A 72089-nucleotide genomic window follows, 5' to 3' on the forward strand; every position below is an offset into this window, starting at 1 on the left:
CCGTGGTGGGAAAACAAAAACAAAAACTGTTGTTGGTTCTTTTTACTCCCTGGGGGCTGGCCACCCAGCTCCCAAATAAATACACGGACACTTATTCTAATTTATGAATGCTCGGCCTTAGCTTGGCTTGTTTCTAGCCAGCTTTTCTAACTTAAATCATCCCATTTCTCGTTAACTACGCTTTGCCTCTGGGCTTTTTACCTTTCTTTATTCCATATATCTTTCTTTCCTTCTTATTCCGTGGCTGCCTGTGTGGCTGTGTGGCTAGCCCCGGTGTCCTCCTCTCCTCCTTTTCTCGCTACTCCCCCTCTTCTCTGGATTTCTCCTCCTATTTAGTCTCTCTGCATGCCAGCCCCACCTATCCTCTCTCCTGCTATTGGCTGTTCAGCTCTTTATTAGACCAATCAGGTGTTTTAGGCAGGCACAGTAACACAGTTTTACAGAGTTAAACAAATGCAACATAAAAGAATGCAACCCATCTTTGCATCATTAAACACATATTCCACAGCATAAACGAATATAACACACCTTAAGCTAATATTCCACAACAGCAAAAACAAAAACAAAAAAGGGAAGGACCATAGCAGTGGGAACCGAGCAAGAGGGACAGGCTGAACAGTGGAGACATGAAGTGACAGCGCATGTGGCTGACAAAGTGGGGGAGGACTTCAGAGGGTCAAAACACAGAAAGCACTTCAGCGCACTTCTTTGTGTCCAACAGGGAACATGTGTCAAAATTCAAGTGTACAAAATCCTAGCAACTGGACATGCAAGAATTGATTCCTCAAATATTCTTGGCCTTGTTTTGATATCAAGGGACTGTGAGCATCCGGAATTCCCATCATCTCAGGACTGGTAGGTTACTTATGGCACATTCAAAAATGGGTATTAAGACACTTCCTAAAAAAAAAGAGGCAGGTCCGAATACCCTGAGCTGGTGCAGTGTGGTGGTTTGAATGAGAAGAGTCCCCAGAGATGCAGAGATGCAGTAACTAGGACACAGGTACCACACAGATAGCTAGACTAACAGTCAAACAAGCTGCAGGGGTTAAGAATAACTTGAGTTGTTTATGAAAAGGAAAGGGGGGTATACTTTATCTTTTCAAGATCCTGAAGTAAGGCAAGGCGTAGTGGCAATTTGAGAGCCTGAGACATGTGGTTTACAAATTCAAGGCCAGCCTGGGACAAAACGTAGTGAGACCTTGTCTTAGTTACTGTTCTATTGCTGTGAGAGACACATGGCCTAGGCAACTTATAGAATCATTTAATTGGGGACTTGTTTACATTGTCAGAAGGTCAGTTCATGATCATCACAATGGGAAGCATGGCAGTCGCTGAGAGCTCACGTCTTATCTGTGAGTCAGAGGCAGAGAGAAAGAGACTGGGCCTGGTGTGGGGTTTTAAAACCTCAAAGCCCACCTCCAGTGACACACTTCCTCCAAGGCCCCACCTCCTAATCCTTCCTAAACAGTTTCACAACCTGGGGAACAAGCATTCAAATATATGAGCCTATGGGGGCCATTCTCATTCAAACCACCACAGACCCTGGAGAGAGAGAGAGAGAGAGAGAGAGAGAGACAGAGAGACAGAGAGACAGAGAGAGACAGAGACAGAGAGAGACAGAGACAGAGAGAAGAAAAGTTACCAAATATTTGCACTGGGCTGAGAAGCCAGCTTAGCTGGTAGAGTACTCACCTAACATGCACAAAGCCTGGGTTCAGTCCCAGCAGCATAGTTGCACACACCCATCCCCACACTTAGGAAGTTGAGGCAGAACATTCAGTTCAAGGTCACTATTGAGTTTGAGGCCAGCCTAGGTTATATGAGACACTAGGGAGGAAGTAGGAATGGGGGAGAAGGGGGAAATAAACTATGTAATGTCATGAATTTGTATCAAAACAACAGGACAGGAGTTTAAAAAGCAAGATTACAGATGTGTTGTTGGTGAAGCTGGGTAATGGGCACATGGAGGTGGATTTTATATTCTTTTCTCTGTCTCTGTATATATTTGAAATTTTCCAATTAAGAAAATGGGAGAATGTCTCTCTGTAGGTAGATTTTTCTATCCCACCAGCCAGCTCTCAAATAATCACACTGAGACTTAATAATTACAAATGCTTGGCCAATAGCTTAGGCTTGTTACTAACTAGCTTTTACCACTTAAATGAACTCATATTTCTTATCTACGCTCTCCATATGGCTCATGGCTTGTTACCTCATTTTTTAATTGTCTTACTTCCTCTACTTCTTGTGACTCCGCCCTTATTCCCACCGTCCTCCTGGTCTGGCTCTCCCACCTAATCTCTTCCTGCCCAGTGAGAGTTATACATATTTACAGTGTACAAAGGTTGTTCTACAGCATCTCTCCCCATTCATCAGAGCTTATCATTATACACCCTGCTACTTCATGCCTCTGACAATGTTCTCGTGTGTGTGTGTGTGTGTGTGTGTATGTGTGTGTCCCAACACAGTCATTCCAGCTTAGAGTGTTAGACTCCATTCCTCTACATACATGTACACACACACAAACACCAAACACACACACCACACATACATACACACACCACACACACATCACACACATATACATACACACACATACACACCACATACACATCACACACATATACATACACATGCACACACACACACCACATACACATAAATATACACTACTTCCTTTCTTACCCATTCATTCATCTACCCACCCATTCATTCCAGAGCAGCTACACAGGACCTATATCAGCTCAGAGCTGTGCTCAAAACCCAGGGGTTCCAAGAGTTTGTGACTTGACAGAAATTCCCATTCTTGACATTTGTACAGTTATTTTGGCCCTCTGGAGACAAGGGAAAGAGGGGAAAGTGACTATGCTAATATAGGACCAATAAAAACCTCTGAAATCAAAGCCCCTCACCACAGCCACTGTCCACAGTGGCTGAAGACATCTGAGGGTGATAGGGAGCTCCTATGAGTAAGTGTGCACTGAGCCTTCCTCCTCACAGAGCTCAGCCATCTCTTCCTTAAACAGAGAAGACCCTTGCTATGTAGGAAGACTAGAGGATGTGTAGTGCTGTGGTATCTATCCTTGGTTGTCAACTTGACAACTGGAATTAACCAAAACCCAAATGGCTGGGCACGTCTGTGAGGGATTTTCTTTCTCAATTAAATCATTGAAAGTGAAAAGACCCATTTTTAATCTGGCTCTTTGAGGTGAGAAGATCCACCTTTCATCTGGGGCACACCTTCTGCCCAGCCTATATAAAGGATGAGGAAGAAGGAAGCTTGCTTTCTTTATATGCTTGCTCTCAATGACAAGTCCATTCCTTCACTGGCATGACAGTCTTCTTCAGCATCCCATCGTATACAGAAAACCAGCTGAGACATCCAGCCTCATGGACTGAACAACTGCTGAGCTCTAAGATTCTCTGTTGGTAGACAGCCATTGTTGGAATAGCTGGACCACAACCTGTAAGCCATTCTAGTAAATCCCCTATATGTATATAATTTTACACACACACAGAGAGAGAGAGAGAGAGAGAGAGAGAGAGAGAGAGAGAGAGTCGTGTTCCTCTAGAGAACCCTGACTAATAAAAGTAGCATGATGATTAATTGACAGAAGTTGGAGTCACCCAGGTAATGCAGCTCTGGGCATGTCTTTGGGGAATTATCTTGATTACATTTATTGAGACGAAGAGACCTGCCCACTGTAGGTGGCACCATTCCTTAGCAGGGGCTCTGGACTGTGTAGAGCTGAGAAACTGCTCCAGGGAGATGGCTCAGTTGGCAAGTGTGCTTGCCTCTAAGCCTGATGACCAGATTCCTGGGACCCACGCATTGGAAGGAGAGAACTCACTCCCACAAGTTGTCTTCTGCCTTCCTCACGTATACGTGTGTGCACACATAAATACACAGACAAAGTAAACTAATAAAATGTAATAATTCCTTAAATGTGTCGAGGAATGGAGCTGAATACTAGCAAGCTTGCATCCATCACCCTGTTTCCTGATCGTGGCTGTGACAACCAGCTGTCTCCAAGCTCTTCTACCTTGACGTCCCGGCCACAGTGAACTTGGGCCCTTGGACTGTGAGCTAAAACAACCCCTTTCCCCTTCAAGTTGTTATTGTCAGGGTATTTTATCATAGCAACAGGAAAGGACACTAAAACCATGTAGATTTGGACCCATTGGCTCACGGTGTCCATTTCTTTACAGCAGCCGGGGCGGTTTGATGAAGAGATGTATCCTGGGCCTGTGACACCTTCCTGAAGTGGTCACGGCCATGGGGTGGGTAGTAGCCACCTTCACACCAGGCATCTGGACCCTCTGTCTGACTGTCATTTTACCTTCTCTGTCCCTGGCCCTCTGGGACCTCTTGACTTGGCTGCAGCTGTCATTCAGAAACACTCAGAGGTTGCTTCAGCCTCCAGGGAGGCCTCGGAAGACTTCCGGAAGGTTTCATGCACCAAGAACTGGGCTACGCTTCGCATTCGCATTAGCCCCATGGGTTAGAGCGTCGTGTCAAGAGGTTAGCATTGGTGGGATTGTGCACAGTTTATTTTTATTTTCCATCTCGGCACCTTAAAGAATTTCTTAGCATAATTATGGATTAATGAGTAGGCAGGAAAAAAATAAACATTCTTAAGGATTGCTTTAAATAATGTTGTCTGGGGCTGAGAAGAGGGCTCACAGCACCTAGCACGCTCAATCCCAGAACAGAAAAACTGTCCTGTAACCGACACTTTGGCAACTTCAGTGAAAGCAAGCCCGATTCTCTCCAGACTCTCTCTCTGCCCGGTCCATGAGCGATGCTGCTCCTGTTTCTCCTCCTCCTTCCTTCCACTTAGTCCCTGGTCTCAGTACAGACCTCAGGGCCCTGAGCCCATCCCACTATCTCTGGCCATCAGCATCACTTCAGAAAAGGCTGGAAGCCGGAGCCTCCTTGGCACTGCAGAGCTAGCAGGGAAATTGGTGCTGAAAAGGAGAGGTTGCGCATCTACACATGAGAGCTAAGCCATATCGAAATAAAAGCACATTCACATTATGGACTCAAGGGATTTCACAAAGCCTTCCCAGACTGGCCTTCCCAACCCACACTTCCCATGAGGTAGTCCGACTTGTTCTCCTCTTCATGCCAGGGTGGTGGAGGATCGGGTGCACAGAAACCCAGCGAGGCCTCAGGCCTTCACTCCCAACATGGCTGACCCCTGGCCCTGAGGGTGTAATGTGACAGGCAGCAGAGCTGACAGTTGGGGACACGCGAGGCCCCAGGACGTGGCTGACGAAGCGCGCTCTGCTGCCGGTAGCCCAGTTATTTCTGTCTTGCCCTAGTTAGGGGCTCTCCTCCTGGTGCTGTTTCATAATCACAGGTCGTTTGACATTTTGTGATGTGACATCCGTGGGATACTGCCGAAAATAACCTTGGGCTTTTTTTTTTTTTTTCCGTGCTTTTAGAGCCTTCAGGGTGAAGTAGGAGTGAGGCATGAAGGGCCTGTAGCTGTAGAGATCCTGGTGTCACCTCTGTCCTTGCGTCCTGACAGGAGCTACTTTGAGCACAGAATAGGTCGGAAGAACGTCTCAACATTTTCCATGAGGACGAGATCATAGCGACACAAGTGAGGCCTGGGGAAACCAAAGATCCTCATCAGTGAACGCCCCAAACCCCCCCCCTCCTCCCGGTCTAGTCAGGTAAGCCACCTCCTCACAGTTGTAGAGCAGGTGTTTCCAATACAACGGGCAAATGGCTAGGGAAGGCAGACGTGCACAGGAAAGTAGGGGGTGGAATCTCATTTAACTCTGCTGCACTCTTTTTTGTTTTTTTTGTTTTTTTTTTTTGTTTTTTTGTTTTTTTGTTTTTCGAGACAGGGTTTCTCCGTGTAGTTTTGGTTCCTGTCCTGGAACCCACTCTATAGACCAGGTTGTCCTCGAACTCACGGAGATCCTCCTGGCTCTGCCTCCCGAGTGCTGGGATTAAAGGTGTGTGCCACCACTGCCGCCTGGCTACTCCACTCTTTTTTAAAAGATGTATTTTATAGCCAGGTGGCAGTGGTGGCGCACGCCATTCATCCCAGCACTTGGGAGGCAGAGCCAGGCAGATCTCCGTGAGTTTGAGGCCAGCCTGGTCTACAGAGCAAATTCCAGGACAGCCAGGACTACACGGAGAAACCCTGTCTTGACAAAGAAGGGGGGGTATTTTATGTGTATGGGTGGTGTGGCTTCGTGCGGCTGTGTACCCGTGGAGGTCAGATGAGGGCTTCAGACCCCCTCTTCACTGCAGTGTCCCGATGCTTGTGCGGCACCACGTGGGCTCTAGGAATCAGCCCAGGTCCTCTATTCCCCTCTTCTCCTCCCGCCTCCACTCTGCAAGGGCTGGGGTGAGAAAGCACCACACCCTGGCTCTTCCTTTTGGTTCTTGAAATGGGGTCTCGATGAAACCCAGGTTTTCCTTGAACTCATGTAGCCTCTTCAGTCCCGAAACTTTTGATCCCCCTGACACACAGCCTCCAGACTAGATAGGAATACAGACCTGCACTATTAATTAACTGATTAACCGATTAATCAAAAGACCTTGTTATAAGATACAGTGAATACCCTTTTAAAGAATCTTTTATTGCTAAATATTTTTGCAGTACACTCACCATTTTCCTGTTTGTTTTTAAGAGACAGGGTTTCTCTGTGTAACAGTCTTGGCTGTTCTGGAACTCACTTTGTAGACCAGGCTGGCCTTGAACTCACAGAGATCTGCCTGCCTCTGCCTCTCAAGTGCTGGGATTAAACATGTGCGCCACCATTGTCTGGCACAGTACCCTAAATTTTTCAGTAAAAGAAATTCATCATTTTGAAGCCTGGGGCAGGAGAATTGCCACATGTTTGAGGCCAGCCTGGGCTACATCATAAGACCCTGTCTCAGAAAGAATGGAAGGGAGGGAGGGAGAGAGGGAGGGGAGGAGGGAGGAAGGTAACAGGAGCTTGCCAGACCTGCCTGTAGCTCACCTGTCTGGATGGGCCAGGGACCTCAGCTTCATTCGCAGGACCCTGAGCTTGTACTTTGGACCTACTACAGACCCTGTGGAGAACAACAAGGACATTTCTGCCACTTTATCCAGGTCTTGATTAAATCTTGCAAGTAGACTCACTTGATGGTATTTCTGAAACGTTGATGGTTCGCTAGAAGGGAGAAATGGCATTTTAAAATGAATGTAGATTGCTAATGAGTAAACGCTGCTTCCAGCCTCCAAGTCTGCCCATCAGGTGACCCTTTGGCCCCTTGCCTACACACGCTGACTTTCATGAGCAAAGGCCCCTGAGCCCTGTAGGGATGCCTAAAGGAAGCTACTGACCCCCCAAGTGACGTTGAGGAAGCGTGCTACTCTGACTGTCTGCTGTGTTCAAGATGAGGTCGGGGGATCTTGCACACATCCCCACAGCTGCCTGTGGAGCCCAGGCTCTCCACGTGGTAGATCTTATATGCAGCAGTGTGCAGTGATGAAACCCAGCTCTGAGTTCCTCCAGCCCTGCCACACTCCATGAAGCCTTAGATGTGATTCCAGTGGGGCTGGGGTAACAAACACCTGTGTGATCCCCTAATCCCAACCTGAGATCTATGTCTGGAGCCAGCCCACTGCCCCAAACCCAGGGTGCTTGTGAGTTACCCGTGGCTTCCTTCCCCAGCTTCCCAGGGGAGTAAGAACAGTGCTGGGCCGCCCCAGAGAGAGATGCCTGAGCATCACTGGGGTTTCAGATTATGATGTGTTGGATGTCGCCAACAAAATTGGGATCATCTAAATTGAGCCCAGAGGCTAATTCTAAATACATGTTACTTTAACCATTAGAAAAAATGGAATGTGAAAGCAGCATTAAGGATGTTAAGACTCCAGTGTTCTCTGCCTTCCCCTTTCTCCCAGGACTGGAGCGCAAACCCATAGCACCGTCATGAAGCCGCCCGCCACTGAGCAGTCTCCTAAGTCCGCTTTGTGCTTCGATCTTTGGGGCAGGATTTTACTAACGTGTCCAGCCTATCCTTCCGTGGCTTAAATAGTCCTCGAATTTGCAATCCTCCAGCCCAACTTTCCAAGAACTACAGGTCTTACCATGAGACCCAGGTAAAGTTTGCTGCAAGCCGCGAGAATATACTAAGTAGGATTTCAGCTGATTATGACAAAGCTAATACCTAGAAGTAGCCAAGGGCCTTCCAGAGGTCAAGCTAAGGTTCAAGGAGCCTTGATGATATTTGACTTTTGATTATCAGCCGTTTCCTGCTATGAGTTTCTTGTGTGCTATTATAGCTTTTCCATCATTTATTGGGCACCATTTCCCCTCTACTAAAGGAATATTTAGATAACCTTGTTCGCTGAAAGTTATTCACAGCCAGAACCCCAGTTCAAGCCTCCCTGTAATTATCACGTCATTGGCAGCATCTGGCCAGATGGAGGAAAGTACCTTATCAGAGATACCTCTGTACTCTCTAAGGACAGACTTAAGTGTCCATACAACCTGTTTGAGAAAGCCTGGCAGATGTGCCAATTAAGCTTAACTTCCTCCTTTTCCAAATCTTACCTCTAGTTCCAGATCTCCCTTTAACTATCACCAAAGGCATCCACCTGTACTCAGGTTGCCTAGCGACTGAGTACACTTTTCCCCACCCTGCAGAAAAATAGCAGATAGCTTGGACAGATAGGAACCACAGGAAAAAAGAAGGCAGTTTTATTTTCTCCCATTGACCTAGCAACTTATAGAGTCTTAACATTTTCTACTCAGCACGTTTAAGACTATAGTTGAGCACATAAGATTACCTCTTCCTAGATATTACCTGAATTTAGCCTTTAGTTAGTTCATTTCCCCATTGGTCACTTCCCTTTGGGGTTGCAAATGATAATTAATGGTTATTGCCTCTTTATGTGATTCTTATCACCCCTCCATTTGACCCTGGAAGCCTGGCTTTGCACTGCTAAGGGAATACTGCTTGTAAGTGTACATATAAGTGTACATATACCAGGACTTCCAGGGCACCGGAGGACAGAGAAGAAAAAAGAGAATGGAAGAACTAGATGGGTAAGAACTTGAGAGGAACAAACTGAGATGGGGAAGAACTAGATTGAAGGGCTAGAAGAGAGTACTAGAGGAACGAGATGGAAGATGAGGAAGAGCCAGATGGGGAAGAACAAGATGAGAGAGAAGGAGATGGGAGAGGAGCTAAGATGGGAAAGAACTAGATGGATGAGAACCTAGAAGGGGCGGAACTAAATGAAGAAATTAAGGTTGAACCTGGAGGGGACAACAGATAAATGTAAAGAGAAATTGGGCAAGAAAGGAGCTAAAAATGAGAGCAGAGTATAAGCTTGTAGAGAGAAAACTGACAGAATAATAAAATGTATTGGACTAAGGAATTTCGTGTACATAGATTCATTTCTTCTCATCAAAGATTAATTATCAGCTGGTTGTAGGTTCTTCCCAGACCCTTGGAGGGGACAATCGAGGGGCTGGACCCCTATAGTCCATAATAAAAGTTACCTTCTTGTGTTTGTCTCTTCTCTTTCTTAAAGTCTAACTCTTAACAGACAGTTATTTTCAGTTACATTTATAGTCTATCATCTGTCTATCATCCTTCTTCCTCTCTCTCTCTCTCTCTCTCTCTCTCTCTCTCTCTCTCTCTCTTCCTTTCTTTCATCTCACCCTCTCTATCTCTGTGTACAGGTGCACACATGCATGGCACAGTGTAGGTCAGAGGATCACTTGTGGGGGAAGTCGGTTTTCTCTTTCCACCATGCCAGGCTGTCAGGCTTAGCAGCAAATGACTTTGCCCACTGAGCCAACTCACTGGTCCAAGGCCTTGATCTTAATCAAGAAATGAAAGCAAGGGCTGGAGAGATGGCTTAGTGGTTAAGAACACTGGCTGTTCTTCCAGAGGACCCTGGTTCAATTCCCAGAACCCACATGGCAACTCACAACTGTCTGTAACTCCAGTTCCAGGGGATCTGACACCTTCACACAGACATATATGCAGGCAAAACACTAATGCACATAAAATAAATAAATAATTTTTTTTAAAAAAGTGACAGCAAGAAGGTAAGACCAGTCTGGACTACTCAGTGAGTTCAAGATCAGCCTGGATTACATGAGGCCCTGCCTCAAAACAAACAAAAAGATATTTCAAAATTTACATTTAGGGATTCACACTTGGTCAAGATTCACTTAGTAAGAATAAAAGTTCTCAGATGTACGCAAAGGAAACATGAAAGCGGTTGCCGGCATGAATACCCGAACTGGGTCAGAGCCCTGCCCGGCCCGCTCCCGGGTGTGATGCACAGTGTCTTCCAGACCCCTTAGGTGCTGCGTATTCTGGAAGTCTGTATTCCGGGCCAGATCTGTGCCGGTTCCCTCCACTTAACCCACAGCCCATGCACCACCTGAGGCTGGTTTCTCATGATGTCCTCCCTGCTGCTGCCCTTCCAGAGAACCCTAGCCTGCTGTGGGCACAGGGATGTCAGATCGGAAACCAGTCAGTGAGGAACCCTGAAAAACACCACCACTCTCCAAGTTCAAGTGCAAGGAGGTGGCAAGGGGGGGTGGGGAGGGGTAGAGGGTGGGGAGGGGGTGGGGGCCGTGCAGTGGCTCAGTAGGAGGAGCAGACTCAGTCACAGAGTGATGGAGGTACTTGGTGGACAGACCCGCTGCTCCTGCATGCTCACACTGACTAGGTATGTGGGACTGACCAAACCACTCAGCTCTCTAGCCTCAGTTTCTTCACAGGTAGAATACAGTGGTATTAGCATCTCACAGGGTCTAGCCTAGAACCCCCTTAGGCAATGTGTTCCACACACTTGATTCAATAACCCAAAACTACTATTATCAATGTAAGGTGCATTTACACAGGCACTTCCCTAGTTTGCTCCCTGTTGCTGTGATAGAAATGACTGAAGACAACTTGGGAAGGAGAGAGTTCATTTAGCTTACACATCTGATCACAGTCCATCACTGAGAGAACTCAAGGCAGGGACTCTAGCAAGGCAGAAAGAGAGGCAGGCAGAGGCTGTTGTAGCAGGAATCTTAGAGAGACTTATTAATAAAATCAAACCTGTGAGCCAGGAATTGGGGTGAAGCTGGAAGATCAGAGATACAGAACAAGTCACAGCTAACTTCACCTGGCCAACTTCTCAGCTGGTCTTGTTTCCTCAGACTGGAGGCCTCTGAGTCCTCATCCAGAATGGGTCTCAGCTGAACTGCTGCTCAAAAGCCTGAAGCTTAACCAGCTAAAAGCTTAACCAGCCAAATGCTTCTAGTTTCTGGTCCTCACACCTTATATACCTTTCTGCTTTCTACCACCACTCCCTGGGATTAAAGGCGTGATGAGTCACCATGCCTGTCTGTATTGTTGAACACATGAATTTCTGCCTCTGGAATGCTAAGATTAAAGATTCGTGCTACCACTGCCTATCCTTTATGTTTAATATTGTGGCTGCTCTGTCTCTGACCCCAGATAAGTTTATTAGCATGCATAATATTTGGGGGAATATAATAATACCACAGGCCATGGAGGAACACTGCTCACTGGCTTGCTCTCCATGACTTGTTCAACCTGCTTTCTTATGCCACCCAGGACCACTTGCCCAAGAACTGTTAAATAAAATGTGGTTTCCAAAAAATGAAGACATTGGAAAAACAGAATCTGAGAGGCTCGAGAGATGGCTTGGCAGTTAAGAACATTGGCTGCTCTTCCAGAGGTCCTGAGTTCAACTCCCAGCAACCACATGATGGCTCACAACCATCTGTAATGATACCTGGTGCCCTCTTCTGTCACGAAGGCATACATACATGCATACATACATATACATACATATATACATAAATAAATCTTTAAAAAAAGAAAAGAAAAAACAGAATCTATCAAGAACTCTTTAGTATAAACTTGCATTTTTATATTGTATATTCCTCTATGTTTTTAAATTAATATTATTTGTATTACAAGTCAAAATTATATACATTTGTGGACTATGATAAAAGTTTCTCAGATACACACACACACACACACACACACACACAGTGAAATGCTTAAGTCTGCACATTTCTTTTGGGAGTGCCGTTATTATAGCTGTTTATGTGTATGTGGTGTTTGTCTGCATGTCTGTCTGTGTACCACTTATACATGCCTGACACCTGTGGAAGACAGAAGAGGGCATCGGATGCTCTGGACCTGGGGTTATGGGTGGTTGTGAGCCACTGCGTGGGAGCTGGGACCTGAACCTGGGTCCTCTGGAAGAGCAGCCAGTGCTTTTGACAGTTGAGCATTGCTCCAGTCCATTTTGGGTTTTGAGACAGGTCTTACTATATAAGCCCAGCTGGACTTACACCCCCAGGGTAGACCAGGCTAGCCTCACACTTGCCACAGTCCTCCTGGCCCTGCCTCCCAAGTGCTGTGATTACAGGTGTGTTCCACCAGCACAGCTAAATCAGCACTGTCCTGCATGGCTTGGATTTCACAGAAGGCACGGATTTTTTTTTTTCATTCTAACCATCTAATTGCTGAAATAAAAAGAGAAGGAAGAAAAATGAAAACAAGCAAGTGGGACACACAGAGAGGGTGCACAAATGAGGAAAGAGAGGGATGGGAGGGGAGATGCGGAGGAGGAGGGGAAGAAAGCCACCAAGGCGACAAGAGGTGGGCAAGCTCAAGAACGCGAGTCCCTTCACCCACCAAGAGTGACTGCTGAGTGAGAAGAACATCCCAACGATTGGACGCAGCTTGTAGCTCAACTTACTGATCAATTTTGGATTCTGTGACATTTCCATCTTCACTTCTCAGTTTGATTGTGATGAACCCTCTTCTTACATTCTTGTTCCAAGACACAATGTCCACAAAGTAATGATACACTGTAAAACAGGGAGAGAAGCTCATAAGAGAGGAACCCTGTGCTCCCCGGTAGGGTCTGAAAAGTCAAGATCCCCTTTTTCTCCCTCTATTGTTTCTCTGCAAAGACTCAGAGAGGCATTTTCTCTGGTCTTTAATGTTGTTTTTGGAGTCCAGGTCCTTCAAACTCAGTATGTAGGTAAGGATGACGTACAGGCGTGTGCCACCATGCTGGAAAAATGATAGCATCTTTAACAAATGTGCTGATCAAACCGGATGATCACATGTACAAGAATCCAAACAGATCCACACTTATCACCCTGCATAAAACTCAGCTCCAAATGGATCAAAGACCTCAACATAAAACCAAATACACCAAACCCGAGAGAAGAGAAAAGAGGGGTATCCTTGACCACATTTATTGGCACAGGAAAAGGCATTCTGAACAGAACACCAGTAGGGCAGGCACTAAGATCAAGAATTAGCAGAAGGGATCTCATGAAACTGAAAAGCTTCTGTAAGGCAAAGGACACTGTCATTTGGACAAAGTGGCAGCCTACAGAATGTGAATAGATTTTTACCACCTACATATCCAATAGAGGCCTAATATCTAAAATACATAAATAACTCAAGAAACTAGATATCAAGAAAAAATAACCCAATTTAAAAATGGCTTACAGATCTAAACAGAGAATTCTCAATAGAAAAACTCAAATGCCTGAAAAACACTTTTAAAAATGTTCAACATCCTTAGTCCTCAGAGAAATACAAATCAAAATGACTCTGAGATACCATCTCCCACCTGCACCTGTCAGAATGACTAAGATCAACAAACAGAGAGGATGTCGAGTAAGAGCACTCCTCCACTGCTGGTGGGAGTGCAAACTTGTACAGCCACTATGGAAATCAGTGTGGCAGTTCCTCAAGAAGATCGGAATTGATCTACCTCAAGGTCCATCTTTACCACTCTTGGGCATATACCCAAAGGATGCTTCATCCCACCACAGAGACACTTGCTCAACCATGTTTGTTGCCCCTCTATTAATAATAGCCAGAAACTGGAAACAACCTGGATGTTCCTCAGCAGAAGAATGGATAATGAAAATGCAGTACTTTTTGCACAATGGAGTATTACTCAGCTGTTAAAACAAAATGACATCATAAAATTTGCAAGCAAATGGCTGGAGTTAGAAAAAAAAAATCATCCTGAGTGAGGTAACCCAGACCCAGAAAGACAAATATGGTATGTATTGGCTTACATGTGAATATTAGCTGTTAAGTCAATGATAACCAAGCTATTATCCACAGAACCACAGAGGGTAGACATAGAGGAAGGGACTAGAGGGAACAGAGAGATCTCATTAGGACAGGGAAACAGAATAGATAGATATGGATGGGGGGCACTGGAATGGGAGGATCAAGTGGGGAAGAGGAGTGGAGAGGGGGTCCTTGAGGGAATACAGGGAGAGATGGCTAAAATAAATTAAAATAAAAAATATTATTTAAAAGAAAAGAAAAAATGTTCACTGGCCAAGGGCCTGTGAGTGGTAGGTTCAAGAAGCCCAGTGTAGAACAGTACTGAATCATGTGGCGTCCACCTTTTTGTTCCCACCCCCAACTTCATGTCTCTTCAAAAACAATTTCCCAGAGGAGGTCAGTGATGACAGTGACTGTCCCGGGGTGCAGGTACTGTGACTCAGTCTCACTTCAGTCCCAATAACCTAGAAGACCTGCATGATTGGCTCCATTTATCAAATAGCCCAGGACACTCAGAGAGGAGAAAAAAACTCGACCAAGGTCACACAACTGTTAGGACAGAAGCTGTGTTGGTCTTACACCCGCTTGGCTCCAAACATCAAGCTCTAGCTACCACTGTCCTCATTTTCCAGGAAGCATCCAGAAAGCGGAGACTCTGTCCTCCCCCAAAATGCCAGGGTCCGACGGAACAGCCAATACACATTCACCACTCACTGCAGAATGGTTTTTTCTCAGCTGTGTCGAAGAATGCCTTCGTCATCGGGGGGTCTTTGTCCAGTAAATAGTCTTTCCAATTGTCGGCATAGTAGCCTACAAAACAAGTCAGAAACACCAACACGTATTACATAAACATCAAAGCCAGAGAGGGCGTGAGAGCAGTAAGTCTGCAACAACTCTCTCCCACTCCATCTCCAGCCCCTACTGTGAGGACGAGAAAGGCCACCAGGAACATCACGTCAAGGCTCCTACCGCTTGCTGGCTGTCCCCATCATAAGGACTGAAGTGCAGAAGGACCCTACTGTGACCTCTCCCTTACTGGCGCTCAGTAGCCCGGCAGGGAGTGGCACACGCTGGTCACACGGATAGTTTTCAGTCAGTCATTCATTTTCAACATTAAGCGAGATTGGGACTCATACTTAGAACAGCAGCATCACTAATCGCTATTACAAAACAATGGAGTCTTGTTTGTTTCATTCTGAAGATAGGGCCCAGGGCCTCATGCACGCAAAGTATTCACTCTTTACCCTAAGCAACACACACACACACACACACACACACACACACACACACACACACACACACAGTGCCAGAAATCATTTCAGGGCCTTGAGCATGCTAGGTAGACAGTCTACCACCAAGCTCTACCCACAGTCCTTTTGTTTTGCTTTTTATTTTGATGCAGAGCCTTGCTAAGTTACTCAGGCTGCCCTTGAACCCACTGTGTTTTTTTTTTTTTTTAAATATTGTTTTGGAGACAGGACCTTGAACTCAAGATCCTCCTGCCTCAGCATGCCAAATACCAGGGGTTATAGGCCTGTTGTAGGCTACCTGGCCCCATGGCTTTCTTGAAGAGCTAAACTAAGGCCAGTAAAGAATACAGGACATGGCTTGGTGTGTAACCGTGTTGCTGAGCCAGATGAATGTCTCCCCACAGGTGAATGCCTCTGGGGGACAAGCTTGAATGCTGCCCTATGGAGCCTCTTTCTGCCAGTCAGGAAAAATGCTCCTAGCCAACCAATCTTGAAGTCCTGACCACCTGGTTTATTTCCTCTAACTCTGGCAAATATCCCAGCAGTCTCCAGTATCTTTTCCCCACCCAAGCACGTGGACACAGGAGCCAGAGTGTAGAGAGGAAGCATTTATAGACCCAACCGGTTGAAAGGGATCACTCTGCAAGGCTCAGCCCTGGGCTGGGTCCCTAGCTCACTGAACCTCCCGCAGCAGAGGTGTGTGCACAGAGTGGGGCAGGCTGTGCAAAGCCTGGGGAGGCTTACACACCCTCTAGCATCTCTTCTCCATGACAGAACGTAAGTCTAGGGGGCTGCAACAACCTCCATGTGGAACCCAATGGGGGTTGTTGTTCTCACACTGGGTACGTGCTGACTGTTGTTTGCTTTGGCTTTGGCTTTGGCTTTGGCTTTGGCTTTGGCTTTGGTGTATGTGTGTGTGTGTGTGTGTGTGTGTGTGTGTGTGTGTGTGTGTGTGTGTGTGTAATGTTGTTTTTGAAAAAGAGGGTCTCTCTATGTAGCCAGGACTAGTCTCAAACTCTCAATCCTTCCTGCTGAGCTGCCCTGCCCTAATCTAACACCCTTTCTCATTCAAGAGTAGTTCAGAAAACAAATCACCCATGAGAAGTTGGTTATAATATTTGGTGTGGTAGTACACTCTTGTAACACTTGCTGCTGTAGAGGCTGTGGCAAGAAGGTCTCAAGTTCAAGGCCATCCTGGGCTACAGAGTAAGCTCAAACCAGCCTAAGCTATATAGCAAGGCCCTATCTCAAATAATAGAGCTGACTATATAAAACTTTAATAAATACAAACTGAGGCAATTTAAATTTAGAGAGTAAAATGACTCTAGGATATGTACAAAACTTAACTGTCCATCAGAGATGGGAATCGTGGGACTTACCCAGGAGGGGACAGGGCACTGCTTGTCCAACGCCACAGCTGACACACTTGCCGTTCCTATAGTCCCGATAGGAGTCGCAGGGGTAGGCACTGATGGAACAGTTGTTTTGCAGGGATGCGATGTACAGGAACACAGACATCTGGTGGTCACACTTGAAGTACTTCATGCCTTGATGACAAAGGGACCAAGAGCAGTGGCATGCAGTGGTTACCAGAAGCACATTTTTTATTTTATACGAACACCATCACACTTGACCCCAGCTCCTGAATGCCAGGCACTGCCCAGAAAGCTTCCACTTAGTCCTTACTAGAGCCACGGACAGGGAGCCCCAGTGGCCAGTGGCAAGGTGGAGAGAAAAGCACATTAGGGCTGCTGTGAGGACAAAGGCAAACCTGGGGTGGGAGCAGGAGAGCGGGAGTGGGAGAGGATGCTGAGAGCTGAAGGACGCATGATGCTCTTCCAGAGGACCCCAGTTCAGTATTGTCACCCATGCTGGCAGCTCACAACTGCCTGTAACTCCAGCTCCAGGGCATCCAATGCCCTCTTCTGGCTTCACAGGCAATCATGCAACACACACACACACACACACACACACACACACACACACACACACACACTTTCAGGTGGGGGGGGAGCACTAGCTGGTACAGTGCTTGCTTAGTATGTACAAGGCTCTAAATCCAATCTCCAGTATCACTAAAAGGGATGGCTATAGAGACAGCTCAACACAAGCACAAAGATGTGAGTTTGGATCCCCTAGCACCCACGTAAAAGCCAAGCACAGCAGCATGGGTCTGTAACCTTAGCACTGGATATGTGGAGACAAATAGCTTCCAGGGGCTTGCTGGCCAGCCAGTCTAGCTTACACGGGGAGCTCCATGTTTAGTGAGAGACTCTGTCTCAAAAAAACAAGACAGAGAGCACCCGAAGAGAACATCCTCTACACATACGTGCATGGGCAAATGTACCCAGTGGCAAATCACCCCCACACGCATGCACATAGACCTACATACCACCATCCAATGTTTGAGCAACAGATTACCCTCATCATATTTATGCTTGATGAAATCTGGCACACATGTGACCACACTCATTCATTAAAAAAAAATGTAAATCAGTTAGTCATTAATTGTTCTATTATTTAGAGGGAGATTGAAATACAACTTGGCCTTAGTTATAAATCCCTTATTATTTGGGAATTTTTTTTAACAGAACAAAATTTGAAATCATGACCATATCCCATCCCAATAATCCTATTCTGTTACCTAACCCCCTCAATACAACTTCTCTGGTTGTTCTGTTGTTTGAGACAGGATCTCAGTGTGTAATCCAAACTAGCCCCAAACTCACAATCCTCCTGCCTCTACCTCCCAAGTGCTGGGATCACAGGGGTGCACTAACACGTCCGGTAAATTTTTGAGCTCCCAAAAAACTGACCATTTACCATTAAATATCAACAGTAGGTCCAACCAAGAACTGCTTGCTGGGTCTGGAGAGGTGGTTCAGTGGTTAAAGGCACATAACTGTTCCTGCTGCTTTTGCGAAGGACCTGAGTTTGGTTCCCGACACCAATGGCAGGTGATTCACAAGTGCCTGTAACTCCAACTCAGGGGGATCTGACTTGCTCCTCTGGCCTCTAAGGGTTACATACACACACACACACACACACACACACACACACACACACACATACACACACACACATACATAAATGCATTTTTTAATCTTTTTTAAAAATTATTTTCTCCCCCTCATTGAATAATTGTGGTTCCTTTGTAAAGGAGGGCTGGGCCTATTTCATCCACTGTTGTGGATCCTGGACACTGCCAGGCACACGTGGGACTGGTAATTAGGACCCAGTGGGTGGTGAGGAAGTACAGCTTCCACAGACTGCTAAGTGCTGGAACTTCTTCCCACTCACAGTTAAATTAGAAGTTGTGTGAGGTGGAGTCGATCGCTGGCCCACACTGATACCTCCAGCAGCTCCAAAGGTCAAGGGCCAAAGAGTAGTCCTTATCAGGGTTGAAGTGTTCATCCATTATCAAAAGTAAGACAGCAGACTAGTCTCTGTGTGGTACGGTGAAGGAAAAGATGGAGAATAAGAAAAACAGACCCCAGCTGGGCAGTGGTGGTACACATCTGTGATAGTAACAGTTGGAAGGTAGAGGCTGGAGGATCAGGAGTTCAAGGTCATCCTCAGATACATAGTGAGGTCAAAGCTAATCTGGGCTACAAGAAATTCTGTCTCAATAAAAGGCGGGGAGGAAAAAATAGACTATTTCAAGGAGAGAAAGAAAGAGTCAGGAACTCAGAAAGAGATGTGGGCAAAAGATGAAGGACTCACTGAAAGGTGTCAAGCTGGCCAAGCAGTGGTGCTGCACGCCTTTCATCCCAGCACTCAGGAGGCAGAGGTGGGCGGGTCTGAGTTCGAGGCCAGCCTGGGCTACAGAGTGAGTTCTAGGACAGTCAGGGCTGTTAAATAGAGAAACCCTGTCTGGAAAAACCAAACAAAGAAGGGTGTCAAGCTGACCGTGGCTCCAACTATGGAGTCTCTGATGGGGGCTGAAGCAGAAGAGCATTAGTTTTCCCACTTTCGGCTCATCATCCCTGGTGATCTATTCGTAGATTGAAGTGTATTTCTGTGTCTTGTGTGGTGTATGCTGTTCCTGTTATAACTGAGTGGTCCTGGGAAGTGGGCCCTCAAGAATAGGCTACTTAATGAGAAAGTCCCCAAATAAACTGGAGAAACATCCAAACAACAGATGTACAAATCACAATACGGAATCACAAGAAACAAGAGAAAAGAGGGGCAACATGGCTCCTCCAAAAGACCGTAACTCTTCAACTACTGGATTCAAAGAAACTGAAATCGGTAAAAATGACAAGTTAAGGAGGTCAGCAACATGGGAAAAGTTAGCACTTCAGAGTCCTGGTCAGGAAGAGGGCAAGCGTGCCAGCTCTCACTGCTCCTGCTCAGCATGGTGAGGACGTCATGGCTACGGCAATAAAAGAGAAAGAAATAAAAGGGACTCAAACACGAAAGGAAGGCATCAAAGCATGTTTATTTGCAGCAAACATGATCCTATACAAAAGCTTAGGCCTTCAAGATTACACCAGAAAAACTGTGAGAGCTGATGTGCATATTCAGCAAAGCGTCAGGATATGAAATCTGCCTACAGAAATCAATTGCCATTCTATACCAATAATGGCCTTGCTGTGAGAGAAATGCCATTCACAACAGCTCCCAGAAAAATAAAATACCTAAGAATAAACAGAATCAAGGATGTGAAAGACCTCTATATTTAAAACAATAAAGAAAGGCGATGTAAAGCCCCTATGCGGATAGGTGAGATGGCTTAGTGGACCATAAGAGTCAGATCTCAACACAATACAGGCAATAGACAATGAGTCTACAGCCAACATCTTGCCAAATTGATAAAAACTCAAAATAGTTCCACAAAACTCAGAGGAGACAAGGAAGGCCACTCTCTCTGTGTGTTCAACACAGCGCTTGAAATCTCAGCTAGAGCAATAAGACATGTGGACGTGATAAGGGGGACACAATCAGAGAGGAAAAAGTCCAAGGTGACCTTTCTGTTGCTGTGATAAAACACCATGGCAAGGCAACTAATAGAAGAAAGGATTTATCTGGGCTGTGGTTCAAGATGGACTCCCGTCACCATCACAGTGGGGGAGTCATGACGGCCAGCGGCGATGGTAGCTGGAGCAGCTGAGAGCTCACATCTTGAACCCTGACCACAAAGCAGGGTGGGTGAGCACTAGGAATGATTTGAAGCTTCCTGGCCCCTGTAAGGTACTTCCTCTAGGAAGGCCACGCCTCCTATACCTAGCACTGACAACGGGGGATTAAGTGTTCATATACATGAGTTAATGGGGTACATTCTCAAACTACCGAAATACCCTTATTATCAAATGGTATTATTCTATATAAAAGACCTTAAAAAACTTGAAAACTCCTACAGTTGATAAATGCGTTCATCAAACCAATGGGTAAAAAATTTTTAAAAATTAGTAGCCTTCCTATATATCAACAACAAAAATTATCAGGAAAGAAATCATGAAAACAATCCCATTCACCATCTCAAAAGTCTGAACCAAGGGCCAAGCTTGAGTTTCCTAGGAAGCCTTAGTTCTCAGCAACACCTTCATCGAGTCACAAGATGGCGTCACCGCACAGTCAGAATAGCCACAGTTAATAAGCAACAATAACAAAATGGTAGAGGTGTGCTGGAAAAGGAATCATCACACACTATTGGTGAGGACAGAAACTGTTGCAGCCACCAGGGAATGCAGCCTGAGGGCTTCTCAAAAGAATGAAAGCCGGGCGATGGTGGCGTACGCCTTTAATTCCAGCACTCGGGAGGCAGAGGCAGGCGGATCTCTGTGAGTTCAAGGCCAGCCTGGTCTCCAAAGCGAGTTCCAGGAAAGGCGCAAAGCTACACAGAGAAACCCTGTCATGAAAAACAAACAAACAAAAAAAGAAAAACAAAAAACATAAAGAATGAAAATGAATGCAGGTGTGGTGGTGCACACCTTTAACCCCAGCACTAGGGAGACATAGTGAGTTCTAGGACAGCCAGAGCTACACAGTGAGACCCTGTCTCAAAAATACCAAAAGGAGAGAGAGAGAGAATTAAAATTAGAACTGCCACTCCTGAGCATATACTCAAAGGACTCAGGTCAAAGGCAACATACCACAGACACCTGCCCAAGTGTTTATTTACTACAGCACTAGTGATTCACAACAGCCAGGACCTAATGCTAGCCTAGATGTCCTTCAGCAGATGAAGACAGTGAGGTGCACATACACAATGGAATTTTACTCCGTGATAAATGCAAATAAAATCAGGACGTTTGCAGGAAATGGATACAACCGAAGACCATTGTGTTAAGCAAAATAAGCCAGATTTAGAAAAACAAATTCCATGTTTTCTCTCACATGTAAACCCTAGTTGTGTGTGTGTGTGTGTGTGTGTGTGTGTGTGTGTGTGTGTGTGTGTAGTAGAAACGGACTGTGAGGAGGAGGAACAGATCGTGTGAGAGAGGGGAAAGAGACACAGAATTAGTATGACATGAAATAAGAAGGGAAACACGGCAGTGAGGAGAGACAAAGGTCGGAGAGAAGGGGGGGTCAGGTGCTTAGGTCATGCTTTGCTCACCTTCACAATCTTGGGAGATAGAAGCCATCAGTCCCATTTTACACACGGGGAAAGTGAGGCACAGAGAACCTGAGGTCCTGTGCACATAGGTGGCAAAGCAGGAATGTCAAACCCAGGTCTCTGTGGATCTGAAGCCCGAGTTTTACTTCTCTATTACAAGGCTTTGCCTGCGGGGAACTTGGGAACTGGTCAGAAACGTAAGTGTAAATTACTGCAATCTGGCTTAAGAAATTTTCTAAACAATCTTGATAAGTGAGGAAGTTTGAGAACCAATGCTTTGCTGCAGATTGTAAGCTGACTGAAGTGTTTATGGGGAGGGGAGGGGCGGGATGGAGGGAAGAGGGTGGGACCGGGGAGGGGCGGAAGCATACCACAGCCTTGAGTCTTAATCATGGGCTAAGGCTGAGGTTTACCGGGAAGCCTTAATTCTTAGTGACACCTGAACTGAGCCACGGGGTGGCATCATGTTTTCTCAGCCCAAGTACTATTGTGCCGTGTGAAAACACTGCGTGGAGCATTTGCAATAGTCAGCACTTCATTGAGGGTTGGCCAAGGAACAGGGATGGGTTGACATAATAGACTAATAGGACTGGAGGATTCTGAGGAAGGATGGGGTACAGTTCAGAGGTGGGGCACTAATGCTGCTCGGGGTGTGTGTGTGTGTGTGTGTGTGTGTGTGTGTGTGTGTGTGTGTGTGTGCGCGCGCGCGCAAATATGCTCTAAAGAGAAGGACAACAGATGCCTAGCTGGGTGGTGCTCACCCGTGATCCCAGCACTGTGGAGGCCGAAAACAGAAGTCACTAGGGGAAAAAACACTGCACCGGTGTTAAATATCTGCTAGGCTGATTGATTAAAACGTCTGTGTAGCTGGGCATAGTGGCGCATGTCTTTAATCTCGCATTCAGGAGGCAGAGCAGGAGGATCTCTGAGTTGGAGACCGACAGAGAGTTCCAGGAGACCCTGTCTCAACAATAATAAGACTTCTGTGATTCTGGAGAGAAGTTGGGAGCCAAGGTAACTTGTGCTTTCCTTAATCTTCTTAATGGTACTAACTGTCCACCTCTCTGGCCTGACATCTTTAATAGTGGGGTAAAATCCTGTTTAGAATGCACAAACAGACCCCTAGGCTCCACCAGCACCACGAATGTCATCAGATAACATCTGAGGCCTCTAACAGAGACAACCCTGTCTTGCTGTAACCTCCCTACCTGCTGTTTCCAACAGTATTTACATTTTTTCCTTTATTTTTCTGTGTCTGGGTGTTTTGCCTGCACGCATGGCCATGAACCACATGTGTGCCTGGTGTCAGTGGTGTTAGAAGGGTATCAGATCCCCTGGACCGTGAGTCACAGCCGGATGTGAGCTACGATACGACGTAGGTGCTGGAGATCACACCTGGGTCCTTCAGAAGAGCAACCGCTGAGCCGGCTCTCCAGCCCCTCCACCAACGGATTTATAATTTTCTTTGTTCAGTCACTGTAAACATTTCATGAGAGGAGGGCTATGAGACTCCATCGTTCCCTAAGGGACTGTGGCAGTTAAGGGTAATTGAGGCAGATGTCATTTTCTTCTGTAATGTCCTTGCTCCAGTAAATAACCTCCCACCCACACTGCAGTCGAGAAACTCCAGTTAACTCAGTGGGCCACACATACAAGGGAGACAGGAAAGCAGGGACTCTTGAGAACAATTCTTGCAGGATTGGGAAGGAGATGAGAAAGGGGAGTCAGGGGTGAAAGTGAAAGTTTTAATTGTATAACTGGATGAAGCTGTCCAACAATTAAAAAAATTAAAAGTAAACTTGATGAAACTATTACTGTGTTGGATTTGAGGTAACCTATAGCTAGGTTTCTAGGCCATGGATGTTGTGTTTGGCTTCAGAATAAACTGTCTCGTACTCTCTTGGAGTGAGAGCTTAGTGACTGTATTGACAAGGAATGCCACGTGTCCGATGCCAGCCTGAGGTATACAGTAAGTGCCAGGGCTACCTGGGCAGCCAGGGCCACAGAGCCAAGTCTCTATCTAAGAAAGAAAGGAGTCGGGGGGGGGGGGAAGGAGGGGAAGAGGCTGGAGAGCTGGCTCAGTGAAAGAAAAAAAGAAATCTCTTGCTCTTCCAGAGGATCCAAGTTCAGTTCCCAGCACCCACATCAGGCTGCTCACAACTGCCTGTAACTCCAGCTCCAGAGGATCCGTCACCTCTGGTCTCCTCCGGCACCTGCTCCTACGTGTGTACACACACACACACACACACACACACACACACACACACACACTTAAGTAACATAATTATTGTGGGTTTTTTTTTTTCCCCTAAGGAAAGGGATGAGCCTGTGCTGTGAATCCTACGAGCATCGTCTCTCTGGAATTGACCTCACGTGGGCACCAACAGGCAGCAGCTGCGTGAATGAAGGCCCTTAGAGAGCATGTGGCCTGGCAGGTGGTGTCCCGGGCAGATGTGCTTAACCAGTTTCCCAGCTACTCTTCTCATTTTCAAAGTGAAATCTGAAGCCAGAAAAGCAGATTAAATATTCAAGAAAGAGAGTGTGAGAAGAAAACTAGTGACCTGTGACTCAGGCTGAGGAGAGTGTCAGAGAACCTCAGGGAGGGGCCCATTGAAAGGTTAGTCTCAGCTGATGTCACGGAGAAGGGAGAATTTTACAGAGGACAGGCTTAGTGGGACCTAGCCTGGGGGGTCGAGAGGAGGGCAGGGGTGGGGGGCAACTTTGGGGAAGACCAAGCTGGGAAAAGTCCATGAACTCGATGTCACCGCCACCAAAATGCTGTGCATAGAAACTGAGAACGTGGGAGTTCGTGTGAAGCATGAAGAGGTGGAAACAGAAAAGAAGCCCCTTTATTCCATGTGTCTGTCAGTGAAAGGGTGTGTGCTAATTCATGGGTCATCAGAGTCCCTACAGGTTATTGCTAGAAAACAAATTAAGTTGAAATCCCTGAAGAAGGACAAAAGGGGCCCAGGGAGACAACCCAGATGGTAAATGCTTGCATGGGAGCCTGAGGACCCGAGACCCATAACCCACATTTTAAAAAGAGCCAGGCTTCTTGATAGCATGCACTTATAATTCCAGCACTTGGAGCCAGAGACAGGCAGATTTCCAGGCTTCACTGGCCAGCCAGGCTAGCCCAATCAGAGAACCCCAGATTATCTAAAAAAAACGAGGGGTGGACCTGGTGAGGTGGCTTGGTGGCAACAGTGCTTGCTGCACAAGCCTGATAGCCTGGGTTTGATCTCCAACACTGCAAGATGAAGTCGGAGACAGGAGGATTACCTAGGAACTCACAGGCCCGCTAGCCCAGAATACACACGTGCAGCAGAAACGAGAGAGGAAGGAGGAGAGCCGACTCTGCAAAGTTGTCCTCTGACTTCCACGTGCACACCAAATGCACGCACACACACCACCACCACCACCACCACCACCACCACCACCACCACCATCACCACCACCACCACCACCAGAGGGAAAGAGAGAGAGAGAGCAATGACGATAAATAATTAGAAAGCAAGGCAAACAGACCCAGGGAGGCTAGGTGACAAGGAGGGCCCAAGGGGAGACACATGGATCTCCCTAAGAAAGGAAAATAGAAGAGATCTTGTGGGTGGTCTAGGGGCTGGTGGGTGGGGATGGGAACATGAGGGATTAGGTTGGGAGGGGTTGATGGAGGAGGAAAATACTGAGAGATTACTGAAAAGGGGGAGCATTTCAAGGTCAGGTAGAAACCTGGTACAAGGGAAACTCCCAGGAATCTACAAGGATGACCCCAGTTAAGACTCCTAGCAATAGAGGCTATAGAGCCTGAACTGGCCATCTTCTGAGACCAGGCAAGATTTCTAGTGGAGGGACTGGGACACCAACCCAGCCACATAACTTTTGACCCATAGTCTGTCCTATCTATGGGATGTGCTGGGGTAAAGGTGGTGCAGAGATTGTGGGAGTTGCCAACCAATGACTGGTCCAACCTGAGACTCATGCCATGAGGGTCAGCCCACCCCTGACACTTCCTGGAACTCCAGGACCCAGAGGCTGGATAGAACCAAACACAACTGGAGTGGGGGAAATGTCAATGTAATGATGCCTAATAATATTCTGTTATACTCATAGACTGATGACTCTCCAATTGTCATCAGAGACCTTTCATCCAGTAACTGATAGAAACCTACAGCCAAACATTAGGCCTAGCTCAGGGAATCCGGATGAAGGATTGTAGGAGCCGGAGAGGTCAAGGACATCACAAGAGAACCCACAGAAACAACTAACCTGGGCTCATAAAAGGTCACAGAGTCTGAACCAACAACCAAGGAACCTGCATGGGACTGACCTAGGCCCTCTACATATATGTGACAGTTGTGTAGCTTGGTCTATTTGTGGGACTCTTAATAGTGGGAGTAGGGCCTGTCCCTAATGCTTTGGCTCTTGAAAACCTATTCTTCATACTGGATTGCCTTGCTCAGCCTAAATACAAGGAGAGGGGCTTAGTCTTACTGCAACTTGATATGCCATGCTTTGTTGATACCCATAGGAGGCCTGCCCCTTTCTGAACAGAAACAGAGGAGGGAGGGAAATCTGCAGTTGGGATATAAAATAAATAAATAAATTTAATTAAAACAAAAACAAAACAAGGTAATCAACTCCTAGACCCTGTCTTAAAAAAAAACAACATGGATGGCTCCTGAGAATGACATCTGATGAGGATCTCTGGCCTGCAAATCCACACACCCAAAAAGTAAAACAGGAAGAAGGAAAGCCATCAGGAAAATACGGCACTGAGGAATGACTCCAAGGAGGGCAGCAGAGGGGCAGCTTTGAAAGAGAGAGCTGGCAAGGCCAGCAGAGAAGGTGAAAGGAAATATTGATTCTGTGGGCAAGATGGGGACAAACAAAATGTCTCTCTAATGGTGTGGTGGTTTGAAGAAGAATGCCCCCGTGAGCTCGTATAGTCGGATGCTTAGTCACCAGGGAGTGGCACTATTCGAAAGCATTTGAAGGATTAAGAGGTGTGGCCATCATGAACCCTAGAAGGAAACTCATATCTAAGCATTAATCTCCCACTAGCAAAACTGTTCTCAAGTTTCATGCTCACTCTAAAAGTGAGTGAGCTGTTGGCCAACACAACCCAGGGCCACAGACATTTTTGAGAATTCAGGGGGATAGATCAATAGGACCTGCAGACTAAGCTGGCATCTAATGCTGGTATGAGTTTGGCTGCAGTCTTATTCATTGGCCAGTATGGTAGGGCCTGAGGATATGGCAGAGATCAGAATGGTGCAGCTTAGAAAAAGAAAAGAAAGAGGTGTGACCTTGTTGGGAGGAAGTACATCTCTGCGGGTGGACTTTGAGGTTTCAAAAGCCCAGAGTCAGTGTATCTCTCTCTCTCTCTCTCTCTCTCTCTCTCTCTCTCTCTCTCTCTCTCTCTTTCTCTCTCTCTCTGACTATGGGTCAGGATATAGCTCTCAGCTACTTCTCCAGCACCACGCCTAGCTGCTGTTATGCTCCCTGCCATGAAGATAATGGACTATGCCTCTGAAACTGTAGGTAAGCCCCCAGTGAAATGTGCCAGTGGTTGTGGCCCTGTCAGAGCAACCGCAGGTGACAATTGAGGTTCAGGTGTCATCCCACCAGAAGAAACACTCTGACGGGTATGTCTCGCTTAAGCAAGGCTTATGAGAATACAGACTCCAGAATGTCTTTTGCTTCTACTGTACCTTTGGTATCTGATATAATGTATATGTATATAGGGAGTCCCCCACTACCTGCATTGTAGTATGTTTATCTCATGAAAACATCCCAATCTTCTGGGCATCTATTTCTGTGTATTGCCAAGAAGATGATTCCTCCTTAAGCTGTATTGTCTATTGACACAGAGTTTTGATGAATAAAAACAATTCTAGGATATGTTTCATAACTAAGGCCTATTGTTCCACGAGGTCTGTGAGACATTTAGGACCTGCTTTAGCTTACAGCTCAGATTTATGATTTAGGAAAACATTTGAGTTCAGGAGCCAGGCTACTGTGGGATGTTCTGTATGTCAAATTGCTCTGATTGCTCAATAAATAAAATACTGATTGGCCAGTGGCTAGGCAGGAAGTATAGGCGGGACTAACAGAGAGGAGAAATGAAAGAACAGGAAGGCAGAAAGAGTCACTGCCAGTCGCCGCCAGGACAAGCAGCATGTGAAGATGCCGGTAAGCCACGAACCACGTGGCAAGGTATAGATTTATGGAAATTGATTAATTTAAGCTATAAGAACAGTTAGCAAGAAGCCTGCCATGGCCATACAGTTTGTAAACAACATAAGTCTCTGTGTTTACTTGGTTGGGTCTGAGTGGCTGTGGGACTGGCGGGTGACAAAGATTTGTCCTGACTGTGGGCAAGGCAGGAAAACTCTAGCTACACCAGGCTGGCTCAAATTCCTTTAATCTTTATGCTGAGTTATGAAGTCACAGGCTTTTGTACATCATTAGGTGAAACAAACCTTCAAAAGAGCTCTATATTAGACCAGATGCCTTGCTAATGGGTTTTTAGGTAAACGTTTCCAATTTTTAATTCACAAGGACACACAGTTCCACTATCTGGCTAGGTTATAAATACAAAAACAGCCCAATTGTTGCTAGGTGGCAAATGATTAAGTCCTTGCACCCATTCCTGACCTCAATTTGAAAAAATAAATTCTGACTAGTCAAGGCTGTAGAAAATAATCTGACTCTGTAACCCCTGTGAAGGCTGCAGTTATTCTTGGATAATTAGAAGTTATACACAGGACAGAGAATACACTCTTAAGTTTTAAGCATTTTGGTCATTAATTTCATGGAAAGTGCCTGGCTGAGTGGATATTACAAGATATACAGTACCTAGCTGTCTTAGAGATTCTGTTAAGAGTTTTTAAGCAGTGGAGAGAACAGGAACAATGGATCAATGAGACAGAACAACATGATGAGACATGAGACATGAACAAGATCAGAGAATAAAGAAATGAAACCATCGAGAGAGAGTGCATGAGATTATTTCTCTCTAACCCCCTCAGATGAAAAAGTCTCAGTTTGTCCTACACTGTGGACTTTCCTTCTGCACCCTGGAAGCTGGTTCTTTGTGGGCTGTGATAGAAATGCTTTCTTTTATAAGACTTGCCTTGGTCATGGTGTCTCTTCCCAGCAACAGAACAGTGACTGACACAGGAGCGTGTGGAAGTTAAGTCTAGCGCATCTGCAACCTGAGTAGGGAGATGTTGTGTGGATCTAGAGGAGTGACCCTAGAGGAGTTTCCGGCAGCGAGGGCCAGCGAGAAGCTACCAAGCTTTCCTGGACTCAGTTCAGTAGGTCTTGGGACATCTCCAACAATGCCTCCAGATAGCCGTGGGACCACCACGGCAGGAATCTAAGGTTCGATGGATCCCAGGGGCATTTGTGCTAGCCTCCTGGTGCCTGGGTTCTGTTCCTGCCACCAGAGTGAATTGAGAAGGACCGAATGGCAGGTGATGGCAGGGAGAGACTAAGCAAGAGTGATCAGAGGCAGGACTCTTTCTCAGTAGATGTCACACATGAGGTGTTACGGTGCAGCTGGAGGCTGATGATGCACAGAGATAGATGGATATCAAAAGACCTGGAGCTGCTGGTGTGATTCCAAAAAGAACTGAGCCCCAACCAGGTGGTGGTGGTGCATGCCTTTAATCCCAGCACTCAGGGTGCAAAAGCAGGCAGATCTCTGTGAGTTCAAGGCCAGCCTGGTCTACAGAGTGAGTTCCAGGACAGCCAAGGATATATAGAGAAACCTGTCTAGGAAAACAAAACAGGAAACAGGCCCCATGGTTGTGATGGCTTGTGGGGTGGGGCATAGAGTGCTGCTACTACATCCGTGTTCCTGTTTCCGGCGCTCGGTTCAGCCCACACAGGAGACAGTGAAGGGCAAACTGGGACCAAGAGGGCATGAGGCATCTGGGCCAAACCGGACTGAGGTAAAACCTGACAGGCCAACACGCCTTCCTGCTCCTCAGGACTTCCTCTAGCAGATACCATGGTGTCAGTAACAATGCAGGGGATACGTGTGGTCACTCTGTCGCACAGACAGAATTTGGATGCTCAGTCATATGGTTAAGCCCACTTACATCATGTCAGCTGGATCATTTTCAGACACTTTGCTATTCCAATGTGGCCCTATATGGACATCATTTTGTACAAACCATCGTTAGCTTTTTTCAAATGTGTGAATGTGGTATGTTAGTGTATACCATATTCCAATGCGTGCAGGCTCCTGGAGGTCAGAGGTGGACAGCGGGGGTCCTGCTCTGTCATCTTCACCTATTCCTTTGAGGAGACAGGGTCTCTTGCTGAATGTGGCCCTAGGCAGGCATCCGGAAAACCTCAGTGGTCCTCCTGCCTCTGCCTCCCACAGCCTTTTGTGTGGGTGTTGGCATCTGAGCTCGGGCCATTGTGCTTGGGCAGTGAGCATGCTTAACCCCTGGGGCAGCTCCCAAACCTCCAGAGCATCCTTGTTCTAGAAGCTTTTCAAGACGATTTTCCTTTCTCTAGCAGCGGTGAGGAATAAGTCAGAGCACTTAGGGAGGACCAGATCCTGACTCTGCCCCTCATCTCACCTTTAGGCTGCCCTCCAACTTCCTATTTGTGTTTTGTGAGATATAGTTCTGCCACCTCTGTTTTTTTTTTTTTTTTTTTTCTTTTTTTTTTCCAAGCTGTCTGTTTTCACAATGCCCATTGATAGCAGGTAATTTATGGATTTTGTTTTTGTTTTTGTTTGTGTGTTTGTGAGGCAAGACCTCATTGGCTGTGCTTGAACTCGGGTCCTCCTGCCTCCACCTCTCCACTGCTGGTGTTACAGGTATGTATCATCACACCTGCTAGTATCAGATATTATTTTGGTTTTTCGAGACAGGGCTTCCCTGTCTAGCTTTGTGCCTTTTCCTGGAATTAACTCGGTAACCCAGGCTGGCCTCAAACTCACAGAGATCTGACTGGCTCTGCCTCCCAAGTGCTGGGATTACAGGCATGCGCCACTACCGCCCGGCTTGTATCAGATATTTTAATTTGCATTTCCACGTATGACACTTACCTCCAAATATTGTCTTTGGGCAGCCCGGTTGATCCAGTCCTCCATTCGGGTAGAAGTCTATGTGTCCTAGCGGTTCCTTGTAGCCCAGTGCTAAAAGAGAACACACAAGGCTTACACGGGGACCGTGCACGTCCTGACGTTCACCTGCCTGCAGGGTTAGGCAGGGACGGTGGTGTTGTGGTTGCTATCACGGCCCTGATACCGTGATAAAAAGTCTTGCCCAAAGCTGTGAGCTAGTGCGTGAGAAAGCAGCAAGCAGATTGCATCAGCTGAGCACACAAAGGGTGATGGAATGGAATCCCATCTGGACTCTGGGCACTTGGCCCTGCAGGGCTGACAGGATGACCTGTTTCTTCTCTACTTTTAGTCAGAGCCCTCTAATTGTCATGAGATTCCTAAACTTCTATTTGTATTATATAAATCTTCACAAAATGAAATAGGAAACAATTTTTACTTAGTAGATAAAAATCTTAAAATTTTTGGACCTGATCTAGAGATGGCTCAGTGGTTAAGAGCACTGGCTGCTCTTACAGAGGAGATGGGCTAGGTTCCCAGCACCTGCATTGTGGCTCCCAACTTCCTCCAGTGGTTGTAACTGTTAACTCCAGTCTCAGGGGATCCAATACCTTCTTCTGGCCTCTTTGGGCACTAGACACACATGTGGTACACAGACACACATTCAGTCAAAACACCAATACAAATAAAAAAAAATAAAAATGAAAATGTTGGACCTAAGCCAGGTGTGGTGGCTCACACTTGTAATTCTGCACTTAGGAGGCTTAGGCAGGGGGATTGCTATGAGCTTGAAGCCAGCTTGGGCTAAAGACTGAGACTCTGCTTCAAACAAACAAACAAACAAACAAACAAACAAACAAACACACTGGGATCTAAGACAATAAAAAAGAAACGCTTTTTAAAATGGGTACCTAGAAATGTAACAACTTAATTTTCTCTAGCCATACAAACCCTAAAATAATTAGAAAATGGTTGTTATGTAGAACTGAATGGTATTGTAAAATAAAATAAAATAAAAAAAGAAAATGTTTTATTAAAAGGTTAACATAGGAGCCGGGTGGTGGCGGCGGCGCACACCTTTAATCCCAGCCTTCGGAAGGCAGAGGCAAGCAGATCTCTGTGAGTTCAAGGCAAGTTTGGCCTACAAAGCAAGTTTCAGGACAGCCAGGGCTGTTACACAGAGAAACTTTGTCTCGAAAAACCAACAAAACCAAAAAGGGTTAACATGGAACCAGGTGCGGTGGTCCACGCTTATACTCCAGCAACCAGGAGGTTGAGACAAAAAGGTTGACGGTTTATAACCAGCCTCGGCTGCACAGTGGCAGCTAACTTGGGATACACAGCCAGTCTCAGAAAAAAATAAATGTTTACATATACATATGTACATGTGTGTGTTATGTGCAGAATATTGCAGTAATTGTGATAGTAGTTTTCATATTTTGAGAGTCCAGGTGTAAGCTGGGCATCTCACACACCCTTCCCATTTTCTTAACATCTGTAACACAGCTGTGGAGAAATCAAGAGGAAGGAAGGGCAGAGGCTGGTAGGCTTCAGGGTTGGCTCAGCATCACCAGAAAAAGCAAAAATCAGGGTCTGCCTCACTGTAAAACAAAATTCACTTCTCAAGAATAAAAAGCTGGGCGATGGTGGTGCACATCTTTAATCCCAGTACTCAGGAGGCAAAGGCAGGCTGATTTCTGTGAGTTCAAGGCCAGCCTGGTCTAAAACAGCCAGAGCTACACAGAGAAACTCTGCCTCAAAAACAACAACAACAAAGAATAAAAAGCAAATTGTTTTCTTCTGTCCATCTTAAAATGACGCTGATGGGTTCCACCTGAGCAAGGAACAGCTTTGCAAATGCCAGGATGATAATGCAGCTGTCCACAAAAAGACATTTTCCCCAAGATAAAGTCACTGATTGTCACACAGGAGTGCCCACGATACAGGGTCAGGGGTCGTTTTAAAAAACAAAGACTTTGTTTTGTAGTGTCTGTGTGTGTTTGGTGCACATGTGCCAGCATGAATGTGCAGGTCGGAGGACAGGCTTTGGGAGTCAGGTCTCTCCCTTGCATCAGGTGCGTTCCAGGGATCAGACTCGGTGGGCAGGCTCAGTGGCAGCATGCACCCTTACGGACTAAGCCATCTCTCAGGCCCCATGCTGGTCTGTTGCTCTTTGTTTCCTGGTGCTGGGGCATGCTACACTAACACTACCATTGAGCTACATCCTGGGCCCGTGGTTTGTCAGCCAGTTGTATCATAAAGAAGTTCAACTGAATGAGTGCTCTGCTTTGTTCCAGCCCTCCTCCCCAAGTACCCAGTTGGCTCCTCCCAGAGACATTTGGATACAGCGGATATCTACCCTTTTTATTTTATTTTTTTTCAACCACAGTCTTGCTATGTAGCCTCGGCACCCAACCATGAACATCATCCCAAGCCACACCAACATGTACCAAATAGCAGATAAGAAACCGGCATGTTGAGAGGCAGAAATGATCTGGAAGATCTACGAAGAGCCAGAAGTAGGGCAGAGGTGCTCTGGGTGGGGAAACACAGCACTCTCAGCACAGGAGAATAAGAGAAAAGTCAGGCCACCCTGGAAACTGTTCATCTGAAGCCAACTGTCTATGTATAGAAAACCAGCCTGGTTTTAACTGGGCTTGATCGCTTTGGAAAACCGGGTGAGAGAAAGGGAAATCATGTCTGCTTCATGGTCAGGTCCTGGGCCTACATCCCCCCGTCAGTGGTGCTGGACCCCACCCACCCACCCACATGGAGGAAAAGATCGCATCAGGGAGTGGGAGGAGGAGACTGAACGTCTTGGGGTCAGGAATCCACAAAGGAGTGTTACCGTCAGTGTCAGAATGGATGACGTCCACGAACTGTGCATCGCTGGGATCTAATCTGTCCTCGGCAGGTCTCCCATTGAACAAAGGGCCCGCAGGGTCAAGACCTAAAAGACAAGGCAGAACAGCTTGGCAGCCCCACTCCGTGAATCACTGAAGCTGTCTTTGATCCCTCCTGGAGAGGATGGCTCACAGGCTGGCTGCAGGGCGTGCTTGGGTGAGCAACTGCTAGCATCCCGTCCTGCAGCCAGGACAACCGTCAACCCACAGTGTGGACGGTTACCCTGGCAATGGCCCTGAGAACAGCAGGCAGGCTGCATGAGGAGCCCCAGCTGGGAAAGAGCCCCACAGGTGAGGTCATGGAGGGTAGAAAGGCTCCTCTGGGAATTAAACCCTCTCTGGCTCGTCAGAGAGCATAAAAGAGGAAAAGGTAGCTCTGGGAATTAAACCCTTATGCATGAAGCTACACCCATCTACATCCCCAGCCCTTGATTTTTAAGACAAAGTCCCATCATATAGCCCAGACTGTCTTGAATTAGCTATGTAGCCCAGGCTGGCCTCTAATTGGATATCCATCTGCCCCAGTTTCATGTGTGCTACGAAATTAAAGGCATTAATTAAATTAATGACCTCTCTGGTCCTCCCCATTTTAGGGATTTCAGAAACCCTGCTCAGGTCCACTTTCATTCATTTACTCACTCATTTGAAAGACATCACAAAACCAGGAGGCAGCAGGCGGCCGGCATGATTCTGTTCTACAGGTAACGGCTCCTGAGACCCAGAGAACTCAAGCATCGTGGCCAGAGACTGGCTCCAAAGTACAGCCCCCTCCATCTGCCTTGCCCATGGTCTCTCAGCACCTAGCTGGGCCAACTCAGCAGGAAGCCATGAAACTCCCTAGAGAGCTAGGTTTGGAAGAGCATGCCACACTACAGGTGAGGCAGATCATATGCACCCCGTAATGCCTGAACTGATGTCTTGGTCTTGGTTAGTGTTGACTGGGTTTCATTACCACAGCAGTGAAACACCTGGAGAATCTGGGGAGCCACCCTTGGGGTTCTGGAACCACAAAATGAGAACTTCTACAAAGCGGAGTGTGGGAAAAGCCCCAGTGACTAGAACCCTGTGCAAAGAGGGTTTCCAGGGCGTCTTCCTTGGAGGTTTAACCTCTTAATATCATTTTATGTTTAGGTTCACTTCACTCTTCTTTTAGGTGCTGGAGAATGAAGCCAGGACCTCACGCATGCTAAGCATGGAGGAATCTCCTCTTCCCGTGTTCCACACACAGTCTAAGAGACAGACAGCATCTTTGCTTCAGTTTCCTCTTTTCTTCCCTCCCAATGTCCTTGTGGTCCCTTGAAACATTTCTTCTCTCCCTCCCTCCTTCCCTTACTCCTCCACCCCCAGTCTTCTTCTGTCCTCTCCAACTGAAACTGGTGTGGGAGGGCATGAGGAAACACCCAGTCACTCAAGGACGACAGGTGCTCTAAAAACAACAGCTCTTAACACAGTAGGAAAAGACTCCACAGCCTTGGAAAGAATTTACCCAGAATCCTCCCCCCCCCACCCCCATCAGTCAATACCAACCACTTCCTTCGAAAAAAATAGAGTGAGTACCTTGGCTTGCAGCCTTCCATAGATCTAGATAAAAACTTTTAGCTCGGGGTATTGAGAGGGCTGGGGGTGCTAGGCACACACCAGGACTTATAAAATGAAGGTAAAATTATGGTCCAGAACGTGAACCCATGTTTGTAATTGAAAGTTTCCAGCAGTTACCTAAAATGTGTGTGTTGCATGCATGTGTATATGTATATTAGTGTGTGTGTCTGTCTGTGTCTGTGTGCACATGGAGTCCAGAGGCTGACATTGCTTGTCTTCCTTTATCCCCCTCTACTTTATATATTAATGTAAGGCTTCTCACTTGAATCCAGTCTAGTCCAGCTTGCCAGCTTGCTCCAAGGATCCTTTCTCTGCCATCCCAATGCTGGGATTATAGACAAGCCACACATACACACACATACACACACATACACACACACACACACACACACACACACACACACACACACACACACACACCTGGCATTTATGTTGGTGCTGAGGATCTAAACTCTGGCCCACATACTTGCTCGGCAAGTGCTTTTATCTGCTGAGCCATCTCCCAGCCTAAAATGCTTTTAAAACAAACGAGGACTTGATTTTAAGACTATGAAGGGAACCAGAGAGAAGGCTCAGCAGTTAAGAGTACTGGCTGCTCTTCCAGAGGTCTCGAGTTCAATTCTCAGCAACCACATGGTGGCCCACAACCATCTATGATAGGATCTGATGTCTTCTTCTGGCCTGTAGGTATACATGCAGCACACTCACACATAAAAATAAAAAATAAAAAAAAGAGTATGAGGACTATAAAGAGCTCAGCAGAATGCTGCTCTTCTAAACCTGGCCCAGGTTCAGTTCACAACCAGGGGATCTGATGCTCTCTTCTGGTACCTGCACATACATGGCACTGGCATACACACACACACACACACACAATTTAAAACAAAAGAACACAAGGCTGGGGACATAGCTCAGATCATAGAGTGCTTACTTTACATGCAGTGATGCCCTGGGTTCAATTCCCAACACACAAAATATTAAATTAAAAAATTTAAATTTTAGTTGGGTGTGATGGTGCACACCTTTAGATCCCAAACTTGTGAGGCAGAGGCAAGTGGATCTTTGTGAGTTTGCTACCAGCCTGGCCTACAAAGCGAATTCCAGGACAGCCAGGGCTACACAGAGAAACACTTGAAAAATACTTGAAAAGCAAAACAAACAAAACAAAACAAAAAAACAAAATTAAATTTTAAACCAGACATGGGAGAACTTAAGAGGCTAAGACAGGAATATCTCAGATTCAAGGCTAGCTTGGGGGTACACGTGAGTACAAAACAAGCCTGGGCTACAGAGGCACATCCTCTCTCAAGAAGACAAAAAAGTGTGTTCTGGATGGTTCAGTGGGTAAAGGCACATGCCAGCCTACCAGCCTGAGTTCAAGCCCAGGACTTATGCAATGTAGATCTGACTCTGTAAACTGTCCTCTGACTTTTACATACATGCTCTGCCCACCCACACACACTCACACACACATATACACAAACATAATATATAGAAAATAAAAAACAAAAATAGTCTATGTGTTTACAATTAAAACCAGTTAATATTTTAGTTAAATATTAAATATAATAATAAATTAAATATTTGATTATTTTAGCTATAAGATAGAAATTATTATTTAAAAATTAAAAATAATAGACAAAACAAAGACCAGCCAGGTTTAGTAGATCATACTCCAGCACTTAGGAGACTGAGGCAGGAGGATTGCCATGAACTTAAGGCTAGCCTGAGCAGAGTCAGTTTCTAGGCCAGCCTAGGCTGCAGAGAGAAATCCTGTCTCAACTGAACAAAATAAAATGAAAATAACGCATCTTGCTTAACCCAGTATGTCTAAAAATTGTCATGTCAATGTAAACAATATTAAGAATGAAATTTTTTCCTGCTAAATCTTAGTCTTCAAAAATCAGTGAATATTCTGCACCGACAGCCCATCTCAGTTTGCACTGGCTGCATTTCAAGTGTCCAGTGGCTACACATAGCTAATGCCTACTATATTGTTTCTAGAAGGGTGCTGGCCAGACCACCTGTATCTGCTGGTTGAAAGTACAGACTCCTGATCTTGGGAAGCAACTCATAGCAGAGCTTGGGCCTGGCATACATAAGACTCAGGATTCATCCCAGTACCAAATGTATGAATGAATGTACACGTACGAATGAGTGAATGAATGAATGAATGAATGAATGAATGAGAAGTCAAACCAAAAATATGCCTCGAGAATGGACCACAAGGGAGGAAAATGGCAAAGGGAACAGGGTGAAGGGCCAGGCAGGGTCAGGCCTGACCTAGCCTTATCTCAAGAAATAATAGTGACTTGCGTCCTTGGGTGACAGATCACATTCCCACCCCGTGATCCAGTGAGCACACCCAGTCAAGGAAGGATACTGGGACAGAGATTTCCCCTGAGACAGGACGGGTCTACACGTGAGGCTCAGAGGTGAGGAGAACTGGGGACATCATGGAGGTTGCAAATTGACTTGTGGACCAGAAGTTGAGTCCAGGTCACAGGGCAGGTCACATGGGCCCAGAGAAGCAGAAAGCCTGGCATGGGGAATTTCCATAATTGGAGGCTAGGTCCCCTGCAGGTCACAGTAGTCGGGAGGACAGAGTGTCAAAAGGCACAGAGAGAACACGGCACGTGGGTAGAAGAGAACTTGGCCGAAGGGTAGACTTGGCCCAGTTCTTCCCAGCTCTGTGGTCAGTGATATCAAGTTGCAGCTTGGGATTAGTCACTACTAAGGAAATCACAGAAACCAGCAATTGCTATAAGTCAACACCCTCCACCCTACCCCACTTCAACCCAGCATTGCAAAGAAACAGTCCCATCTACCCAGAAAAGGGGCCCTAGAGGGCAGCCAGCCCAAGCCAGTTGCCCTTTCAAAGTGTGAGGATTCTCTCTCTCTCTGTCTCTCTTTGTCTCTCTCTCTCTGCCTCTGTGTATGTGTGTCATAGTCTCTGTCTCTCTTTCTCTCTTGTAAAGACACATTGATTTTTAAAAATATAGTGATAATACTTTCTGAACTTGGTTTTTTGAGACAGGGTTTCTCTGTGTAGCTTTGCGCCTTTCCTGGAGCTCACTTGGTAGCCCAGGCTGGCCTCGAACTCACAGAGATCCGCCTGGCTCTGCCTCCCGAGTGCTGGGATTAAAGGCGTGCGCCACCAACGCCCGGCACACTTTCTGAACTTTTAAAACCACTTTGTTTCCCTAGGAAAGTGTAAATTAGATAACTGAGGCAGCCTTGGCCTTTGGGAAAATGAGGGGGAAAAAAAAAAACCATCCAGGACAAACTTTGGGAAGCAAAGCCAGCCAATGGGGTGAGGGAGTGGGTACTGGGGTGGTGAGGTTACTTTAAGAATTCCTAGCTGCTCCCCCAGCTGCATGACCGTGCATGCTCTGCCCAGTAGCCAGGCAAGGTGCTCAGTCAACCTAGGGCCTTATGTCCTATGTGGTCATGTAATCTATACTCATGCGTGGTCATGTAATCTATATTCATGCGTGGTGTAGCTAATAAGCACATATGTGCATGTGCAGGGTTTGGGGGTGGGGTGGGGAACCTATAAAAGCGGGTTCCACTCATTCCTTCCCTCTCTTCCTGCACGGTCATTCCATAGGCCTATGCACACCCCTCTCTATTGCCCTAATAAACTCTTATAGTGGGTTTTGTTGTACCTTGTGGCTTTTCTCACATGGTAAACAGCGCTGCTTAATAAATAACAGTTACTGCCCCCCAAATACATGTTTTGAGTCATTTATATTTCCTCTCCTTCCACAGACTTCTATCCTACAGGTCCCCTACATTTAAAACCCTGGCATGAGGATGATTCCTGGGAAAGGTGAATGCTAAATTCCTGCAAGCTGGGGCAACCCTCGGCCCTGTGAGTAGCTGTGGAAAATTCCTAAGCTCCAGGCAAGAGGTCCAGAAAGGGAGGCTTTTCCAGTAGGGTTTGACTTGCTGCAGTTTGGGGTGTTTTCACTCCGAGTCGCCAGAAAGCTGGTATTTAGACAGTCAGGCCCAGCCGCCAAAATTCCCGACTTCTTTCCCTTCTGTGAGCCTGCAGCTACGCCTGGTGAGTTCTAGTTACGTAGTTCAGGCCACCTGTATTAACCCAAGGAAGAAGGCTCTCTGGGCACAGATCAGATCCCCGTGGGACATTGCTGGGGGTGGGGGTGGAGGGAGTTACCTAAGAGAAATAAAGTCAGCACCAAGCTTTTCTGTGACATACACAATTTGCAAAATGCACTACATATATTTTATTAAGTCATAGGTTGAGGTTAATATTATCTGGCCTTTACTTTCACATGAAAGGACCCATACTCAGAGGTTCACTAACGGGAAGAACTTGTTTCAAACTCAAGTGCCCAGGTGAGACCCTGGTCACCGATAGAAACCTTACCTGTGATTCTCCCCAGCTTCCCAGCGTACATTTCTCCAACAAATCCAGATATGTGTGCTCCTAGACTCACTCCAATCATATAAATGTTGTCCAGAGAAGCTCCTTTGGCCTAGAATTTCATTAGGAAATTGTGTGAGTTCAAGAAATTGCTGACACTTGCAGAGCTTTCCTAGCTGTTCACTTGGGAAAAAATTCTTAAGTACTTTGTATCTGTTGTCTCACTCTGACTCTTTTCGGGTGGGTGGGTATGCATACACATTTATGCACTTACATATGGTCAAAATGTCACATATCAGGCTAGAGAGATGGTTCAGTGGTTAAGAAACATTTGTTGTAGCCGGGCGGTGGTGGCGCACACCTTTAATCCCAGCACTCGGGAGGCAGAGGCAAGTGGATCTTTGTGAGTTCGAGGCCAGCCTGGGCTACCAAGTGAGTTCCAGGAAAGGCACAAAGCTACACAGAGAAACCCTGTCTCGGAAAAAAAAAAAAAAACAAAAGAAACATTTGTTGCTCTTGCAGAGGAGCTGGGTTCAATTCTCAGCACCCAATCAGGAGCTCACAATTGTATTTAACTCAGTTCCAGGGGCTCTGATGCCTCCTTCTGACTTTTGTAGGCACCAGACATACACATGGTATACATATATACATGCAGGCAAAGCACTCGTGTATATATTTTAAAAGAATAAATAAATCTTCCCTCTTAAATTAGATATCTCCTTCAATTGCTCCCCACCTTATTTTTTGAGACCGGATCTCTCACTGAACCTGGAGTTAGCTGACTTGCTTAGACCAGCCAGCAAGCCTGGGGAGTCTTCTCTCTCCCCTTCCCGAGACTGGGATTACAGATATGCACTGCACACTGCTGTGCCCAGATTTTTCATGTAGGTTCTGGGGGTTGACCTCAGGCCTTCATATTTGCACGTCAAGTATTTATCAACTGTGCCAACTCCTTAGCCCCTATTGTCTCATTTAAATGCCACAAGAGGGCTGGAGAAGTAGCTCAGTGGTGGAGAGCTTGCCTCATAGGTTATAAGCGTTCAGTCCCCAGCCTGGCAGAAAAAGAGGGACCTTTACGGCGTCCTGAAATGCTGATTCTACTACTTTAATATACAGAGGAGGAAACTGAAGCCCAGAGTTGAAGTCATCTGGCCCAAGTAAAGCAGTTGGGTAGCGTGCAGAGCAGGATTTAAACCAACCTAACTCCAAACTTGTGTCTCTTGGTGGGTGTCTCCATTCCTGACTCTGCTGGTCATCGAGCAGGGACATCTTTAGGGATTCCAGATCGGGGAGAGGATGATAAAGCATTTTGGTGGAGTCACCATCTCGGGGGAAGGAAAGGTGGGGGAGGGGAGAGCACACCGGATGACAGGCTGGCTGGCTGGCTCTGAGCCACCCAAACTACCTGCTTGCTGAGGAGCTCATGTACAACTAACTCATCACCACCAGCCACAGTGGTCACGGTGTGGGAGTCTCTGAATGCTCTGACTTCACGTAATGTTTTTGTTATTGTTAGAAAGGACAGCTCTGCTGGGTGGTGGTGCACACCTTTAATCCTTAGGAGGCAGAGGCAGGCAGATATCTAAGTTCGAGGCCAGCCTGGTCTACAACAGAGTGCGTTCCAGGTCAGCCAGGGCTACACAGAGAAACCCTGTCTTAAAGAAAGAAAGAAAGAAAGAAAGAAAGAAAGAAAGAAGGAAGGAAGGAAGGAAGGAAGGAAGGAAGGAAGGAAGGAAGGAAGGAAGGAAGGAAGGAAAGAAAGAAAGAAAGAAAGAAAGAAAGAAAGAAAGAAAGAAAGAAAGAAAGAAAGAAAGAAAGAAGAAAGAAAGAAAAGTAAAAAAGAGGGGGTGGGGGATGGGGGCAGTTCATGAGATTACTCACTAAATAAGGCCCTGCCTTGAGAGGCCTTCTAACAACACTGACTGTGTCATTGGACCATGTGTTTTCATTGTGGTTTGGAGTAATCTGGACATTAGTGTCTGGTCGAAGGAGGTCCAGGCATTTAAACCAAGAACTCTGGGCAGAGCCTCTCCTACCCAAAGACACCTTCACAGTAGCTGCAAGATGATGCTCCCATCACAAGACCTTTTGTTTTTGTCATCATCTACAGAAGATTGTAAGGACATAGAATCTGCAACATTTACAATGACATTGCCCTGTACCCCTTCCTTGTGAGGTGCCCAATCTGCGCGGCCACACCCTCTTCCCTGGGTTTATTCAGATTTGCACAATGTTTAAAAAAACAAACAAACAAAAAACACAAAAAAAACAACCACCATCTAACCAGGAGATGCCTTTTGGCTTTAAGCTTCCAAACAAGCAGCCAGGGTCATCTAAGGGGAGTTTGTCTTACCAACATCTCGTCGATAAATTCCTTCAAAATAAGAGCTACTTTTCTGGTCTTGCCTGAGGCGTGGGTGTATATCACGGTCGTCGCTCCTCGATTCCAATCAACAACCACCACGTTCATCTCTTGTACATTGAGCAAACTCTGTACCAACTCTTCCATCCAAACTGGAGGGGAGCCTGTTGGCCGGAAGCCATGGATGATGAAGGTGGTTGTCTTGGTCACATTTAAGCTCCCCAGAGCTGTGGAGTTGATGAGTTGTGCACAGATCTGGTTTCTCTGTGTGTAGAGCATCAGTCTCACATTTAATCCTGTACCAACCACTGCACTGTGGAAGCTCAGTCTGGTGAAGGATGGGCATGCTTCATCCGTGTCTGGAAATAAGAATTAGATGGCATCATTCAGTGCCTCCTAAGCAGGGCATCAAGCAGAAAAGTGTTGTGATTCACTCCTCGGGGCTCTTACGTTCCTCACAGCACCTTGCAAGGGCCTAGATCTACCTACATGAAGTTGAAAAGTCATGCTTGATCAAGCATTTCTAAGTAACAATTTCTCCAGACATCTTTCTCTAGACTCTTTCAAGGTCAAAACCACAAGTTAGCTCAAGGAAGCCTTCCGCAATCCTCCCAGCCATAAGCATATCCTCACTCCCTGACTCCCTAAGCACCTGTGTGTACCTCACTTACAGCACAATGTGAAATCCCTTTCAAGGATGTATTCTGGGTGTTGTGTACAGATGTGTCTGTCCTGGGAGAGCCCGTAGAATGGTAATTTCTAACCTGTGTGTCCTCAGAAGACGGAACACAGCAGAAGAGTCACTGACTGAGTCTCCATGGTCTCTTGTGCAACACCCTCAACGGGACAGTGGTCAGTGTGTGTGCCCTGCCCTGGGCACCTGAAACTGCAGGCCCTGCCAGCTGGTTCTGAGCCCTTTTCTTAGCTCCTCAAGCTCTCCTGTCAGGCCTTCATGTTGTAGAATATTAGTTGAAGATGTGTTATATTTGTTTATGCTGTGCAACATTTAATGATGCAAAGATGTTTTGTATTCTCTTATGTTGCATTTATTTAACTCTGTGAAGCTGTGTTACTTTGCCTGTCTAAAGCACCCAATTGGTCTAATAAAGATCTGAATGGCCAATAGCAAGGCAGGAGAAAGGATAGGCGGAGCTGGCAGGCAGAGAGAATAAATAGAAGGAGAAATCTGAGAGAAGAGATCAAGGATCGAAAAAAGAAGAGGTCAGCCACACAGCCAGACACGGAATAAGAAGAAAAGAAAAGACACAGAAATAGAGAAAGGCAAAAGCCCAGAGACAAAAGATAGGGGGGATAATTTAAGTTTAAAAAAAAAAAACTGGCTAGAAATAAGTCAAGCTAAGGCTGGGCATTTATAAGTAAGAATATGTCTCCTCCATGTGTTTATTTGGGAGCTGGGTGATGGGCCCCCAAGGAGAAAAGAACAGACTATGAAAGAGTAAAATAAAAAACCAGCAACACCTCTGCCCTGCAGGACAGCCTTGGAAGGGAGTCGGACTCAAGGAAGACTCAGTACAAATCTGGGAGATCTTTTTGTTGTCGAGACAGGATCTCAATATGAAACCCATGTGAAGCAAGTCTGGCTTCAGACAATTTGCAGGCCTCCTATCTCACCCTCCTAAATTCTAGGACTGTAGCTGTGTCCTGCCCTGCCCGGCTTGGAGCATCTCACTGGGAATGTCACTCAGTGGGGAAGTACTGTAAGACTGCTTTCGGTCGCTAGGATATAGTCACTAACAGTGTAGTGGAGAAACTGGGCTAGGCCTTGCTTGGTCACCACTGTGTGGTACTGCAGCAGGACAGGTGAACTGTCTATGCCTGTAACAGCAGAGGATGGAGAGGCCACAGCGTCACTGTTCCAGTGCTGGCATTGGAACTGGAACCCAACTGTGACAGGGAAACTGATTAATACAAAAATGAGAAACATGATCTGTCTTCCTGACAAAGGATCGCCATAATAAATGGCGTAGGAGGGCTATGGGCCTGTTCTCGATGAAAGGATTCCAGGGACAGGATACACTAGTGCATTACTTCACCCTAGGGTAGGTCTTGTGGTGGAAGGAAAAGTGCAATAAAATAAACCAAGTCAGCTGGAAAATTGGTATCTACACAATCAGGTGAAAGTGTGGCCTCAGCTTTCAAGCCATGGAGACAGACAGTCACACTGTGGTTACTGTGGTGGTTTGAATAAGAAGGGCTCCCTAAGGCTCACACATTTGAATGCTTAGTCATGGGGAGTGACTCTTGTAGGAATTTAGCAGAGTAGACCTTAGAGTGAATAGCTGTTTTCTAGAAGTACTTTGACCTTGACAAATCACTGTGGAAAACAGTAAAGAATCTTTGTGGAAAACAGTGATTTCCCATGATTTGCAGAATTGTTTTTCTGAAGGGGCATTGCAGTCTTCGCATGACATTGGTCACAAGATGCCTCTGGCACACCTGAGGCTCTTAGATTATTGTGTATTACGAACTACATACAATAATGCACTAAAGTCATGTGGGCGTGTGATGCTTTCCTTTAGAGAAACATATAGATTAGATAGGACCTTGGTATGAGGAAATACCTTACCCCAAAACAACTCTGTGTAACAATCAATAAACATACCTTTGCACAGCTGTTCAGGGTTCAGTTTATCAGAGGTTCGACCTTCCTGCTGCCACATGGGCCTTAAAATTTCATCTTGGAGAGACTTTTTTTTTCCCCTTCGAGACAGGGTTTCTCTGTGTGGTTTTGGTGCCTGTCCTGGATCTCACTCTGTAAACCAGGCTGACCTCGAACTCACAGAGATCCGCCTGGCTCTGCCTCCTGCGTGCTGGGATTAAAGGCGTGTGTCACCACCGCTGGGCTTGGAGAGACTTTTTTCTTCAACCAACCCACTCAACACAAAACACTCTGACAGGTACTATTTGAGAAGAGATTAGGAGGTGTGGCCTTGTTGGAGTGGGTGTGGCCTTGTTGGAGTAGGTGTGGCCTTGTTTAAGGAAGTGTATCACTGGGGGTGGGCTTGGAAGTTTCAAAAGCCCAGTCTCCCTCTCCCTCTCCCTCTCCCTCTCCCTCTCCCTCTCCTCCCTCTCCCTCTCCCTCTCCCTCTCCCTCTCCCTCTCCCTCTCCCTCTCCCTCTCCCTCTCCCTCTCCCTCTCCTCTCCCTCTCCCTCTCCCTCTCCCTCTCCCTCTCCCTCTCCCTCTCCCTCTCCCTCTCCCTCTCCCTCTCCCTCTCCTCTCCCTCTCCCTCTCCCTCTCCCTCTCCCTCTCCCTCTCCCTCTCCCTCTCCCTCTCCCTCCCTCTCCCTCTCCCTCTCCCTCTCCCTCTCCCTCTCCCTCTCCCTCTCCCTCTCCCTCTCCCTCTCCTCCCTCTCCTCTCCCTCTCCCTCTCCCTCTCCCTCTCCCTCTCCCTCTCCCTCTCCCTCTCCCTCTCCCTCTTCTCTTCCCTCTCCCTCCCCTCTCCTCTCCTCTCTCCTCCATCAGATCAGGATGTAGCCATCAACCATTTTTCTAGCACCATGCTGCCATGCCTGTCACCATGCTCCCCGCCATGATGATAACGGACAAACCTCTCAAACTGTAAGCCAGCTCCAGCTAAACACTTGACTTAGAGGAGTTGCTGTGGTCATGGGGTCTCTTCACAGCAATAGAACATAGGGACTAAGACATCATAAAAGAGGAAATCCCAATGCCTAGAATATATAACTAAAGCATTCATAGGTAAAGGGACAAATTTACTGACAAATGGTTCAGAAAATATAGATAGATAGCTAACTGATGATGAAATGTGTGTGTCAAAATGTCAAGAATAAATCAATATGGGGCTGCAGTGTGGGCAGCAGCTGAGCACAGCATGTTCAAGGCCCAGGGAGTTCCACAAAGAACCAATAAGTAAATCTGTGCAAAGGTTTGCTGCTGTCCTGTTTACTCCCTTATTCTTGTAGCTTTTCTAAAAATGTTCGGTTATTTCTCTCTCTCTCTCTCTCTCTCTCTCTATATATATATATATATATATATATATATATATATATGTGTGTGTGTGTGTGTGTGTGTGTGTGTGTATGTATATACATATACATTACATGAGGTAAATGAAGAGTTCTGGGGTCCCTGGGTTTGGAATTTGACAGAATTTGACTTTTGCAGTAGTTCGTAATGCTCTGATGAAGAGCTGCTCTGGGTGGAACACACACATAGGTAGGGCCCTGCAGCCAACTCCAGCCACCAAGAGACAAAAGGCAAAAGACAAATAGAAGTGAAAACTCTAACCAGTTTCCAGACACTACATAATGACCAGGACTGCGTTATTTTAAGTAGAATTATTGGCAAACCGCCCGGTAAGGCACTGTCCCACGCTCCACTCTGTCAAAAGAGAAGCGCAGGCCCCAGCACCGAGCTGGAGAGCATCTTCTGGGGTGAGTCAGAGAGAAGGTCAGGGATGGAACAGAAGGAGGAGGCTTCGAGCTTGCAAGGGACCCCCAAAAGGCAAGGGGACCTCAGGATGCACCTATGCTGACTTCCCTCTGGAAATTTGAGAACCAATTTGTGCTGGTTAGTTTTTTGTCAACTTGACACCAGCTAGAGCCATGGGGTTACTTTTGGTCATGGCATTTATCACAGTAATAGTAACCAAAGTAATACACACTGTCCTGGACCCTGCATCTCCACTGGATAGTCAGGCACGGCTCCCGTGGTAGATCAACACTTCTGTGTCAGCCCCTCACTTCCTCTTCCTGGAGAAGGAATGCCCCTGGAGCACACGGACTGCACCTGTCTCCTGGGAGAGCCCATCCCTGGGCAATGACGCACTGTTTAATTTGTCATCTTACAGTACAGGAGGTGTTGTGGGGTGGGGTTGAACCTTTTGTCTTATCTATCCATAAAGCTAAGTTTTGTTCCAGTAACTTGCTCTCCAGGCAGCCTGGGGACATCATGTTCCTTTTCACACACGGCCTATCTGTCCAAGAGAGGAATGTGGCTGGGATTAATCCTGAACAAGGTCATATTGGGGGAGACAGATGACCCTTTACCCAGAAGAGGACTACTTAATTACTAGGACCGTTCACCTTAGGACGCGTGAACCTTAGGCCAATGCGTCAGAAGCCACACATTCATCTGGGTCCTTGAGAGACAGGCGATTGGTGAGCTGAAGGCTAGCCTGGGCTATCACGAGAACTTGTTACAGAGGGTGGGAAGGAGTCTGTAGAAAGCACAGGGGACTTCACCACGCCCCCTGGCAGGCTACCTGCTTCTGTACCCCATCTGTCTGAAACAAGAGACATTACACCTGTCCCTTTCTGATTGTTTTGGAATTCAGTTACTCTGAACTAACATTTCCTCCTGCCCTGCGGTCTTTTGAATGAGAATGGCCCCCATAGGCTCATATATTTGCATGCTTAGTCCACAGTTGATGGACTGTTTGGAAAGGATTAGGAGGTGTGGCCTTGTTGGATGGGATGAGTCACTGGGGATGAGCTTTGAGGTTTCAAAAGCCTATGCCAGGTCCAGTCTCTCTCTTTCTCTCTCTCTGCTGCTGCCTGTGGATCAGGATGTAAAGCTCTCAGCTACTGCTCCAGCGCCATGTCTGTCTGCTTCTTGCCACCACAATAATGGACTAACCTCTGAAGCTGTAAGCAAGCCTCTTATTAAATACTTTCTTTTACAAGAGTTGGCTTGGTCATGATGTCTCTCTCCACAGCCATAGAACATTGATGAAGACACACCCCCGTCCCATGAAAGTTGCCCTCTTACGGTAACTTTGTCTGTGTGAAGTGTTCTCTGGACCGTGCTGAGACCGAGGCTTGCTCTGTCCAGCCTTTCTACTCCTTCCTTTCTCAGGTGCCAGCCCTGCAGCATGCTGGGACATTTCCTGGCCCACTCTCCCCTCCTCCTGGCTCCATCCCATGTTCCCCTGCCAACAGAGCTCTCGGGTTTGTTGGTTGGTTCATTTGGCTTGGTGTGACTTTTTTTTTTAATTACACTAATGAGGAGTAGCACATGTGTGTCATGGCGTGGGGGTCAGAGGACACAGTCCTTGGCTCTTTCCTCCCACCATGTGGGTCCTGGAGCTGGACCTCTCATTGGCAGTTTTGGTAGCGAGTGCTTTTAACCACTGAGTCATCTCACTGGTCCCTTCACTGGGACTTTTGAGGCAAGATAGGACTATGTAACCCAAGCTAACATCAAACTCAGGATGCTTCTGCCTCAGCCTCCCTAGTCCTTGAATTACAGGCAGGTAACACCATGCCTGATTCAAAATTAAACTTATTGTTTATTAATTATCTTTTTTCCTAATTAAAACAATATTTTATAAATGTACCATGTGCGTGCTTGGTATCGGCATAAGTCAGAAGAGGGCATCAGATCCCCTGGAACTTGGAGTTACAAATGGTTATGAGCTGCCATGTGGGTGATGGGAAAAACCATACCCCGGTCCTCTGGAAGAGCAACAAGTGCTCTTAACCACTGAGCCATCCAGTCCACTTATTGAATTTGCAGTGTTGAGGACCAGCTCGGGGCCTTATGTATGTGAGGCAAGCACTGCACCACTGAGCTCCATCTTTGGTTCCCAGAAGTAAGCACTCTGAAGAGAAAACAAGGAATGTTTGGTATCTTGGACCACGTCACAAATGAGCTTACGCTACTTGGGGTCAGGTGTTGTGTTGCTGTTGCTCTTGTTCCTGGTACTGGAACTTTTTGTTGGAGTCAAAATTCCCAGCAATTTGGAGAGCATACGGACAGCAGACACTGTGAGAAACAAGCGTGTTCAAAGGCTCCCCACACAGAGTTCCGTATGTTCTAATTTATGCTAGCGTATTTAAAGCTATGAACTATTTTATGCTTCCCAAAGGCAAACAACTTTTGGACTATTTATTGATTTCTTACAAAGTAGGTAACCGCAGAGTATATTAAACTGGTTTTTCAAGCTTTTTTAACCTTGTCTCTCATAGTTCCCTGAAACAGGAGAAATTATGCATGTCCTTTTTTGACTAGTTACCCTGAAATAACATTTCTGAAAACTGTAAAAGTACAATGAAATGGACTGTGTATACAACACCCTTTGAGAACAGGTCTGCATTCTATTCAGAGGTGGCATAATTATTATTTATGACCTTCTTTCTTCTGTTAAAAGAAACAGATTCAAATAGAAAATCAGGGCAACCGTCAAAATCTTTTTATGTTGTGTAGCCCAGGCTGGCCCTAAACTTACTATGTAGCTGAGGATGACCTTGAGCTTCTGATCTTCCTGCCTCTGCTTCTTGTGTGCTGGGATTACAGGTGCACACACCACACCTGGTCCATGCAGTGCTGGGGATCAAACCCAGGACCTCGTGCAGGCTAGGCAAGAACTCTATCAGCTGAGCTACATTGAAATCCCACTGTCCCGAAGTCAGGCCACATTTCCTTATGATCTGGCTGTGTCCATGTACATAGTCCACGGATGCTCTCCTGCTGTACTAGCCGAGTTAAGTAGTCATGAGCATTAGCTCATAAAGCTGAAAGTATTTACCCTTTGCTCTCTTACAAAGTTTGCTTTGTACGGTGTCTTAAAAACAAAAACAAAAACAAAAGCAACACAGTGTCTTAAAAAACACAACACAGTTTTGGGAAAAGCATGGGTTTGAGATCCAAATCCTGGCATAATCAATTACCTAACCTCTCTTGTGCCTCTAGCTTGCATCTATAAAATGACCATAATAATGCTAACTTCTCACGCAATGCTACATAGAGGCAGCTTGGATTAGAAGCCAAAAACTTGTGTCCTTACACAAATGTAATTATTTGAATGTGAAATGTCTCCCACAGGTTCGTATGTTTGAACGCTTGTCCTCAAATGTGGGCACTGTTTGAAGAGGCTGTAGAATTCTTGGGAAGTGGGTCCTAGCTGAAGGAAGTGTTCCTGAGGGCCAGGCCTTACGGATTAGAGGCTGGGCACACTTCCAGCCGCAGCTGTCTGCTTCCTGACCTGTTCAGGTGTAACAGCTGCACCTGAGCTCCACCACCAACATCGGAGTCCCAAGCTACCCTGCCTGTCCCACCACGGAGGGCAGCATCCTCTTACACCACGAGCCAAAGAAACTCTTCCTCCCTTAAGTTGTCAAAGCGGATGAGAGGGAGTGCACAGCACTTGTGAGGCCCTGGGTTCAAGCCTCAGCACCACATTCACACACAGACAGACAGTCACACACACACACACACACACACACACACACACACAAATATCTTTTGGTATTTTGAACCAACTGAAAACAGTTCGTCAACACTCTACTATAAAGAAAAGAAAAGGGAAGGGACTCTCTAAATGAAGCTCTGTGTGATTCCGTCTGTTTACACAGTGTCAACAACACTCATAAACTGCTACACAAGGAAGTACAGCCAGCCCGGGCCACCAAGGGACAGGTTGCTGATTAGAAATGACCTTTTTTACCATGCAGTTTTATAGGTGATCAAAAAAAAAGTAGCCTATCTTTAAGTAAATTTTGACCTTTTATTCACTGTGCATTTATTTGCAATACTTTTGATATTTTAAATATGTTATTGGGAGGGCTAGATGGTTCATTGGGTAGAGGTGCCTTTTGCTAAGGCTGTTAACCTGAGTTTGGAACCCTCACAGTGGAAAGGAAAGAACTTGATGCCAGCAAGTAGTTCTCTGAATTCCACTAGCACATTGTGTTTGTGTATATATGCACGTTCATGCACACACACACATACAAATAAATAAAAATAAACATATAAATTAATTACTTAAATGTAATTTTGTTTTGTTTTGTTTTTGAGACAGGATTTCTCCGTGTAGTTTTGGTGCCTGTCCTGGATCTCACTCTGTAGACCAGGCTGGCCATGAACTCACAGAGATCCGCCTGGCTCTGCCTTCTGAGTGCTGGGATTAAAGGCATGTGCCACCACCGCTGCCTGGCTTAAATGTAATTTTTTTAAGTTAAAAACATGAGGCTGGAGAGATGCTCAGCTGCTAAGGTCACTGGCTGCTCCTCCTAAGGACTCGGGTTTGATTGCCAGCGCCCACATGGTGGCTCACAACTATCTCTAAGTCTCAGAAGATAGGATGCCCTCTTCTGGCCTCTGTGGACACTGCATTCACATGGTGCACAGAATACATTCAGGAAGACACTCATAGACATAAAATGTCCAAAAATTTAAAAACATTTATCTTGGTTTCTGAGTTTTGGTGTTCCCTCATCTTAGATGTTGTTTCTGGGGAATGTCACTCACTTTACCCAAACCCTCAGACTGCCAGGGTTGTTCTAAGAATTACAAATTCTTAGGAGGTTTCCAGAGCTTTGGCACAAGGTAGATGCTAAATAGTTACCAGCTGTTGGTGTGGGTGACAGACTGGGAAAATACTATTTACCACCTAGAGTTAGTTGTACAACGACTTGAAATGATACGTCAAGGTGGGCTGGAATAAATCCTAATGTAATTAATTATAAATTTTCTAGGTCAGTTCTAAGCTTCATTTATTAGCATGCTTTTATGATTTTTAACAGTTTCAATCGATTTACAAAATTGAATTCTACCATCTTATCCTTTGCATTATTTTATTTTAAAATTTTTAATTTTGGGTTTTTTGGGGGGTTGTTTTTTTTTTTTTTTTTTTTTTCTTTTCGAGACAGGGTTTCTCTGTGTAGCTTTGTGCCTTTCCTGGAACTCACTTGGTAGCCCAGGCTGGCCTTGAACTCACAGAGATCCACCTAGCTCTGCCTTCCAAGTGCTGGGATTAAAGGTGTGCGCCACCACCGCCCATAGGGGCTAGAGACATGGCTCAGCAGTTAAGAGCACTGGCTGCTCTTCCAGAGGACCAGGGTTCAATTCCCAGCACCTACATGGCAGCTCACAACTGTCTGTAACTCCAGTTCCAGTGGATCTGACTCCCTCACAGATACATGCAGGTCAAACACCAATGCACATAAAAAGAAAAAGAAAAATTTTAAAAAGAAAATATGTCTAAAAAAATCATTATTATTGCTTGTGTGCATACACAAGCTCACACACAGGGAAGACTGAGCGTTCCCCTTCCACCTTTCCATAAGTTAGGGGTTCCAACTCAGTTCCCAGGCTTGAACAGCAGGTGATTTTTTCCCACTCGGCCATCTCACCAGGACTTCGTATTAATTTTAAAACATCTTTGGGTGTTTCTGAATTAGTTTAATGATTATTTTTCCTTTCCCTCTTTCTGGCACATGTATCTGTGTGTGGCATGTGTGTTTATGTGTATGCGTGTTCACATGTGTGTGGGTGCACATGTATGGGTGTGCTAGTGCATGCGGAGGCCAGAGGTTCACAGGTGTCATCCTCAACCACTCTCCACCTCATAAAGTGAGTCAGGGTCTGTAGTAGACTATTTTTAAGGTGTGTTACTTTTGTTTATGTTGCATTTGTTTAACTCTGTGAGGCTGTGTTACTGTGCCTGTCTAAAACACCTGATGGTTTAATGAAGAACTGGCCAGTAGCAAGGCAGGAGAGAGGATAGGCAGGACTGGCAGACAGAGATATAAATAGAAGGAGAACTGTGGGAAGAAGATTATAGAGCTAGGAGCCAGAGAAGGAGGAGAACTCCAGGAGCCAGCCACCTGGCCACCCGGCCACCCGGCCACCTAGCCACCTAGCCACCTAGCCACCCAGCAAGCCATGGAGTAAGAACCAAAGGTATACAGGAACATAAAGGGGAAGGCCTAGAGGCGAAAGGTAGACGGGGTAATTTAAGCTAAGGAAAGCTAGCTGGAAACTAGGCCAAGCTAAGGCCGGACATTCATAATTAAGAATAAGCCTCCGTGTGTGATTTATTTGGGAACTGGATGGCCAGCCCTCCACAAACGAGTAAAAAACCACCATCAGCAAGGGTCTCTCACTGGAAACTAGAGCTCCCTGATTCAGCTAGTCCAGCTGGTCAGCTTGCTTGGGAATCCTGCTTCTGCCCAGAGTTCTGGGGTTGTAGGAGCGCCTCCATATGCCTTAGGCACTAACGTGGGTTCATGCTTTCCTGGCACGCGCTCTATAAACCATCTTCTCAGCCCCAAAGATCACTTTTGTTGAAAATTAGTTGAATACTGGACCAGCAAGACGGCTTCGCGGGTAAAGGCACCTGATACCAAGCCTGACAACCTACATTCTCTCCAGGACCACACAGCAGAAGGAGAGAATCAACTCCTACAAGCTGTTCTCTGACTTCCATATGTGCACTGTGGCTTGTGAGCCCACGCATATTAAATAAATAAACAAATGGGATAGAAAATGGTTTCATATTTGGAACCTTATCCAGTCCTGGAATAGAGACATTTCTGCTCCATCTAGTCTGCTTTTGAAGTTTCATTTTTAAAGTTGGTCTTGGGGTTGGAAATGTAACTCAGTAGTTGAGTGTTTGCCCAGTGTGTGTAAGGTCCTAGGTTTAAAACCTAGCACTACCCCCGCTGCCCCAACCAAAAGTTTTCCTTAGAATAAATCACCTGTAACACTTTTATGAGCCATAGATTTTGAGGGGTTACAGATCTAATATCTGCCCCAGACAGTGGTGGTGCAGACCTTTAATCCCAGCACAGAGGCAGGTGAATCTCTGAGTTTAAGGCCAGCCTAGTCTACAAGAGTTCCAGGACAGCCGAGGCTACACAGAGAAACCGTGTCTCTAAAAACAAGCAAGCAAACAAAAGCTGTGTCAAAATTCATAGTCACAAGCTTTGTGTGAAAAGGAAGTAGGTTCCTTGTCTGAGAGTTTATTCACTTCATTTTGTTAGCTCACTATGGAGATTAAGGTTTTCGTTTTGCTTTTATTACCTTTTTTTTGTATTGGAAATTGAACCCGGAACCTCATATGTGCTAGGCATGTGTCCTATAACTGAACTATGTCCTCAGCCTGGCAATGAATAATTTTGAAGTTATAAGTATACCATGCAGCATTGTAAGAAATTTATGTATATAAAATTATGGAGTTTTTCTGTAATAATGATTTAAATACACCTAAATACATGAAAGTACAACAATTTGTCCTTGCTAAAATATGAAAAGAAAAAAATGAAAAAACCTTCTATGCCTTAAGCATCGTAAAACAAATGTTTACATTTTCAAAAATGTTATTTAATTCCTTATTAGTAACACAATTTAGCTATGACACAAATTAATATTACCATATCTTTTTCAAGTTAATTCAAAGAAATAACAGTTGACAATTCCTCTATAATTGAGGGGAAATTTTTAATATAAGAACGTTCATTTTACCCATAGCTCCTGGCCTCAAAAATGCTCACACAGAACTTTGAAAGTCCATTAATATTTTTTAAAAGCATTGACTAAATGACCTACCTGATTTCGCCAAGCACAACAAACTGATAAGAAAACACAGCCTCAGCATAGGGACTCTCAAAAAATCATGTGTCCCAAACACAAGGAGGTGGCCCATTCAGCAGAGCCTGGCAGAATCCGGCTTTCTCCCTGAGAGCTCTCTGGGCTAATCCCCAGTCGTGACAGCAGGAAGTCCCTGAGGGAGGGGCCGCAACCTTGCTAGTCCTGTCAGGATCTTTAGCTCCTCCTCGTCGCAATAAAAGGTCTGGGATTTTCTGCTTGCACAATGAGTGCATATATTAATGTTTCATTTGCATCTGAAGGATGACGGGGTAAAAGTTTCATTCTTCGTGGGCGGTTTACTAGCTGTTTGGCTTGGTGTGTTGAAATCAACCTAATTTGAGATCCTTCTCCCTTGTGAATGAAATGATAAATCCGGTCAGTATTCTCCCTGACTGTGTATACAAACCACTTTCTATGTTAATTCACACGTACACTTTCCACAGAACAGTTTTTATACTTTTATTAATAACATTTCTTTAAAGTAAGTTATATGGCCGTGTTTACAAATGTATCCATGCCTCAGATTAAAGACCTCTTGTACTTAACCTTATTTTTACTGCTTTCTATCCAGAGTCCTTGTCTCCTTTAAAGCTGACTTTTTGCGTTTATATCTTATCTATTTTTAAAATTTATTTAATTTAATTTTTTTTTCCGAGACAGGGTTTTTCTGTGTAACAACAGCCCTAGCTTTCTTGGAACTAGCTCTGTAGACCAGGCTGGCCTCAAACTCACAGAGATCTACCTGCCTCTGCCTTCCAAGTGCTGGGATTAAAGACACTCACCATCACTGTCTGGCTATATTTTATTTATTTATTGGGGGTAGGCAGGTGAGTGTGTTGTGGTCCCTGTCCTCCCCAGTAGAGGTCAGAGGACAACATGCTTGGTCCTCTCTTTGCATTTGGAAATCTTGGAGATGGAGCTCACCTTCTCCTCACACCTGGGGGCAAGAAGGAGTATCTACCCCTATGCAGTCTCACCCACCCAATTCTCTTTAAAGAAAACGATGGGATCTACATCTTTCTAATGTCTGCACTAGAAGTAACTAACCCTGCACTAGGAGGAGACTGTGGGTGAGGGGGGTTCAGTGTACCTAGCCGGTGAGCAGGCCCTGGAGTAGATGAGGCGGATCACTAAGGACAGGTACACTGCAAAGTGACGTAATCCTCTTTCTACTGAAAAGTCTTCAAACATCAAGCTTCTGGTTAGTTTGTAAGCTTAGAAATGATAAGGGGGAAAAGAAACACCCCACCCTTTCATCCACACATCAGGCAAAAGCATTAGTTGTTTAGTCTGAGTATCTATGTGAAGTGCTTCTTGACTTAGGTATGGTGGCAGATGCCTGGAATCCCCATTCTCAGGGGGCTGAGGCTGAGGCTGGAGGATTGCAGGCTTGGAACCAGGCTGGGCTCCATACCAAGATCCTGCTCAAACAACAGGGCAGTGAGGTGGGGGTGGGGAGGGTAGGGAGGTGGGGAGGGTGGCCACCGACTCGACATATCGCCCCTCATCTATGTTTAGAGTCTCTGCATTTAACCATCCACTGGCGGCAGCAGATCTCCTTGCAGCCGCTGTCCAGGGAATCAGTTCACAACCACCTAGGAGGCTTTTTAACAGTACAGAGGGGCATGCGTGGTAAGAAGGCTAGGCAAGGCCATACTGAGTTCAAGGGTCAGCCTGAGCTCCATAGCAAGACCCTCTTCAAACAGAAAACAGAAAGCATGTGTCCATTTCTGCATCACGCCTGAGACCTAATGAACGTGAAGGCTGCTGACGCTGGTCCCCTAATCTGAGTTCAGATCCCTTGTCTTCCTCTCACTATGTGTGTGGCCTCAATAAATAAAACATTTAAGTTCTGTATGTCTCAACTTTCTCAATCATGAAGCGAAGATAAGATCAGGCACAGGGTTATTACACAGATTAAGTGAGGTAGTGCAGCTGAGTCCTCCACACTGTGCCTACCGCCAAGGTTAATTGTTCCCACCATTGGTAACTCCATTTACTATCTTCCTGGCCATGCGGCTGGCACGGTCCCCTCCCTCTGAAGGCTGCAGAGTTGAGAAGAGGCCTTTAAGAAGGACTTGAGGAATGGGGACCTCCTTCGAGTCCTTTCGTGAACACTGCAGGAACACACCCCAGTGTGTTTTGCTATTGTGTCCTGTTTGGGAACGAATTAAGGAACTGTCGTTAGGAAACTCCAATGGACAGCTGCCAGCTTTTCTACTTTGCACTTATCTGAGCCTTGCTCATTTGAAAACAGAGAATTGCTCTGTCTCTTTAAGGAACCCGCCCTGGAATGTGCCCCTCCCTGCCGGGTAAGTGTAGTTACCTGATAAATATTTGTTGAGTTCCTATCAGTTTTGAGTGCTTATCTGGACTTAGCCAATGTACTTTTTTTAGGGGGAAACTAGCCAATCATATAGGGATAAAGGCCATCCTGCTGAGCCGCCCTCTGTTATTAATGGTTAGGACACAGAAGGTCCCCTAACTTCCTGTCTGGGGGCTCTGTTTTCCTTCCACCATTCAAAATAGCAAAGAACCAATGGAGGAATGTGTTCTTTCTTTTTTAAATGAGTAAAAATGTTGACACTGTAATAAGACATATCAACTGTATAATTGGAAAACAAAACACCCCAAGGTGGGGGAGAGGACAGTAGGTGAGAGTGTAACCAAGCAGCACAAGGAGTCTTTTTTTTTTTTTTTTTTTTTTTTTTTTTTTTTTTTTTTGAGACAGTTTCTCTGCGTAGCTTTGCGCCTTTCCTGGGACTCACTTGGTAGCCCAGGCTGGCCTTGAACTCACAGAGATCAGCCTGGCTCTGCCTTCCGAGTGGCTCTGTGGCTGGGGATGGGATCCAGGGCCTTGGGCTCCCTAAGTGAGAGCTCTTCGGCTGACCTAGCCCCACAAGGGATCCTTTCATGGTGGAACACTTCTGCACTTTAGTTGTAGGGGTGATTACAGAAAGCCATGCAACGTGGGCACACATGTGCATGCCATGCTGACAGAGTCTAAATTAGGTCTCTGGGTTGTGCCAATGTCCACGTCCTGGTTTTGAAAGGACCTTATTACTTAGGTAAGATGTGCTGATGGGAAACTGGGTGGACACACAAGGACCTTCTTCCATTGTTCTTGCCACTTCCTACCAACCAACAATTATTTCAAAGTAAAATGTGTTTTTAAAACTTACAAAAGTGGGTCAACTCTTACAGTCATTGAAAGAACATTAATCTAAAGGTACTCTAAGGAAGCCCTGTCTTTATCTCCAATAGCTAACCAAGATTCTCTCAGTCTGATGGCCCTAATAAGGGACCACAACTCACAGATATCACTGTCTCCTCAGTCCAACCTATCATCATCATCACCATCATCATCACCATCATCACTTAGTGTAGTCTTCTGAGACAGAGTCTCACATAGCCCATGCTGGCTTCAAACTTGCTATGAAGCCAAAGCTGGCACTGAACTCCTGACCCGTCTGCCTCAGCCTCCCAGTTGCTGGGACTATTCATGAATCACCTCGTCTGCCTCATCTGCCTCTCCAATCTAGGGTATATATTATGTGTTTGCTTTTTCCCCCTGATTTTCCCACTCACCACAGAGAGCAGAGTAGAAAGTGGCAAACCAGCTTCTACCTTGTGGACCGGAAAGGCAGGTATGGAGGCGTGATGGAACCCGGGAGAGGTAGTTTTGTTATTCTCTTTTTTGACAACCAGAAAAGGTGGCCTGTGTCCCCACCCATCCTGGTCTAGGGCCACGCTGTCCTATGATTCACTGTGACACCCTTTGGTCAGCCTGCTTGTCTCTCAAGTTCAGAAAGATGAGTCATTCTCTCAACTCATATCCAGCAAAGAGATTAGATTTCTACTCCCCAAACCATACATCCCCCCCCCCACTTCTTCCTTTAAATAGTTCTCTGTTCTGGGGCTTTTTTGGTTTGTTTTTTTTCCTCCAGTTTTGTTTTGTTTGCTGAGCCCGGCCCCCTCGACAATTTTCAGTTTCATTTAATTTCGTTTTGTTTTGTTTTGTTTTAACTTTTTATTCTTTGTGAGTTTCCCATCATGCATCTTGATCCCTCTCGTCCACCCTTGCCCTGGATTCTGCCCTCTGCCCTTGTGACCTCCCCCCAAAACAAAATTTAAAAGTAAAAACAAAAAATAAAACAAACAACAACAAACTCACAGCTTGGAAGCTGTAGTGTGACACAGTGAGCCACACTGATACCCTTTAGTCCATCCATCTTTACTTGTAAGGGTTCATTGCAATGAGTCATTGGATGGTTCCAGGCCTCTGGCTTCTGCTACCCTATCGATACTGGACCCTCACTGGGGCTCCTCTTGGATGTCCTGTTGTTGCTCTGGGTCATGGAGGTCCTGCAGCTCTAGATCTGGCTCCTTCACACGCTCCAGTTCTAGATGAGGTGGATGTTGGGGTGGGCCAACTCACAGCCCTGGGCTGGATTGGTCATCCTGCCAGCTTTCCCTCATCGTTACCACCTGGGGGAGCTCTCCAGCACTGCCCCCCCAATTCTCCCCCAAACCAACACCCTCCCAGGTGTGGCCCAGATTCCCGGCATCTGAATGGCCTTTGATGGCAACAGGGGCCTCGGACATCAGCACACACCCCGGCTGCGGCAGGGCCGTGTTGTTTATTTTTGCCTTTTTGCCGTGCTGCGGACTGAACTCAGGACCTCGAACTTGCTCAGCAGGCATTTCACCACTGAGTACCTTCTCTGCCTTCTTTCTTTTCCATCCTTCCTCCCTCCCTCCTCCCTCCCTCCCTCCCTCCCTCCCTTCCTTTCTGCACAGGGAAATTGAACGTAGGCCCTGGCGATCCCAGGACACTGCCGCGCCAATGAGCTAGACTCTCAACGATTTTCACATTTTATTTTGAGACACAGTGTCACTAAGTTTCAATGGCTGGAGGCTGGGGAGATGGCTCAGTCAATGAACTGATGCCACATGAACATGGAGACTTAAGATCAGATCCCTAGCAAAAGTCCCACAACCCACACAAGAAGCAGGGTGTGGTGGTACCTGTAATCCCAGCAGGAGATGGCGATACAGGAGGGTGCCTGGGGCTCGCCAGCCAATCTAGCCCTAGGTTCTCCAGGAGACCTTGTCTCATAGAAGTACATATATGTATGTAACAGAAATTAAGGAAAAAAGAGGCCATGAATTTGGTAAGGAACAAGGAGGGCTATATGGGAGAGTTTGGAGGGAGAGGAAGGAGAAAATGGTGTAATTATAATCTCAAAAAATAAATTTAACATTTTTATTCGATCTTTAGGAATTTTACATCATGCACCCCAGTTCCACTTATTTCCCAGTCCTTCCATATTCCCTTTCCATCCTCGAAATCTCCCCCGCAAAATAAAATTAAAAATTAAAATTAAAATATCTTTCCGACCCCTCTGGGCATGACCTACTCTACTCCTCTATCAACCACAGCCTTCTCTCAAACCCATCACAGCTGTCCTGTCTCCAGTCCCTCTGTGCATGTACCACTCTGATCCTCCATCTTTCCCTCCTCTCCATCACATATTCACTTATCACAGTGGCACTGGAGCTGTGGAGTGTCACATAGTATACCCTTTTGCCCAAACAGTTTTACTTGCAAATATTCATCACAATGAGTCATTGGTCTGGTTAAGGACTCTGGCTTCTGCTACACCATCAATACTGGACCCTCACCAACACACCTTTGGGATATCCTGCAGGCATGGAGATCCTGCATCTATGGTTCCACAGGACCAGCCCCTTCAGGCCCCCTCAGGTGCTCCAGCAGCTCATAGATGGGGAAGATGTTGGGGTGAGCCAGTTCAAAGCCCTGGATCTGGGTCTGGGTTGTAGCATGAATCTTAGATGGTCTTATTAATAAAACAAACCTGAGGCCAGTTATTGGGGTGAATGCTGGAAGATCAGAGAAACAGAACAATCCACAGCTACTTCACCTTGCCAGTTCCTCAGCTGATCCTGTTTCCTCAGACTGGATGCCTCTGAGTCCTCATCCAGAATGAATCTCAGCTGAACTGCTGCTCAAAAGCCTAACCAGCCAAATGCTTCTAGTTCCTGGTCCTCACGCCTTATATACCTTTCTGCTTTCTGCCATCACTCCCTGGGATTAAAGGCTCACTTCCTGGGATCAAAGGCGTGAGTCACCATGCCTGGCTATTTCCAGTGTGGCCTTGAACTCACAGAGATCCATGCCTCCAGAAGGCTAGGATTAAAGGTGTGAGTGCCACCATTTTCTAGCCTTTGCATTTAGTGGCTTTTCTGTCTCTGACCCCAGATAAGTTTATTAGAGTGCACAATATTTTGGGGAACACAGTACCACCACACTGGGTGGTACCTAAGTTGGCCAGCCTGCCAGCTCTCCTGTGCCCACACCACTGGGGCCAGGAATGGTGGGACCAGCTCAGCACGGGCACTCAGACGCCAACGTGGCTTCGAGTGGCAGCCCAGACCACAGACATCCGCATGGCCTGTGGTGGGTAACAGACATAACAGACTTCGACGTAGAACCCGGCTGTGGTAGAGCCACAGGCCCAGACATGATGCTCAGCAGCAGAACAGGTCTGGACATCCCATAGTCTCAGGTGGCATACAGGACTCTCACATCAGGCTGTTCCTCACCGTCACCATTGCCTCTCCAGTTCTGCCTTGCTTCATGGTGCACAAACCACTCTGCTTCTCTCTCTTCCTTCTCTCCACCACATACTTGCTCATCTTAGTGGGCCTACTCGAGGGCTGCCTTCCCCTGCTCGAGCCACGGCACAGTGGGCGGGCCAAATATATATATTTTTTAAAGTAAGGTGGAAAGTTGTAGAGGAAGACAACTGATACCAATCTCGGGCCTCAACATGCACAGCTGCACCACATGTGTGTAGCATGAATCTTAAAAGGTCTTATTAATAAAAAACAAACCTGGAGTCAGGTATTGGGGTGAATGCTGAAAGATCAGAGAAGCAGAACAGGCCACAGCTTCCTCACCTCCACAGTTCCTCAGCTGATCCTGTTTCCTCAGACTGGAAGCCTCTGTGTCCTTATCCAAATGGATCTCAGCTGAACTGCTTCTTGAAAGCCTGAAAGCTTAACCAGCCTAGTTCCTGGTTTTGTTTTTTTTTATATTCCTTTATGCTTTCTGCCATCACTTCCTGGGATTAAAGGCATGTCACCATGTCTGGCCGTTTCCAGAGTGGCTTTGAACTCACAGAGATCCAGAGGATCTCTGCCTCTGGAATGCTAGGATTAAAGGCATGAGTGCCACCATTTTCTGGCTTCTATATCTAGTGGCTGTTCTGTTCTCTGACCCCAGATAAGCTTATTAGGGTGCACAGTATTTTGGGGAACACAATGTCACCACACATGTGGGCATGAACATGGACATACACACACAGAGTTACAGTCTGGCTTGAACTTGCCATCTTCCCACCTCAGCCTCCTTAATAGGTAGGATTGATTATATATGTACAGTAATATATTTGCCTTCTCTTCTCTCTCCCTCGACCCCTCTCTTCCTTCCTTTCTTTTCCTTCCCCCTCCTCTTCTTCCCCACCCCCCTCTGTCTTTCTGACAAGCCAGATGACTTGACTGGAACTCACAGTGGAAGAAGAGAACTCCCAAAAGATGTCCTCTGACCTCCACATGCATGTGTGCACACACATACAACAACAACAATAACAATAATAATATAAAGTTTAAAAAGCATTTTTTCAGGGCCGGAGAGGTGGATCAGCAGGTAAGAGCACGTGTTCTGTAGGCATGAGGACACTGGTTCAAATCTTCAGCACCCCTGTGAAAATCCAGGCATGGATTCACATGCCTGTAATCCCAGAGCTGGTGGGCAGAGACAAATGGATAGGAGGGAGAGATGGCAGTCTGCTAGCCAGCCCTCTGGGCAAGTCTCAGATTCTATGAGAGACCTTGTCTTGAAGGAATAAGGCAAAGAGCATGTCCTCCTCTGATCCTGTGCACACTTATACCCACATACAACACCATGCTGTGGGACATTAGTACACTGTGTGAAGACATATTGCTGTGATTGGTGTAATAAAAAGCTGGATGGCCAATAGCTAGGCAGAGGGGATAGGTGGGATTTCTGGGGAGAGAAAGGAAGAGGAGGAGGAATCTAAGAGCACAGGAGATACCAGGAGACACTAGTGTTTGGATGGCTTCCTCCCCACCTCAGCCCCATCTCTCTCTCTTCCCATACCCCACACCTGAGAAAGCCTGCCAAGCAGCGGCTCCACCGCCAGAGGGTATTTAAGGTCCTGCTTATAGACTTCCCCTTGTGGTTTTCCCTCGTGGTTTCTCTGCTCAGACTAAGCCTGGACTTATTATTACTTTGGCGAAGTTACTACTGGGAGGTTTTTTACTTATCAAAGAGGCACAAGACAGAAGAGAGGTAACACCATGTGATAGAACATAGATTAATATAAATGAATTAATTTAAGTTATAAGAGTTGGTTAGGAACAAGCCTAAGCTATAGGTCAAACTTTCACAATGAATTAAGAAGTCTCTGTGTCATTATTTGTGAGCTGGTGACCCAAACAAAAATCTGACTACAATACCACACACATGCTGTGAATATCGATCACTCTGTATGCTGTGAATGTGTTGCTCTGATTTGGTTGATAAATAAAATGCTGATTGGCCAGTAGCCAGGCAGGAAGTATAGTACAGGCGGGACTAACAGAGAGGAGAATTCTAGGAACAGGAAGTCTGAGTCAAGAGACGCTGCCAGCCACTACCGCCATGAGAAGCAAGAAGTACAGACACCGGTAAGCCAAGAGCCACATGGCAAGGTATAGATTAATAGAAATGGGTTAATTTAAGATATAAGAACTAGATAACAAGAAGCCTGCCACAGCCATACAGTTTATAAGTAATATAAGTCTCTGTGTGTTCCTTGGGTCTGAGTGGTAACAGGTCCGAGCGGGACTGGAGAAAACTCCAGCTACACACATACACACACACACACACACACACACACACACACACACACACACACACACACACTTGGGGTAGGGGTGGGGGTGGGAGTCTCTTTTAGGCAAGTTCTTGTAATACCAGTCACAAAGAAAGCTAATCATTGTTTTCAGATATGCTAGTTACAACATGAGCATAATTTGAACCCAGAATCACTCTGAGTCCCCAGCCTGGTCAACATAGGGAGTGGAGAGTCTCACTTCATGGAAAACAAAAACAAAAAACAAATACGTTTTTCATGGCATCAAGCTATGTGTTTAGAAAGCATGGATTCCAAGCTGTGTGGTGGTGGTGCATGCCTTTAATTCCAGCATTCAGGAGGCAGAGGCAGATAGATCTCTGAGTTCCAGGCCAGCCTGGTCTACAGAGTGAGTTCTAGGATAGTCAGGCCTACACAGAAAGACCCTGTCTCAAAAAACAGAAACAAAACAAACAAAAAGAAAGCATGAATTCCTTACAGTGTAGTAATTAAAATCTGATGGCACATGCCTTTAACCCCTAAGGCAGGAGGATCTAGAGTTTAAAGTCTGCCTTGGCTACACAGAGAGAGACTCTACCTCAAAAATAAATGCACAAAAAACAGTGCATACCCAGATCTTTGAAAAGTTACGGAGAGTTACAGAGAAATTCTGAGGACTGTGAAAACAAATAAGGCACAGGCAAACTGCATTTTCTTATTAAAAGTTCTAAAACAAACAAAAATTGATGAAGTTTGGGGAATGCCTAATATCTGATGAATCGTCTTTGGTACCATGTACTTTAGATTCATTTGAATCTTGAACTGTTATGTCAAAATTTAATGTAAGGAGTGCAGCAAAGAAACCAAAATGGGTGGTTTGCAGCTCTGTGGGTGGAAGAGGAAAAAGTTTGTTCCAAACTGCCGAGGCTGTCTCTCAGCCAAGCAGAGAGTAGAGGAGATGAGGAGAAATCTCCAGCGTTATAAGGAGAGTGGGTGTTAGCTGAACGGCCTGCCCCTTGGGCTCCTGCCCAGCATCCTGATGTCATCTTAGGTAAAGCCCCTGTAAGAGGAAAAAAACCCTTCTCTTTCTTCTTTTTCCTCTCTCTCTCTCTTCTCTCTCTTGCGTGCACCTCCACTTTCCTTTTCTCTCTTTTCTCTCTCTCTTTCCCTTTCTCTCTTTTCCCTCTCCTCTCCCCCTTTAATAATAAAACTTTCCATGCTGATGCTGTGTCTGCATGGTGTGAGTAACTTTTCATTGCGCCACGCAGCTGCCGGCACCCGTACCTGGTAGAAGGAGAGCCTGTGAGCTGAGTAGTGGAGGCTTTGAAGTGTATAACAAGGATCTGTGAGTAGGGGCTGAGAGAGCCTAGAGGCTATCATGGACCTAGATCGGTTGAGAAGCACCACAAGCATACGTTAATGGCAGAGCCTTATGTCCCTTTCATGATAGAAGAATGACTCTTTTTGGCTAGTGGGAACCAGTTTCACAAGTTCCTGAGGAATGCTCCTATAGCCTAGGGCTACCTTTCCGGATTTGGGGAAATGGGGTTTCCTTTGGATCTGACAGAGATGTTTATTAGTGCCAGACTTGTTTCAGTTTTTGTAGCTGGCTTGTTTTAGTTTTTGTAGCTGGCTTCTCCAGGGCTGATCATAAGAATCTAGAATTGTCATTCAGCAATCTCCAAGGAATACCTGAGGCAGGCACAGGCCTGTCCACGTGAGAAGCAACTCCATGGAAAAGTCCCACAGTTTGGAAGGTCACCTCTGTGACCTACTAGGTCCTCATTTGGAATGGTCAAGAGCCATCTGGGGCTGTCTCGGTCCACTGGATATTCTCTCCGAGACACTTCGCTTCACTGTCCTTGGTTTTCAACTTTGTCTTGCTGACTTTCCTTAGAGACAGCAAAGTGTGTGTGTGTGTGTGTGTGTGTGTGTGTGTGTCTATGTCTGTGTGTCTGTGTGTCTATGTATGTGTCTTTCTTGTTTGTGGATGTGTCTGTCTTTCTGTGTGTGTGTGTGTATCTGTGTATGTGTATGTGTGTGTGTGTGTGTGTGTGTGTGTGTGTGTGTGTGTGTGTATGTACACTTTTGGTATGGGGCTGCTATGTAGCTCAGATTGGCTTGAAACATCCTATCTAGTCCAGACTGACTTTTTTGTTTTTCAAGACAGGATTCTCTGTATTACAGTCCTGGCTGTCCAGGAACTCACTTTGTAGACCAGACTGGCCTCGAACTCACAGAGATCCACCTGCCTTGGCCTCTCAAGTGCTGGGATTAAAGGTGTGTGCCACCACTGCCCAGCATTTTTTCTTTTTTTTTTTTTTTAAGATTTATTTATCGTGCATACAGTATTCTACATGCATGCATGACTGCCCTCCAGAAGAGGGCGCCAGATCTCATTATAGGTGGTTGTGACCCCCCATGTGGTTGCTGGGAATTGAACTCAGGACCTCTGGAAGAGCAGGTAATACTCCTAACCCCTGAGCCATTTCTCCAGCCCCAGACTGACTTTTGAACCAACAATTCTGCCTCAGGCTTCTGAGTGCTGCATCACCACATCTGCTTTGAAAGGTAACCTCAGATCTATATTTTAAATCAGACCACTCTAAGAAAAACCAAAATTTGGTGAAAATCAATCCAACTATTTTAATTTGTTTTTACCTTTTATTATTGTAAAGGTATCAGTTTATGCTAATTTTTGTGTTCACCATCACCCCGTGACACTACTTTTGTAATGATTCTAGAATAACATTCTATGTTCAGAATTATAACCTGGGTCTCTGTGTGACCTGCCTGTGACTACACTGTACTGTGAATATAATGATTACACTGTCTTGGGCACTCAAGCATGCCAAGGCCCAGAGAAGGTCCTGGCCCCATGATGTCTCACGCCAATGGAGGCATTGGGGCAGAAGCAGTCAATCCAACCATTTGTAGAAATTAAGAAATTGTAGGGGTTGGAGAGATAGTTCAGAGGATAAGAGTACTTATTGATCTTCTAGAGGAGTCAAATTCAATCCTTAGCACCCACATCAGGTGGCTTACAACCTATTAACTCCAGCTCCATGGAATCTGACACCCTCTCCTGCAGACACCTCCATGCACAAAAACAAATACATAAGCAGACATAGACAAATGCATAATTTTTCCTTCTTTCTTTTTTTTTGGGGGGGGGTGGAGTTTCAAGACAGGGTTTCTCTGTGTAGTTTTGGTGCCTGTCCTGGAACTCACTCTGTAGACCAGGCTGGCCTCGAACTCAGAGATACACCTGGCTCTGCCTCCCAAGTGCTGGGATTAAAGGCGTGCACCACCTCCCGGCACAAATGCATAATTTTAAAATTAAAATAAGTCTTAAAAATAAAAAATACGGGAGCTGAAGATACAGCTCAGTGGTTAGGAGCATTGGCTGTTCTTCCGGAGGACCCAGGTTCAATTCCCAGTGCTTATATCCATCTATGACTCCAGTTCCAGAGGATCTAAGGCCCTCTTCTGGGCTCTGCAAGCACTGTATACATGCACATAGTGCACAGACATACATGCAGGAAAAACACCTGTATACATAAAGTTAAAATAAGTGAATCTTTTTTTTTTCTTTAAAGAAAATCCGTAGCAGAAAAAGAAACTTGCTGAGCATGTTGGCGTACACTTATAAACTGAGCACCTGGAAAGTGGAGAAGAGATAGTCAGGCCACCCTGGCTACACATCGAATTTGAGAACAGTTTGAGCTACACAATACCGTGTTGCAAAATCTCAAAAACAAAAGTGAAAAACAAAAACCCAGAAACTTAACTTATAGTTCATCTTTCACAATAATACGACCAACAATAAAAATTTATCACAACAAAACACCAACAGCAAGAAATAAAAGACCAGAAAAGACAGTCATCCTGAAAACAGCAGAGAAAGGGAAGGGGGAGGGCTCCCAGTGAGAGAGGAATGGCTAGGTCCTAAAGGACAGGACTTCTGAGAGGTTTGTGAACGAGAAGGGGCAAGCATACAAAACATGCAGGATGCAGAACAGCCCGGATAAAGGATAAGTCAGGCCTGAGAAGAAAAGAGAGGAAAGAGAAACATCACATCTCATCTGGGCCCCGCATAGGCCCTTCACTTCATAAATGGTTAATCAGCCCTCAGATCTGAGACGCTAGAAGCCCGCTGACAGGGCCAGGTATTATTTCTCCACAGGGGCAGGATGAGCTATCTTCAGGCATCGTGAGTATTAAGTTTCAAACCCGGGACAAACCGCTGAGGTGCCTATTTAACATATCAAAGAGGACCTGGCCGCCAGGTTCTCCCGCATCCCTCAGCCCCTACATACCCCGCCCCCTTAACTAACCTCTACAGCCCAGGGGCCTGGGCTGCTCCTCCCTGGTAACGCGACCGCGACCGACCGTATAGTTACTATAGTTACCAGCTCGTTTGTACCTTTGGCCGCATGGCTGCTGCACTAGTTACCCCTCTTCCCTTTCTCTCTCCTTCCTGCCTTCTCCACATGGCCCAGCTCAGTCTGGTCATGTCCACCCTGGACTCTCGCAGATGTCTCTGCCTCTGCCTCCCTTTTATCTATAACAAACCTTCTCCTCCACCGAACCTAGGAGTAGTCGTGTTCTTATTCTTTTCCTTTGTATTTCTTGTTTTCATTCAATGGGCAAGTTCTGTAATGAAATCCAGGATAAGAAAGACATCAACCCCTTGGGCATAGTACATGGAAGGAGAACAAAGCCACAGATAAAGAGAAGAGTTTTCTTGAGTACCAGAAGAATTGGTTCCTAGAAGAAAATTCATGTTGGGGAAGGGGGGTCAAGTGTGCAAGATGTCCTTCACTGTTCTTTACAAGGGGGGCAAAGGCAGGGATTAAGAAGGCCTTTTTAAAAAGTCTCTGCCCCAGAGAGATGGCTCAGTGGTTAGGAGTACTGCTGGCTCTTCCAGAGGACCCAGGTTCAATTCCCAGCACCCACGTGGCAGCTCACGATTTGTCAGGGGATCCAACGCTGTCACACAGACACACATGCAGGCAAAACACCAGTGTACATAAAGTACAAATAAATATGTTATTTTTAAAAAAGTATCTGCCTGCCGGGTGGTGGTGGCACACGCCTTTAATCCCAGCACTCGGGAGGCAGAGCCAGGCGGATCTCTGTGAGTTCAAGGCCAGCCTGGGCTACCAAGTGAGCTCCAGGAAAGGCGCAAAGCTACACAGAGAAACCCTGTCTTGAAAAACAAAAAAAAAAAAAAAAAAAAAAAAGTATCTGCCCAAACTCCCTTTCTAAAATTACTGTATGTTTTTAATAGCGTATAAACTAGTGGGTTTCCACGGGGTTTCTTCTTGAAGACTAAGTGTGGGTAACCAACCCCCTCCCCTCTCCTCCCCTCAATCTCTCTATCCCCACTTAGGCCGTTAACTCCTACTGTATTCCCTCTTCTTTCATGTCACCTGTGTTCTGACCCCGTCACTGAAATGTTTTTCTTTTTGTTGTTATTTGTTTTTTTTTTTTCTGAGACAGGGTTTCTCTGTGTAGCTTTGTGCCTTTCCTGGAACTCACTCTGTAGCCCAGGCTGGCCTCGAACTCACAGAGATCCACCTGCCTCTGCCTCTGAGTGCTGGGAATAAAAGCGTGGGCCACCACCGCCCGGCCTGAAATGTTTTTCTAGGGTTGGAGGATCCTAGGTTGCATTTTGGTTAAGCTTCCGGCCCACCCTTCATTTACACACCTCCCACCCTCTTCACGCTTGACTCTCCACCTGCAGGATTCCCTGCTCTATCTTTTACCTGTATCTTACCAGTCTCTCTCCCTTAATTATCCACCCCAGTGGCCCGTTTCCAGTTTTCTGGCTTCCACAGCACTCCAGGTTAAACATACAAAACAAGATTGGAAGCAAAGATCCACACATGAGAGGACGTGGCATTTGTCTTTCTGTGCCTAGGTGACATCACAGTATAATTTTTTCCAATTCCACCACTTACCTGCAAATGTCATCGTCTCATTTTCTTTCTTTACAGCTGAGTAATAATTCCATTGTGAATATTAATAGGTTTTCTGTATTGCAATAATAGGTTTCTCTGCCAACGCAGAAAGCCAGATCAAGCCAAACTGAAAAGTAAAAAGACAGGTTTATTTGAGCATAGCAACTCCTGGACGAGTTCTTCAGCCCCCAGAAATCAAGACAGGAGCTTATATACCCTGTAGGCGAGGGGTGATGATGCGCCTGCCACAAGCTGGGCTTGTGCCCACGTATGGTCAAAAGCTGCGCACTTTATGTGGTGGCTTGGGTGGCAGTCAACTTCATGCTAGGAGCCGCTGTAGCCGCCAAAAATGTGGAACTGGGCTTTTTGGTGCCTTTTCTTTGTTGGCGATTCCCTGAGAGGGTGGGGTTTGGAGAGGAATGGGGCTTTCCTGGGTCAAACTGGAGTGAGCTGGAGGTTCCATCAGACCAAATACGTTCCACACTTTCCTTATCTGTTCATCCGTGGGTGGACATCTAGGTTGTTTGTACTCTCTAGCGGTTGTGGAAATGTACGGGTGCTGGGGTTGGGGACTTAGCTCAGTGGCAGAACACTTGCTGCAAGGCCATAGGTTTGGTCCTCAGCTCTGAGGGCGGGGGATGCCCGGTGATATTATATTAGATGTCTCCAAGAACAACACAGTCTTTATCGAGGAGTGAAAGGAAAATTATCTGCTGAGGACCCCCAAGACCAAGTTCTCAGCACAAAGAAGATTTATTCACAAAGAGGGACAGAGGGCAGGAATAAGGGACAAAGACAGGAGACAGAGGAAGAGGGAGAAGGGAAAAGGAACAAGGGAGAGGGAAGGGGTATTTATTCCGGAGGCACAAAGGACCGCCTCCGGATAGAGAGGAGACAGACGTGGTCCATAGGAAAATGGCGGTTTATAAAGATACAACAGGAAACCCCATGTTAGGATAAGGTGTTTAATTTTGATTAGGCATGTTAATTAGGTGAGCCAAAGGAGGTTTTTGATTGACAGGTGGATCTTGGTAGTCTCAGGAGGAGGGAGTGGCTAAACAAGGGAATAGACCTTGGGGGCTAGCTTTAAAATGCAATTTAACAGTTTTTAGCAAGGTAGAGGGTATGGGGGAGATGGGCAAGGCCTGTTAGAGCCATGTTCGCCACACTGGAGCTGGCCAGAGTCCCTTCAGGGAGGTAGGGTCTTGAAACTTGATCACCACCAAAACCACTCTGACCCAGAGACTCTCAGGTTCTTGTCTCATGAATTTGAAGACTGAAACTCATGTACCACAAAAGGTGAGTTTAGAGAGAAGTGTCTTATAGTTTCCTAGGCGTGAATTTAAGAGGGGGACAGAGAGCCATGTCACATGTGGCAGACAATCAGCTGCGTAGCAAAAGTGGATGGGGTGGGAGTGGGATAGGGGTGCTTCCGAGAAACAATAAGGAATCCCGCTGGGCGGTGTGGGGGGGGGTGCATGTCTTTAATCCCAGCACTCCGAAGGCAGAGCCAGGTGGATCTCTGTGAGTTCGAGGCCAGCCTGGGCTACCAAGTGAGTTCCAGGAAAGGCACCAAAGCTACACAGAGAAACCTTGTCTCGGAACCCCCCCCCCAACACCCCCCCTCAAGAAAATAAGGAATCCCAGAGTTCCAGAAAAAATATGACTAAGTTCTGGCCAGCCCCCACCCCACCCCCCCAAAAAAAAGAAGAGAAGGCAAAGTTCTGCCTTTCTGAGTTCTAAGGCAGGAGAGCCCCACAGAGCCTCACGGCAGCTCATAGGGACTGCACTAGAGAAGCATGATCCTAATTAGTTTTAACAATAAAAACCTGGAGTCAGATATGGAGGCTGAAAGCTGAAGGATCAGAGAAGCAGAGCAGCCAGCCACCAGAGACTTTCTCACCTCTACAAAACCTCAGACCAAATTGGCGGGCTTGTCCCTACAAATCCTCAGACTGAATGGGCCCAAGATCCTGTCTCCTCCACCCACCTTATTTTCCTGCCTCCATCTCCCGATTGTGCTGGGATTAAAGGCATGAGATCCCAAGTGCTGGGATCAAAAATGTGTTTCACCACCACTGGCTCCATTTCTCTTTTAAACTGGTTCGATCTCATGTAGCCCAAGATGGCTTTGAACTCCTGATCTTCCTGCTTCCTCCTCCCATGTGCTGGGATTAAAGGTGTGTGCCACCACTGCCTGGCCACTATGGTTAACTAGTAGCTAGCTCTGCCCTCTGATCTCCAGGCAAGCTTTATTTGTCAGAACACAAACAAAATATCATACAACTCACTAGGGAGTAGGAATTCTGTGAAAGCAAAAGTACATTATCTCATTGAAGGGATGATTATTTCTCCTTTCTTTTAGCATGAATGAAGGTGGCTCTACCTTCCTGAGTGGGTGGTCCCTTAGCCAGATGATCAACTTCCCTAACTCTTTTGTGTTTGAGTTGTTGCAGTGACATGTTCCCATTCAGACTAGAGAAATCTGAGGGACTCCTTCTATAACATTTCCACCTGTCAAGAGGCATCTCAAATCATTTAGGAACTAGACCATGGATCAGAGTTCCCAAACACTTCT

The 72089-nt window shown here is 46.1% G+C and overlaps 1 protein-coding gene across 1 annotated transcript; it reads right to left on the minus strand.

Annotated features, from left to right (window-relative positions):
- Positions 1–4536: 4536 nt before the first annotated feature.
- Liph (lipase H) lies at positions 4537–54740 on the minus strand. The gene is made up of 10 exons (XM_037209837.1): positions 54562–54740; positions 42241–42608; positions 39891–39999; positions 33844–33945; positions 30981–31070; positions 16728–16895; positions 14813–14908; positions 12753–12864; positions 6991–7164; positions 4537–5619 (listed from the first exon to the last, which is right to left on the minus strand). The coding sequence occupies exons 1-10, from the start codon at positions 54656–54658 to the stop codon at positions 5541–5543; spliced, it is 1395 nt and encodes a 464-aa protein (XP_037065732.1). The 5' UTR covers positions 54659–54740; the 3' UTR covers positions 4537–5540.
- Positions 54741–72089: the final 17349 nt, after the last annotated feature.

Source organism: Peromyscus leucopus, chromosome 12 (genome assembly GCF_004664715.2).
Source record: "Peromyscus leucopus breed LL Stock chromosome 12, UCI_PerLeu_2.1, whole genome shotgun sequence".
In the NCBI taxonomy this organism is placed as follows: Eukaryota; Metazoa; Chordata; class Mammalia; order Rodentia; family Cricetidae; genus Peromyscus; species Peromyscus leucopus.

What these genes read in the sequence shown, in the direction of transcription:
- Liph (XM_037209837.1), bottom strand. Translation starts at nt 54,658, where the DNA reads ATGGGCCACCTCCTTGTGTTTGGGACACATGATTTTTTGAGAGTCCCT. An exon ending in CCCAAAGACAATATTTGGAG is followed by an intron (nt 16,896 to 30,980) that starts GTAAGTGTCATA and finishes TTTGTCATCAAG; the next exon opens with GCATGAAGTACTTCAAGTGT. An exon ending in TCCCTGGCCCATCCAGACAG is followed by an intron (nt 5,620 to 6,990) that starts GTGAGCTACAGG and finishes TGGTTTCCCCAG; the next exon opens with GCCTCACTTGTGTCGCTATG.